Here is a 72,089-nt window from a genome sequence, read left to right on the forward strand (position 1 = left end):
AATTGAAATGAACTTAAGAAAACAACTTCACTTCACACAACATCAAAAGAATAAAATAATTAGGAGACATAAATTTAACAAAAGAAGTGTAAAACTAGTACTCTGTAAACTATAAAATATTACCAAAAGAAATTTAAAAAGACCTAAATAAGTGGAAAGGCATCTGATGTTCATAAATCAGAAATCCTAATATTATAAAAATGTCATTACTCCCCAAATTGTTCTATAGATACAGCACAATCCTTATCAAAACCCAAGCTTTATATTTTTTGCAGAAATTGACAAGCTGATCATAAAATTTAAGTGGAAATTCAAGAGACAGATTAGCCAAAACAATTTTGAAAAAGAGCAAAGTTAGAGGATTAATACTTCGCAATTTCAAAATTTAGTATAAGGCTAGACAGAATTGTGAGTCCAGAAATAAACCCAAACATCTAAGGTCATATGATTTTCTACAAGTGTACCAAGAACATTCAATGGGGAAAGAATAGTCAAGGAAAATGAAAACCATGTCCACACAAAAAACATGTACATCTTTATTGCAGCATTATTCATACCCCCAAATGGAAATAACCCAAATGTCCATCAACTTTTGAATGAATAAATAAGATATGATATATCCATTAATGAAATGTAATTAGATAACAAAAGAATAAAGTACTGATGGATGATCCCAGAAAATTTTATGCTAAGTGAAAGAATTCTGGTCACAAAATATCACATACTGTATGATCCCATGTAAAAGAAATGTTCGGAATAGGTAAATCTATAGGGACAAAAAGAAGAGTGGTGGTTGCCTGCATCTGGAAGATTGGGATAAAAGGGGGAGTGATTGCTAAGGAACAAAAATTTCTTTTTTGGTGTAATGGAAATGTTTTAAAATTGATTGTGGCGGTGGTTGCACAGCTCTGTGAACGTAATAAAACCACGGAATTGTACTCTTTAAATGGTGAGTTATAAAGTGTATGTATTATATCTCAACAAAGCTATTACCAAAAAAGTCCCACTTCTTTGTTGTTAGTTTTCAAGACAAAAAAGAACATTTATACAATTCGTCTGACCATTTTTCTTATTGGTCTTTTAATCTCCTAAATGTTAAGGAAATTTTTCAGGAAGATAGACCACTTAATTTTGAGATTTTTATTTTACAACAAAAAAAGTATTTTTATATGCTCTTGATTATATTTAAATTCTTTCTCTATGTAAAAATAAGTCTGTGATTTATAATATGCAGCGGAATGTCAGAAAAAAAGATGTTTCCTCCTATCTCATAGTTTTACTCAGCTGACGTCTCATAGTTGAAATAATTGGGTGACAAGTGCTCACACAATTTAAGGAGAACACGAGGTTTCCAAAAGAGTTACTAAGATTAAAAAAAAAAAGTTCTGAAACCTTCATCCCTTTATCCATCTCTTTCTTACATATAAGAAGACTAGTGGTTCAGGGGCTGCTTTGAAGAGAATTCAATGATGAGAGAAAACTATGTCATTCAGTCTCAGAAATCTGATCTTTCTTCTGTTCAGTTTGTTACCTACATGCTTATAATTTCTTAAAAGTTTTTAATATAGTTGTTTTGAGTGTTTTAATTTTATTTTGTTTTATATTTTGACCACTTAAGATTTAATTGGTATAAAGAGGGATAGGATTTTTCTTGGATTGATAATGTGAAAAGTGCAATTCCAATTGACTGATGGAAGTTAGACTGCTAACTAATTCAGATTGTTACTGTTGAAAATACATTTTAACTGAAGAGAAGGGAACATTTCATTCAGGATATTAGCAGTAGTGAGTAGTAGTTGGGAAAGCAGGTAATCCCTAAAGCCCTTTCCATATCTGTTACTCTATTACATATTTATTCTCAAAGCATTTATTTGAGGCATGTTTTATTTTTGTTTTGTTTTATCTTGCCCCAGAAATGAATATTGAAAAATTATTAATCTCTGACATAATTTCAGTTTCATACCATATAAATCAAAATCCCAATTAATAATACTATATTGCATATTTGAAAGTTGCTAAGAGAGTAGATCTTCAAAGTTCTCACCAAAAAAAATAATTCTGTAACTATGTATGGTGACAGATGCTAACTAGACTTACTGTGGTAATTTGTAATATATACAAATATCAAAACATGTAAAAATTTTTTAAAAATCCAAAATAGGAAACACAAGGCACAATCAATTAGGATTTGAGAATAGTATAGTTACCAACAGATTAATTATAAAAGTATGGGTGGGTATAGGAGAACATCAAGGGTTAATACATAGTTGAAAATTATAGTAAAATATTTGACAAAATTAGCATATCCATAGCCAAGAAAAAAGACTTAATCCTAAATAAATGCAGCTGTTTTCTAAAGTTCTGGACAATAAATTTTAGATGGAATGCTTCAAACATTTCAACATCATATATAAGAATATGTTTTGCTTTTATTGTGTTAATTAATAGAAGAGAGCAGATTAAGTCTTGGGCTGCTAGTGAGTGTGGAGCTTCCTAAAGGTACACTAAAGGTTGTGAAATGTGTTATAGTAATATCAAAATAGTCCCATTAATCTAGAAAGCACATTGAAAGAATGAATAAACAGAGAGATTGCCAAGGGTTTAAAGGGACTAGAAGGGTTTAATATGCCTCAAGGACAATACATTACAGTAAAAACTAGGTCATTTTGCCTTTGTTTTATATACTGGGAAAAGTTGATGGTGAAGAGGGAAAGCAGAAGAACCAGCCTGAGGCATCTCCTGAGCGAACATTCAATCTTCTAAGATCTAAGATCTAAGATTGATAGATCAATCTTACAACGTCGTTATATTTCCCCTATGTTTTACATCCATATGTTTGAAGACAACTATTAAATGTACGCTTTTTTCAGCAGAAGAGCAGACATTAGGAAGAGAAGAAAAGCTTGTTTCTCCTTTTACTCATTGTTTCTAGAGGCACCTTTGAAAGTAGTTGCTTCCCTTCTATGTTCCCAAATTCAACCACTGCTTCCTCTTTGGTGGACCATGTTGGGAACTCCACTGTGATTTAAACCTAGCAGGGAGTGTTTTTCCTTCCCTGTTCTAGCACTGGCTGAGCAGAACCCTGAGTAGCGCAGAACCAGGATCCTGGTGGCACTAACTCCTTGCTTAACCATCTTCTCCAGTTCCAGGAATGGGAGTGGCTTCTCATCTCTAGGTATCAGTCTGCTTGTTTGTTTTATTTATTCTTCCCTAACAAATTTATCCTTTTCTTTCACACACCTTTTAATAGCAGAGTAACCGATTCCCTTTATTTAGAGTGAAAAAATTTTTTAAATTAAAATTTAAAAACTGGGAGTTTCATTCTATTATATTATTTTTTTGAATTGGATTCTGTCTGATCAACTAATTAATACAAAACTGAACAGCAAACACAAATCTAGCTGAGTAAGGAAAGAGGTAAGCTGATCAGAGTGTCTGGGTCAGAGTTTATTTGCAGCTTCACTGAGAATTTAAAACTTCCCATTCTGGTCAACATGATGTACAAAGTCATGAGTGAGCTTTGGAAGACGTAGGGCCCACCACATACTGGACATCTGACAATTGAGGCACCACATCCTGATTAGCTGCTTATGTATGATTGAGTGGTCACTTTCTTTTAAGCTCTTTTTCTTAATTAAAATTTCTATTTTTATATTATTGTAGATTCCATACAGTTATAAGACATAATACAGAGAAATCTCATGTGCACTTTGTCCACTTTCTTCTAATGATAACATCTTGCAAAACTATAGTACCATATCACAATCAAGGTATTGACATTGATACAATCCACTGATGTTGTTCAGGTTGTCCCAGTTTTACCCATTGGGTTTATTTGTGGATGCTTTGTTCAGTGAAGTTTATCACATTTGTAGGTTTATGTATCCAAAAACGCTGTTGCAATATAACATGTTTCCATCACCACAAGGACTCTTCATCTTGCCCTTTTGTAACCACAATCACTTCCCTTCTGTGTCTACCCCTTCCTTAAACCCTGGCAACCACTAATCTGTTTGCCATTTTAATAATATTGTTTCAAGAATGTTATATACATGGAATAACAGTATTGTTAGCTTTTGGGAATGGTTTTCTTCCCTCAGCCTAGTTCCTTTGAAATGCATCTAAGTGGCTGCGTGTATCAAGTGTTCATTCTTTTTTATTGCTGGGTAGTATTCCATGGATTGGATGTACCACCGTTTGTTTATTCGTTTACCTGCTGAAGGGCATCTGGGTTGTTTTGGTTTTTGGTTCTTAGGAACAAAGCTGCAGTGAACATTTACGTACAGGTCTTTGTGTGAAAGTGCATTTCCGTTTCTCTGGGATAAATGCCCAAGAGTGCAATTGCTGTGTATATGGAGATCACGTTTCACTTTATTAGAAACTGCCAAACTGCAACCAGTCAGAATTTAAAATTTAAAGTACTGAAAACACCAAAATGTTGGAGGGGATGCAACGAAACTGTTCACTCATATACAGCTGGTGGGAATGTAAAAGGTTACAGCCACTCTGGAAAATAGTTTGGCAGTGTTTCTTTAACTTTTAAAAACTACTTGAAGCTAACTATATGGTGGCCTACTGCAGCCTTTCTTATACCATGGACCACACAGTCCTGCTGCTCTTTCTCTTCTCCAACTGAATGAGTGATGACCTGATAGCCAGCCTCTAACATACGTTTCCAACAATGCTGACATGATAGAGAGGAAACTGCTTGCAATGTGGATATACATTAACAAAGCAGTTTTTCACAGATGTCTTTGAGGAATCTTTACAGATTACTGTGGCCATTGTTAATACGCAAGAGAAGAAAATGCTAAACCTTCTAAAACATGGGCTATTCATTATAGAATGCTTTTGTGGCGTAATGTTAGTGTGTATTTGAAAACGTTTTTAAGCAACAAAAAGAAAATGCTTTGCATCTGATGAAACAGAGAGGGTTATTAATGGAGACTGAAGAATATAGAAAACAGCTGCTTAAGGGAAAGCACTGCAAAATGCTTAAACTAATTTTATCTGCATTCTTCAGTTGAATTCTGTAGTAAAAATGCAGTTTGCTAAATGCAAACCCCTCCAATAAATGTTGAAAAATATAACCTATAAAAAGACATAAAATTAATCAAAAGATTATATGCTATAAATATATTTATGAATTTATATAAATTTCATTGCCAGGATTATTATTATAGTTTTTTGCAATTTACATTTCAACAAATGATGAGAAGGCACGTAAACTAAGTCATTTATCCTAATGACAGATGTGGAATAAATGTCTTTAAAAGGTAAAAATATGCACATAGTAAAAGCATGTCATGAGAAGCAAATATTAACCCAATCCAAGACATATCATGAGAACCATTTGAATGCCTGAGATTTAAGCTGGAGAGAAAATTAAATTATGCACATATCTTTTCCCTTTTTATTGCAAAGGAAATATTCTTTCTAGACAAATTTAAAATCAGATATAAGCAAAAGACTAATAGCAATTCCGAGAAATATTAAGAATAGAGGAGTTTTGTTACATGCATTTTAAATTTATTTATTTAATTTATTTTTGGCTGTGTTGGGTCTTCACTGCTGCGAGCGGGGGCCACTCTTCCTTGCAGTGCACGAGCTTCTCATTGCAGTGGCTTCTTTTGTTGCAGAACGCGGGCTCTAGGTGTGCAGGCTTCAGTAGTTGTGGCTCGCGGGCTTAGCTGCTCCGCAGCATGTGGGATCTTCCCAGACCAGGGATTGAACCCGTGTCCCGTGCATTGGCAGGCGGATTCTTAACCACTGCGCCACCAGGGAAGTCCTGTTACATGCATTTTAAATAACATTATAGCAGAGACCTTAATATTTCCCTAAATCAATATGTTAAACAGTATTTTGAACAACTACTTAATATTATATTAATGGAACATATTCTAAATTAAATAAGCCCCCAGGGTTTATACTTTAGTTTACTTAAAATATTTTAATAACAGAAACACATTGCAGTAACTGTGTTTCACACAAGCACACACATACATATACCTCATTCTATCCTTGGGCACCTGTCTAATTATTGGTTGGAAAAAACTCCTAGCATAACTAAAATGGCACTACCATTTTTTCATAATTAAATTTTTGAGACACATTCCTTTAAAGAAAAGTGTCCCAGTTTCCATTCCAGCTGGCAGCATGTATTCCTGTTAGTGGGTTCACATCTAAATAATCACTGGATATTTGTTTACTAATCTGATAGGGGAAACTTATTTTAATTCTCTCTCTTTAATTAGTATTGAAATTAAAATTTTTCCTATGCTAATTGGACATTTTAATTTCTCTTTTTATAAAATTTGTCTAAATATTATTTCTCTAAAATGTCTTTATTGAGATTTCATATTTTCAAATTTATAAAGGTTTTCCATATATTAGTTCATGTCCTTGTAAACATTTTCCCAGTTTGTTATTGTACTCATGGTTATTTCAGGCATAAAAATTCTTTAATCTTTCCATAGAAAAATTATATCTTTTTACTTTTTTTAATGTTTTGCTCTAGGAGTTATACTTAGAAGGCTATTTCAAAAAAAGAAGAAAAAGAAATAGGAAAGAAATACCTACAGTTACTTCTCTTCTAACTCCTTTGGTATCATGTTTTATATTTAAAATATTTCATTTTAAATTAGTTTTGGAAATGTTATGAAGAGTTTTTTCAGGTTTTATTAATTTAGACAAAACTCGTAATTAATAAATTTACAAGTCATTTGCTGTTTTGATTAGATGTGTATTAAAAGTATAAAATTTGGTGGAGATAATAATATCTTTATAATTTGAATATTCACACTCAAGAACATTATGTCTCTCTAGGTTTTCATTCTTAATATATATTTGTAGTGTTTTTTTTAATACTGCTTAGCTACATATGCATTTAGGTTGTTCTATTGTTATTTCCTATTTTCCCATTATAATTAAAATTGATTTTTTAAAACACCAACTTTTAATGTTTGCTTTTTTGCTTTATTTGTCAAATTATTCAATTTTTAAAAGTAGACAGAATAGCATATCATTTTTCACCACTTTTACAGAGGCTCCAGACAGGATTGCCTATATAGGACAAATATAATGAATTGACTTAATACGTAAAATCAAAAAGTCATCCTAAAATTTTATTTCTTTCTTCTTCCTTCCCATATATAAATATTGGTAGTTTAGTGATGTATAATAAAAAAGGAAGTTCTTTTGATATGCACAGATTTTGTTTGAATCACCAGTATAATACTTATTGATTATGTGAATTTAGACAAATATTTTAACCTCCATGTGTTAGGTTTAGAATAATACACATAAGATAAGAGTAAGGATTAGATTAAAAAAATAAAGTATTGACTATAATATTTGATTTCTAGAAGACATTCTCTTACTTGTGAAAGATTTCATCAACACCAAAATTATTATTTTTTTAATCTACTAACTATAGACCAAGGGCTACCATTATTTATTTTTGATATACAAAAAAAACTGCATAATTAATATATACAACTTAATGAGTTTGGATATAAATATATACCCATGAAACCATCACCACAATCAATGCTGTAAATTATCCATCACCTCCAAAAGTTTCATCCCACTCTCTTACTTATTATTATTATATTATTATTTTGTGATAAGAACATTTACCATAATACCTATTCTCTTAACACATTTTTAGCTATAGAATTCCATATTGTTAAATAGCCACTGTGCTTACAGTAGATCTGTAGGACTTATTCATCTTATATAACTGAAACTTTGTACCCTTTGACTAGTATCTCCCCATTGGCCCCCCCCTCCCAGCCTCTGGCAATCATCATTCCACTCTCTGCTTCTATGAGTTTGACTATTTAGATTCCCCATATAAGTGCTATCATGTGGTATTTGTCCTTCTGTGATTGGCTTATTTCAATTAGTATAATGTCCTCCAGGTTTATCCTGTTGGCTGCAAATGGCAGGATTTCATTTTTCTTTTAAGGCTGAATTATATTCCACTGGTGTGTGTATACCACATTTTCTTTATTTATCCACTGATTGACATTTAGGGTGCTTCCATATTTGGCTCTTGTGAATAATGCTGCTATGAACATGGGAGTGCAGATATCTCTTCAAGATCCTGATTTCAATTCCTTTGAATATATACCCAGAAGTGGGATGGCTGGAATATATGGTAGTTCAATTTTTAATTTTAGAAGGAATCTCTGTACTGTTTTCCATAGTGGCTGTACCAATTTACATTTCAACCAATAGTGTACCAGGATTCCCTTTTCTCCTCCTCCTTACCAACATTGTCATCTTTTTTTTTTTTTTTTTTTTAGTAAGAGTCACCCTAACAGGTTTGAAGTGATACCTAATTTTGGCTTTGACTTGTATTTCCCTGATAATTAGTGGTGGTCAGCACCTTTTCATATACCTGTTGACCATTGTATGTCTTCTTTGCTGAAATATCTATTCAATTCCTTTGCCTCTTTTTAATTGCGTTATTTGTTTTTGTTGTTGGGTTATGGGAGCCCCTTATGTAGTTTGGATATTAACCCTTTATCAGACATATGGTTTGCAAATATTCCATTCTGTAGGTTGCCTTTCATTTTGTTGATTATTTCCTTTGTTGTGCACAGACTTTTTAATTTGACATAATGACACTTGTCTATTTCTGCTTCTGTTGCCTATGAGAGTTTTTATATAAAAAAGTGCTAAATTTTGTCAGATGTTTTTTCTGTATCCATAGATGATGATATAATTTTCTTTCATTCTGTTAATGTATTCAGTAGTATACCACATTGATTGTTTTGCATGTATTGAACTATCCTTGCATCCCAGGGATAAATCTCACTTGGTGTTAGAGGTAATGGTGTATGATCCTTTAAATGTGCTGTTGAATTCAGTTTGCTAGTATTTTTTAAGGAGTTTTGCATCCATATTCATCATTGGTACTGGCTTCTAGTTTTATTTTCTTGTGGTGTCTGTGTGGCATTGGTATCAGGGTGATATTGGCTTCATAAAAAGAGTTTTGAAGTGTAACCTCTTCTATTTTGGAGGAAGAGTTTAAGAAAGATTGTTATTTATTCTTTGTGAAATGTTTGATAAAATTCATCTAGAAATCACCTGGTCCTGGGCTTTTTTTTGTTGGAACATTTTTGATTATTAATTTAATCTCCTTTTTTGTTATCTGTTCAGTCTTTCTATTTCTTCTTAATTCAGACTTGGTAGGTTGTATGTTTCTTAAAATTATTTATTTTTTCTAAATTTTCCAAAATATTAATATGTAGTTATTTATAGTAGTTCTTTTGATGTTTTTTTAAAATTTCTTTGACATCAGTTGTAATGTCTCCTCTTCTGTATGTTTTTATTCATTTGAATCTTCACTCTTCTTTCCTTAGTTTAGCTAAGCATTTTTCAATCTTGTTTATGTTTTCAAGAATAAATCCTTAATTTTGTTGATTTTGTCTGTTGCTTTACTTTTCTTTATTTATTGTCTACTCTATTGTTTATTATTTTCTTCCTTCTCCTAACTTTTGGCTCAGTTTGTTCTTCTTTTTCTAGTTCCTTGAAATGTAAAGTTAGGCTGTTTATTTCAGATCTTTCTTTTTTTCTTAATGTAGGTGTTTATCACTAAAAACTTCCCTTTTAGAACTGCTTTTGCTATATCCCATGTTTTGGTATGTTGTGATTTTATTTTTATTTTCCTCAAGATATTTTCTAATTTTCTTTCTGAATTATTGTTTGACTCAGTGGTTGTCCAAGAGTATGTTTTCTAATTTCCATCTATTTGTTAATTTTTCTGTTTTCCTTTTGTTGTTGATTTCTAGTTTTATTCCATTATAGTCTGAAAAGGTACTTAGAATAATGGCAATCTTCTTAAATTTATTAAGACATATTTTTACATAGCATGTGATCTGTTCCTGGAGAGTGTTCCATGGAGCTTGAGAAGAATGTGTATTCTGCTGCTATTGTGTGGAATGATCTGTATATGTCTGTTATATTCATTTGACTTATTGTGTAGTTCAAGTCTGCTCTTATTTCCTTATTGATTTTATGTCCGATCTGTCTATTATTGTAAGTGGGACATTGAAGTCTTCCACTATTATTTTATTGCTGTCTATTTCTGCCTTCAGAACTGTTAAATTTTTTATGTATTTAGATGATCTGATGTTGGTTACATAATATTTATGATTGTTATATCTTCTTGTTTAATTGACCCTTTTATAATTATGAAATGACTGTTTTTTATCTCTTGTGGCAGTTTTTGGCTTAAGGTCTATTTTGTCTGGTATAAATATAGCCACCCTTGGTTACTCTTTATAAGTATAGCCACTCCCTTTTGGTTACTATTTGCACAGATTTTTAAAAATCATCCTTTCACTTTCAACATATTTGTGTCCTTAAATATAGAATTTGTGCCTTCTACACAGTATATTGTTGGATCTTTTTTTTAAAAATCCATTCCGCCAATCTATGTCTTTTGTTTTGTTTTGATTGGAGTGTTTAATCCATTTACATGTAGAGTAATTATTTACAGGCAATGACTTATAATCATTTAAAAAATTCTGTCTCTTTTGTAGTTCCTTGTTCTACTCCTCTCTTGCTATTTTGTTTTGTCATTTGATGATATTTGTAGTCATATATTTTGATTATTTTCTCTATCTCTTTTGTATCTTCTGTATGTCTTTTCTTTGTGGTTGCCATGAGGCTTGCATAGCTTCAGATTGTTCTTACAGTCTATTTTGGGCTAATAGCTTCAGTCACAACCCATACTCTATGCTTTTATTCCCTCTTCCCTACACTTTATTTTGTTAATATGAGAATTTATTTATTTTTATGTTGCGTGTCAATTAACCGTTTTTTGTGGTTAGAGTTATTCTTAAAACTTTAGTCTTTTAACTTTTATACTAGTATTTAAAGCAATTTATGTACCACTCTTACAGTATTGCATTATTGTATGTTTGTTTATATATTTACCTTTACCTATGAAATTTATAATTTAATATGCTATTGTATTGCTCTTTAGTGTCTTCACATTTCAACCTGAAAAAAAAAATCCCTTTAGCACTCCTTATATATTAGTTTTAGTGGTGATGAATTCCCTCAGTTTGTTTGTCTGAGAAAGTCTGTATCACACCTTCATTTTTAAAGGGTGGTTTTACCAGGTGTACTAATCTTGGTTGGCAGTTTTTTTCCCCTTTCAGTTCTTTGAATATATCATTCCACTAATTCCAGACCTGCAAGATTTCTGCTTAGAAATTCACTAAATAGTTGTGGAGGGGTTTATATCGTATGTGACAAGACACTTTTGGTGTTTTCAAAATTCTCTCTTTGTCATGATTTTGTGCAGTTTAATTATGACATGTTTCTGTGCAAATCTCTTCAGGTTCTATATATTTGTGGTCTTTTAAACTTCATGAATTTGGATGTCCATTTCCCTCCTCAAATTTCGGAATTTTTCAGTTATTATTTCTTTACATAAGCTTTCTGCCCCTTTCTCTTCCTCTTCTTCTAGGACTTCCATAATGTGTATATTGATTTATTTGATGATGTTACATAAATAACTCAGGTTTCCTTCACACTGTTTTCGTTCTTTTTTCTTTTTGCTACTTTGGGCAGTTTCAAATGATCTAGCTCTGAGTTCACTGATTTTTTCTTCAGCTTGATGAGGTCTGTTGTAGAAGCGCTCTTATGAATTTTTTACTTTAATTATTGTGTACTTCAGTTCCAAAATATATTTTTGGTTATGTTTAATGGTTTCTAACCCTTTGTTGAATTTCTTGCTTTGTTCATATATTGTTTTCCTGATTTCATTCAGTTATCTATCTGTGTTCTCTTGTAGCTCACTGAACTTCTTTAAGATGATTATTTTGAATTCTTTTGAATTCTTTGTCGGGCAATTCATAGATCTCAATTGTTGTTTATTAAAGATTTATTTTTTCCTTTGCTGGTGTCATGTTTCCTTAGTTTTTTGTGAATCTTGTAGCCTTGCATTGGTATCTGCACATTTGAAAAAGCAGCCACCTCTTCCAGTCTTTACAGACTGACTTAAGCAGGGACAGCCTTTCATCAGCCAGCCCAGCTGAGATTCTGTATGGACACCTGATGGGGTCTCTGGGTCGGCTTGATTCCTGGGTCTGCTGGGTGGGTTTTGAGCCTGGGCCTGCTGGTGCAAGTCTGGAGCATGTGTATGCAGAGGGCAGCCTGATGGCGGGGTACACCATGGTAGCCGTGGAGCCTGTGTCCAAGGGGGTGGGCCTGAAGCCTGGGCCCGTGGAGTGAGGCTGTAGCTGAGGAGCACTGGAGCAAGTTGCAGTCCATTAAGGAGGGCTGGTCCTAGGGTTCCTAGTGGAGTCAGACACTCATTTCATTTTCATTCCCTCACAGGAGCTCCTGAGCAGAGGGAATCTCTCAGTGCTTCACTGTCAGGGCTATGGGAAAAGGTTATAAGAGTAAAGTGAAGCTGTCTTTTCTACCCTCCTCAATGCATCTTTTCTCATTTGTGTTCCACCTGGGTGTTGTAATCTCTCACCTGGATTCCTGAGCTCTTGTGAAGTTATTTTGTTCCATGCGTGGATGTCAACTTCTTTTCTGTGTGGGAAACTATACTCAACCCCCTTTTTTGTCATCTTGCTGATGACACTCCGTCCAAAATTATTAAGCACCTATCTTATGCAGTCATTGGTAGAGCAAGTTTCTCCATTAATGGATTTAAGCTCAAATATTAAAGGTGGCATGGGTGGAGAGGAGGAAAGAAAGGTCATAAGTACGCTAATTAATTCATTAATCAATATGATAGCTCATGAACTGAAGATACTGAGAAGCATTACAAAAATAAGTGGGTAATATATTGAGAGAGACTGGAGTGGAGGTGGCTTGAGTTACAGTAGGGAAGAGCAGCTCCTTCAGTGTGGCTCAACTTTTATTAGGTATGAAAAGACTGAGCAACAGCAGCCCAAGAAAAGGACGATCTGGTGAACATACAATCAGGACTCTTTAAAGGGTAGGAAGAAGAAAAACTTGACTCACAGTGAAGAAATGTGCAGTTTAGCAGGACTCCAATTGAAAATCAAATTACCACAATAATAAATGATCTGAGATACTTACAGTGAATGCAGAGGAACAACAATTCCAGTTAGTTAGAGATAATGTAGAAGATGTGGAGAGCAAACAATCACATTTAAAGATGGTTAACCCTGATTTTTTAAAAAACTCATAAAATGTAAGAAATAAGAGGGAGGCTATAATAGAAGAGAATATTGTTTAAAAAAAAAGAGTTGACTCTGTAATTCAAGAATATTATTTGTTCTAGAAAAAATGTGACTAAGAATTATAGATAAGAAAAATATATTCTAGTTAAATTATTTAATTGTAAGTAGTAAAGTAATGGGCACATGCAGAGGGGAAAAAAGTCATTTACCAGGAGAAAAAGTCAAGTTGGCATTAGAGTTCTCCACAAACATTCAATCCCAGAAGACAATTGTAAATTGTACAATATCCGTAAAATTTGGAAGCAAAGAAGGGTGACCCAAGATAATAATTTCCAGCAGAGCTGTCTTTTGCATACATACTGGCAAGCAGTCCATGTTCTCAAGCATTTAAAAATTAGAGATTATCATATTATATATATATATATATATATATATATATATAAAACTGCTTCTGGAGTAAAAAGTACTTTATAAAGAAATTCAAGAAAATCAGGATTGAAGAAGTTGTGGTAATCAATAGGAGGTTAGCCTTCAGTTTATATTGATATGAAACTAAGGCTAAGCAACCAAGAAATTATGTTTACAAAACAAAATGTATATAAATATTGGCAATGAAGGAATAATGATTTACTAAAATCTTTGAAATGATAGTAGAGGGAATGTTGAAGGAAGGATAAGAATGCTAATTTGTTAATATTTAAAAGAAGAGAGTAAGTAGATAGTCTCAAATTAAACTGTTGTTTGTTTTAGTTAAAACAATGATGTTTGATAAAACTATTTTTCTTTCTTAACTTTAGAGCATCACTTAGCACTAAGTGACAATGATTTATCTCAACTTTAGTGATCACTTTAGTTTTACATCAGCAACAATTTTTTGTTTCTCTCATTTGGGCTAAAGCTAAATGTAAAACACTTTTCCAGAATCATCTTTGTTGATCTTTCTGTCTATTCATGTGCATAGAGATAGACGTGAAATAATACTCTTCTCATAATATTGTTGGTCATTTCTGGTCATAGGATTTGGGTTAATAGGGTGCTTTCATTTTAATGTTATTTCAAATTATACTAAATATATATAATTTCAAAATATTAGGGCCAATTTCATTGTTTCATTATAAATCAAACTATCAGTTTCTTTATTTTTTTCTTGCTCCTGAATGTATTGCACTGATAAGGACAGCCAGAAAGGTCAGCAGCCAATTTCCCCAGGTTCATTCTTCCTAGAGACGGAGTGCCAGCAATCATTCAAAGGCTAGCTAGCAGTAGCAGGAAGTCTTTTTAGTAATATCCCCACACATCCATCAGAATTATTGATGTGCTGATATGTCCCAGGAAATCTTGTTGCCCCTCAGTGATAACAAGGACTCTGGATGTGTCAATCAGATCCTGTCATTGTAATTATTTGCCATATTGTCATAGCTGAGTTGAGGCTGCAGCTCTACCACAATAAACATGTTATAATTAGTTCTGCTAACAGCATTTTGTAAAGAAGAGCTTATTGTTAAGTGAAATTTATTTTTGCGTGGGTACCAAGTCATGCCTTCTCCATTTTGCCTGGCATTTCTTTGTTTATAATTGATAGATGAACATTTACTAGTTTCATGTCTTTGGAATCAAAGCATCTATGGCAGATTTTCAGCTGTGTGGATGATTGATGTAATTCACAGCTTGGATTTGTATAGTGTCCTTGGGCAAGGCACAAGGAGTGTTTGTCACACGTACTCTGCAAACCCCAGTCACATGGATTAGAGACGTGGTAGGATGAAGAAGCATGTTGGGCATCTTAGATTCAGGAGTTCTTCATCTTGCATCCTAGGTCTTTCACTTACCTTGTAATCTTAAACAATTTACTCAATGTTTCTGAAACTCAATCATAACATTTAAAAAAGCATAAATAAAATAAAAGTGCAGAAGTGATTCTTTCATATGTCAAACAACTTTTGTTTTGACTGTGCTTTTGAAAGGTTGAATTCCAGTTTCATTAAGAACATCATGACTAAGTATTTTAATTAAAGGTAGGAGTATATGATAGTGCTTCTTTATGTTGAATTTTAATGTCCACCTGGAAACTGTCATTTTTGTTTTAGAAAATGAATAAAAAGTTAAGAGACTGAACAGCTTTAAGGTACAATCCCTGTATCATATATTTGTTAAAATAGGAACACAACCATGATTTAGGTAGACTCTTTTCTGATGATCAGTACATAAAGATATATTGTCAGCATAGTATAGTATTTAAGCCACTAAATATCCATTAGCATTTTAATAAAATAAATAGTCCCTATTAATAAATAAAAGTGCTGGGATTATTTATTTCAAAATGCCAAAATAAACACAATGCTCACTAAAATATTTGGAAATACAAGGATGACAGATAAAAAACAGAAAAGCACATTTCCAAACCCTGTTGTCTGGACTAAATGTAGCAGCTGTGGCAGAGCCTCCAAGACTATACCAGAACCTGAACTCTAACCCTTTCCATTTTCCTTACCCTTCCCCATGAGCTCCAAATTGGTGGCTGGAAAGAGGCAGCAGTACCTAATCTGTAATCCCTAATGTCACAGGATGCAGAACAGCTGACCCAGAGAGTGATTTTTCCCAAGTCTGAATTTACAGGTTCCAAGCTAGAGGCAAACTGCTCCTCACTAGGGGTTGCTTGCTCAGTCAGGGAACATCCCCAGATGCAACAGTTTGCACTGTACCTGAAAGCACCCCAGAGTTTATTCACAGCAATATGCACAGTCCCTTTAATCTTGGAACAGAACTTCACTGAAATATTTTGCAAAGTATCTGTCCTTCAACAGGTGACAGAATACTAGTAGTACTTTTGTCCTTTGGTGATCTTAGATCACCTTTAACAGGAGCACCATATGATCTATATTTTTAAATAAAATAATCCATCAAATCATCTTTCAGCCATGTGAAGAATCTTCATGATATTGAATAAAATTATAGAGACTGAGTCAGGAGATGAGAAACGCTGAAGTTCTGTGTTGCACAAGCTTCAAAATCCTATAGTTCCTGTGTTATAAGATTGCAAACACCAGAGTCTTTGACAAGAATAATATAGGCAATGCAGGGAGCAAGTCAAACAAAAATGGATATGCATACTACACTTTTGGAGATGACCCATTCCTCCAGTAACAAAATGTTCTATAGCGTGTCAATCAACAAGGTAAAGTGAAAGTATCATTAGGCTGAAAGAAATAGGATGCTGAAGTTCTGGTAGTAGCAGCTCCACTGGTTACTGGCAATATATCTTTGGCTCTAATTTCATCATCCTAAATTTCCCCATTGTTTAGATGAGAGATTATTAGAGTTTTCAAGTAGGAAAAGTTATAATCTTTAGGGAATGGAGGCAAAATTCATTTTTTGCTCAATTTGAGATTCCTTTTCTTTTTACCATTATTACTTAAAAATTAGACAGTCACTCAATTAGCTTCTCATTGGAACTGAGGACATTTAGATCAGATATGTGAAATGATAGTCTTTCAGGCTTCCCTGGTGGCTCATTGGTTAAGAATCCGCCTGCCAACGCAGGGGACACGCGTTCGAGCCCTGGCCCGGGAAGATCCCAAATGCTGCGGAGCAACTAAGCCTGTGCACCACAACTGCTGAGCCTGCGCTCTAGGGCCCGCGAGCCACAACTACTGAAGCCCCTGCGCCTAGAACCCGTGCTCCGCAACAAGAGAAGCCACCGCAATGAGAAGCCTGCGCACCGCAGCAAAGAGTAGCCCCTGCTCGCTGCAACTAAAGAAAGCCCGCGTGCAGCAACAGAGACCCAATGCAGCCATAAACAAACAAACAAATAAATAAATAAATAAATTTATATTGAAAAAAAAAACGATAGTCTTTCCAAAAGAATGCCAAAGCAGCCAGAGGAATTGTACAGAAAAGACTGCATGCCTAGCATAAAGTAAGGCTTATGCTGAAACCCTGGTAACTTCCTTTACTCCTCTCTTTTTTTCTTTTTTTTATATATATTTTAAAAAGTTTTAAAAATTATTTATTTTTGGCTGTGTTGGGTCTTCGTTTCTGTGCGAGGGCTTTCTCTAGTTGTGGCGAGCGGGGGGCCACTCTTCATCGCGGTGTGCGGGCCTCTCACTATCGCGGCCTCTCGTTGCGGAGCACAGGCTCCAGACGCGCAGGCTCAGTAGTTGTGGCTCACGGGCCCCGTTGCTCCGCGGCATGTGGGATCTTCCCAGGCCAGGGCTCGAACCCGTGTCCCCTGCATTGGCAGGCAGACTCTCAACCACTGCGCCACCAAGGAAACCCCCTCTCTTTTTTTTTCTTGCATGCAAAACGTCAGTATAGTTTGTTGGCTGTACCCTTACAATGCATCCAGGCTCCAAGCACTTCTAACTACTCTCACCATCCCACCTCAGTCCATGACCTGTCATTTCTTGCCTGGATTCTTAGCATTGTTGGTGTCCCTACTTCCACCTTTCTCCCCAACAGTCTAATATTAACACAATAGCCGGAGCCTTCCTTTTAAAGCAAAAGGTGTTACTTCTTCGATCAGAATCCCTCAGCAGTTTCCAGTCTTACTCCAAATAAAAGCTAAGGTCCTTACGTTGACCTGACTGCCCCCTTGTTAGTTAACCCTATTTCTTCTACATCTCTGAACTCAACTCCTACCTCTCCCACTTCCATAAACTTTGCTTCAGCCACACTGGACGCTGGTTCTTCAACACACCAAGCATCCTTTAACCTCTAGAAATGTTCACTTGATGTTTTCTCTGTTTGAACCTATTCTTCTAAATATCATTGTGATTTGTCACTCATCTGCTTTAAGGCTGTCTGTGTTCAGATGTCACTTTATGGACATACATGTGGTGGTGGCGGCCAGGAAGGAATGAGGGGCTTTCTATAATTACCTCAAAAGAAATAGCAACTTTCTACCATTTCTGTCAATATCTATCATCATTTCTGTCTTCATAGCATATACAGTCGTTATTACATATTACCTTCATAACATATTTTATCTGTCTTTCCTCTCTAAGCTGAAAGGATCTTCTTTTGGTTTTACCGACTGGTGTATTTTTAATGCTTATATAGTATCTAGCATGGAGCAGATGCCCAATAATGTCTACTGAACAAATGAACCCAGTTGGGATTGACATGTACACACTGCTATATTTAAAATAGATAACCAACAAGGACCTAGTGTATATAGCACAGGGAACACTGCTCAATATTCTGTAATAACCTAAATAGTAAAATAATTTGAAAAAGAATAGGTACATGTATATGTATAACTGAATCACTTTGCTGTACACCTGAAACTAACACAACATTGTTAAGCAACTATGCTCCAGTAGAAAATAAGAATTAAAAAAAAAGAAAAACAAGAGGCACGAGGTGATGCATCCACTCCAGTCTGCTAGCCAGGGTTCTCCCTGTCATGTGTCCCTTCTCTTCTTTAAGAAAAAGCTACTCTCATACCAAAATCACAACCTCCAGGAATTACTTTCAGGATATAGCAGAATTCTTAGAGTTTATATTGATAACCCATTTATTATTGTAAACCAAATGTCAACGGATTCTGATAAGTTCTTTTTCCTTGTGTTCCATCATTTATATCCAGTGAAAACTCCTTCTATCTTCTTTACCCCAACAAAACTCTCCACTAATTTACTCCTTCCTGAACCCTTCTGTTAGTGTTTCTCTGTCATGATTGACACACTGCTCTATGTTCTCAGCCTACTTACTGATTGGTCTTCTTATCGCCTCTTTGTTTTTGCTGAAGACACTATTTCTCTCCAGTTTCCTCAAATGTGTCTGGTGTATTTTCTCATGTCCTATAAAGCAAGACTGAGGGAGCTTATCTTTCCTTTCCTTGTCCTTTTGTCTGCCATTACCACTAGAAAATCATATCTCTTACATCATGTCCAACTTACAAGTCACACCATTTTATTTATGTTATATTAAATCAGTACTATATTCTTTCCTTTGTGGTTTGTATCAAAAATGTAATTATTTTATTCATTTTTATGTAATTGCATTATTTCTCCTCAGATGTATATGACATACTGTAGGATTTAATAACTATTTGTTTTATGAAATAATGACTTTTTATTTTTTAAAAAAACCCTTTGTATTACTTTGAAGTTAATACTGTGAAACAACACTATCCTTTGCAATATTGTAATTTATAAGAAACATATATTTGGTCATTCAGTTGAGAAAAATATATTTCTCATATATATTTGGTCTTTGTCCGTGGTTCCTGGCTTGCAGCTCCCAAAAACCTATGGTCAAACCGCCCAGATGGGATCTCCACATCTTTCAGAAATGTAATATATGTTCCTAAATTATTTCATTCTCCCTTTATCTGCAACAACTGTTTCCAAACTTTACTTTTAGTTAATAGTTATTTACTTTTTAATCTGAGAGTTCAATCATCATTTGCTTCAGAAAGCTCTTACTGATTCCCACTGGATTCTTTTCTCTTGACATATATTCTCATAGCACCTTCAATTTTTCTTTGTGGTTTAACTTATCACCCTATTGATTACTTGTTCAATGTTTAACTTTCCCATAAAAATTAAATCTCCATAAAGAATGGTTATTATATTTACCTATTTCACAGTTGTACCTTTAGTCCCAATACAGCTTTTTCTCATAGCACGTTTTCAAAAATATTTCTCTGCAATCAAAGACAATTTTCCTTTACAGCAGAAACAAGAAAGGATGAAAATGGCGTCTTCTTTTCTCAACCTAATTGTCCTTTTAATCCTCAAAATCCATTGTCATCCAATTCATTAGTCAGGACGGTTTGCTCATAATAACCTACACTCATTGACCCTACAGTGATGTTAACACAGGCCTGTAATGGACTAAATGCACAAACTCCTCTTCCTATTTTAACCCATTCCTGCCTTCAGACTCAGTTCAAGACTTTGTTGTCCTAAGAAGAGGAAGAACAATATAGGAGGAATATTACAGTCTTGAAGGCAGATTAACTACGTTTCTAAACCTGTCTCTTCAACTTAATCGCTATGAACTTTGGAAATTTGTAATATATTGAACCTCACAATTCTTACCCTTGTCATGTATATAATTACAAAATCTGCCTTAATGTGTTTTGTGAGGGCTTTTAAACAGTACGTGCTGAAAGTGCCTGATAATATATGGACATACACTCAATATCTGTTAAATCCCACTAGTGGAATTAGGGATCTTTTCCTCTCCTCTTCTGACTTACTTGTTTTAGCTCAACGCTGGGGGAATATCTGCCGATAAGATTAGCCCCTCTGTTTTGGAGGGCAGTTAATTTGATTGGAACATTTTCTGGGCTAAAGTCAATTAAGGGCTGTGTATGTATGTATGTATTTATTTATGTTTACTGTGTTAAAGGAGGGAGTAGGCTCTATTCTTCCTCTTTCACTTTCAGTTTTCTGTCATATGTGCACTCTGGGCAGGTCTGTGTTCTGAAGCCAGCAATGCCATATTTGCTCATGTAATAGGTGGATTTACAGAATGCTCCATAGTCGCAGCTGTCCTGAATTAAAGTAGGGCTCAAGAACCTTCTCTCAGGCTCGCAGGCCAAGCCTAGATGTGCCTGGCATTCTAGCTATGTGCTGATTTTTATTGTGGTATAGCTATTTTTCAGTTGAAGCTTTATTATAATATGTTCATTTTCATTAAAACTCTTAGCAAGTTTTTGTTCAGAGCTTCAGACATAACTTCAGTTACATTTTTAGTTCATTTTCGAGTTAGAAAGATTTGGGTTCAAAACCTAATTATTTTTATTCTTATTTCTCTGAGGATTTTTTTAGCCTTAGTGACTATATCACTTAGCCGCTCTATGAAATGAGGAACATTACATCCACATCTATGAAGGCTGTGAGAATTAAATGGGAAAATGCATGTAAGCATATGTCCCAACACACATCATGATCGATAATTATTAGTCCCTTTTATATTTTTTAAGCATAATGCACTGTGTTCTTCCTGAAGGTAGACTTGTGTATTCACAATGGTTTAAAATGCCACGTCCTGTTACTTTCAGGAATACATTACACATTGAAGGGACTGAAGACTCATCTGTGTCCCTGTTACATCTAAGGTGAACATTGCCTTCTGTTTTAAGACACAACCAGGTGATTGAGCCAAAATTTGATACATGCCTGTTTGCCTGGAGAGTAGGTATTTATTATTACTGTTATTACTTTATTTTACTTTTATCAGCAAAAGTTTAGGGAGAAGGAGGAAGTGGAGCAATCTGATAGAAATCTGATAGAATCATTTCTATGGAGCATGGACTTTGATTTTGTTTTTTCATGCTTCACACTTAAGCAATTTTATTTATAACATGCAAACCAAACTGCCAGAGAGAAACTGAAATCAAATATAAAAGGGCCATTAAGAAATATGGAAGATATTGAAAAGTCCCATCAAACATTTATAAGTAACTATAGAAGATGATGGGAAAGTAATATATAAAGAGATAATATTTGAGCATTCTGAAGAATTAAAAACAGTTATGCCTTTTGATTGCAAAGACTCTGAAAACCGAGGAAGTTTTTAAAGAATTAGTAAATCCAAATCCACCTATATTTTAGGAAAACTATAAAATATCAAGAAAGAAAGTCTTACAAACTATCATAAAAGTAAGCAAGTTGATGACAAAGTAATTCTAATTAGCTGACATACTTCTCATAAACAAAAGTAGAAAAAAAATGCAGTTTGTTAATACCTATCAGTCACAGAGGAAAAGTTATTGTAAATTAAAATTGTATACACAGTTACACTATACAGGAGTCATAAACCATAAAAATTGTGAGTTATTTGAAGAGTGGTGAATACAGGAATTTTAAATCATGTGAGCAATTTTTATTTTGTGTTGACAGTGAAAAATAAATTATTTTGCACAATGAAAGTAAACCTAGAAAATAAACAAATAGTAATAAGATGGAGAAATGCTCAATGCTCACTTAAAATATCTTATGTCTTCTTGATATATTCCAGGAGGATATAATTTGAAATAGTTTGACTTTGTAAAAAAATTTCCAAGTCTATATTTTGTATTTAAAAATTAAAAACAAACACACACATAAATAGAAATAGCTTTCTACAAGTATGAAATACAGAAAAAAAGAAAGTGAATAAAACAATGGAAATAAGAAAATAGGAAATAGAGTGAAAAAAAAAAGGACTAAGTCAGTAACCAGAATAAGTGTTAAGCATTTATTCCTTTTTTTTGCCTTTTTCTTTTTTCTTTTTAACATCTTTATTGGTGTATAATTGATTTACAATGGTGTGTTACTTTCTGCTTTATAACAAAGTGAATCAGCTATACATATACATATATCCCCATATCTCCCTCTTGCGTCTCGCTCCCACGCTCCTTATCCCACCACTCTAGGTGAACACAAAGCACCGAGCTGATCTCCCTGTGCTATGCGTCTGCTGCTTCCCACTAGCTATCTGTTTTACGTTTGGTAGTGTATATATGTCCATGCCACTCTCTCACTTTGTTCCAGCTTACCCTTCCCTCTCCCTGTGTCCTCAAGTCCATGCTCTACGTCTACATCTTTATGCCTGTCCTGCCTCTAGGTTCTTCAGAACCTTTTTTTTTTTTAATTCCATATATATGTGTTAGCATATGGTATTTGTGTTTCTCTTTCTGACTTACATCACTCTGTATGACAGTCTCTAGGTCCATCGACCTCACTACAAATAACTCAGTTTCGTTTCTTTTTACAGCTGAGTAGTATTCCACTGTATATATGTGCCACATCTTCTTTATCCTTTCATCTGTCAGTGGACACTTAGGTTGCTTCCATGTCCTGGCTATTGTAAATAGAGCTGCAGTGAACATTGTGCTACATGACTCTTTTTGAATTATGGTTTTCTCAGGGTATATGCCCAGTAGTGGGATTGCTGGGTCGTATGGTAGTTCTATTTTTAGTTTTTTAAGGAACCTCCATACTGTTCTCCATAGTGGCTGTATCAATGTACATTCCCACCAACAGTGCAAGAGGGTTCCCTTTTCTCCACACCTTCTCTAACATTTATTGTTTGTAGATTTTTTGATGATGGCCATTCTGATCAGTGTGAGGTGATACCTAATTGTAGTTTTGATTTGCATTTCTCTGATGATTAATGATGTTGAGCATTGTTTCATGAGTTTGTTGGCAACCTGTATATCTTCATTGGAGAAATGTCTATTTAGGTCTTCTACCCATTTTTGGATTGGGTTGTTTGTTTTTTGGGTATTGAGCTGAATGAGCTGCTTATAAATTTTGGAGATTAATCCTTTGTCAGTTGCTTCATTTGCAAATATTTTCTCCCATTCTGAGGGTTATCTTTTTGTCTTGTTTATGGTTTCCTTTGTTGTGCAAAAGCTTTTAAGTTTCATTAGGTCCCATTTGTTTATTTTTGTTTTTATTTCCATTTCTCTAGGAGGTGGGTCAAAAAGGATCTTGCTGTGAAATAAGTAATAGTGTGTTCTGCCTATGTTTTCCTCTGAGAGTTGTATAGTGTCTGGCCTTACATTCAGGTCTTTAATCCATTTTGAGTTTTATTTTTGTGTATGGTGTTAGGGAGTGTCCTAATTTCATTCTTTTACATGTAGCTGTCCAGTTTTCCCAGCACCACTTATTGAAGAAGCTGTCTTTTCTCCATTGTATATTCTTGCCTCCTTTATCAAAGATAAGGTGCCCATATGTGCATAGGTTTATCTCTGGGCTTTTTATCCTGTTCCATTAATCTATGTTTCTGTTTCTGTGCCAACCATACTGTCTTGATTACTGTAGCTTTGTAGTATAGTCTGAATTCTGGGAACCTGATTCCTCCAGCTCTGTTTTTCTTTCTCAAGATTGCTTTGGCTAGGTTTTCATGTGTTGTTGGATTCTGTTTGCTAGTGTTTGGTTGAGGAGTTTTGCACCTATGTTCATCAGTGATATTGACCTGTAGTTTTCTTTTCTTGTGACATCTTTGTCTGGTTTTGGTATCAGGGTGATTGTGGCCGCATAGAATGAGTTTGGGAGTGTTCCTCCCTCTGCTGTATTTTGGAAGAGTTTGGGAAGGATAGGTGTTAGCTCTTCTCTAAATGTTTGATAGAATTCTCCTGTGAAGGCATCTGGTCCTGGGCTTTTGTTTGTTGGAAGATTTTAAATCACAGTTTCAATTTCAGTGCTTGTGATTGGTCTGTTTATATTTTCTATTTCTTCCTGGTTCAGTCTCAGAAGGTTGTGCTTTTCTAAGAATTTGTCCATTTCTTCAAGGTTGTCCATTTTATTGACATATAGTTGTTTGTAGTAATCTCTCGTGATCCTTTTTACTGGCATATAGTTGCTTGTAGTAATCTCTCATGATCCTTTGTATTTCTGCAGTGTCAGTTGTTACTTCTCCTTTTTCATTTCTAATTCTCTTGATTTGAGTCTTCTCCCTTTTTTTCTTGATGAGTCTGGCTAATGGTTTATCAATTTTGTTTATCTTCTCAAATTACCAGCTTTAGTTTTATTGATCTTTGCTCTCATTTCCTTCATTTCTTTTTCATTTATTTCTGATCTAATCTTTATGATTTCTTTCCTTCTGCTAACTTTGGGGGTTTTTTTGTTCTTCTTTCTCTAATTGCTTTAGGTGTAACCTTAGGTTGTTTATGTAAGATGTTTCTTGTTCCTAGAGGTAGGATTGTATTGCTATAAACTTCCCTCTTAGAACTGCTTTTGCTGCATCCCATAGGTTTGGGGTTGTCGTGTTTTCATTGTTGTGTGTCTCTAGGTATTTTTTGATTTCCTCTTTGATTTCCTCAGTGATCTCTTGGTTATTTAGTAGTATATTGTTCAGCCTCCATGTGTTTGTATTTTTTACAGTTTTTTTCCTGTAATTGATATCTAGTCTCATGCGTTGTGGTCAGAAAAGATACTTGATACGATTTCAATTTTCTTAAATTTACCAAGGCTTGATTTGTGACCCAAGATATGATCTATCCTGGAGATTGTTCCATGAGCACTTAAGAAGAAAGTGTATTCTGTTGTTTTGGGATGGAATGTTCTATTAATATCAGTTAAATCCATCTTGTTTAATGTATCATTTAAAGCTTGTGTTTCCTTATTTATTTTCATTTTGGATGATCAGTCCATTGGTGAAAGTGTGGTGTTAAAGTCCCCTACTATGATTGTGTTACTGTTGATTTCCCCTTTTATGGCTGTTAGCATTTGCCTTATGTATTGAGGTGCTCCTATGTTGGGTTCCTAAATGTTTACAATTGTTATATGTTCTTCTTGGATTAATCCCTTGATCATTATGTAGTGTCCTTCTTTGTCTCTTGTAATAGTCTGTTTTAAAGTGTATGTTGTCTGATATGAGAATTGCTACTCCAGGTTTCTTTTGATTTCCATTTGCATGGAATATCTTTTTCCATCCCCTCACTTTCAGTCTGTATGTGTCCCTAGGTCTGAAGTGTGTCTCTTGAAGACAGCATATATACGGGTCTTATTTTTGTATCCATTTAGCCAGTCTGTGTCTTTTGGTTGGAGCATTTAATCCATTTACAGTTAAGGTAATTATCGATATGTATGTTCCTATTACCATCTTCTTAACTGTTTTGGGTTTGTTATTGTAGGTGTTTTCCTTCTCTTGTGTTTCCTGCCTAGAGAAGTTCCTTTAGTATTTGTTGTAAAGCGGGTTTGGTGGTGCTGAATTCTCTTAGCTTTTGCTTGTCTGTAAAGGTTTTATTTTCTCTCTCGAATCTGAATGAGATCCTTGTTGGGTAGAGAAATCTTGGTTGTAGGTTTTTCCCTTGTATCACTTTAAAGATGTCCTGCTGCTCCCTTCTGGCTTGCAGAGTTTCTGCTGAAAGATTAGCTGTTAACCTTATGGGGATTCCCTTGTATGTTATTTGTTGCTTTTCCCTTGCTCCTTTTAATATTGTTTCTTTGTATTTAATTTTTGATAGTTTGATTTATGTGTTTTGGCATGTTTCTCTTCGGATTTTCCTGTATGGGACCCTCTGTGGTTCCTGGGCTTGACTGACTATTTCTTTTCCCATATTAGAGAAGTTTTCAACTATAATCTCTTCACGTATTTTCTCAGTTCCTTTTTTTTTCCTCTTCTTCTACTGGGACCCCTATAAATCAAACGTTGGTGTGTTTACTGTTGTCCCAGATGTCTCTGAGCCTGTCCTGAATTCTTTTCATTCTTTTTTCTTTATTCTGCTCTGCAGTAGTTATTTCCACTACTTTATCTTCCAGGTCACTTACCCGTTCTTCTGCCTCCGTGATTCTGCCTCTGATTCCTTCTAGAGAATTTTTAATTTCCTTTATTGTGTTGTTCATGATTGTTTGTTTGCTCTTTAGTTCTTCTAGGTCCTTGTTAAGTGTTTCTTTTATTTTCTTCATACTATTTCCAAGATTTTTGATCATCTTTACTATCACTATTCTGAATTCTTTTTCAGGTAGACTGCCTATTTCCTCTTCATTTGTTTGGTCTGGTCAGTTTTTACCTTTCTCCTTCATCTGCTGCGTATTTCTCTGTCTTCTCATTTAGCTTAACTTACTGTGTTTGGGGTCTCCTTTTCACAGGCTGCATGTTCGTAGTTCCCATTGTTTTTGGTGTCTGCCCCCAGTTCGTAAGGTTTTTTCAGCAGGTTGTGTAGGCTTCCTGGTGGAGGGGACTGGTGCCTGTGTTCTGGTGGATGAGGCTGGATCTTGTCTTTCTGGTGGGCAGGACCGTGTCTAGTAGTGTGTTTTGGTGTGTCTGTGACCTTATTATGATTTTAAACAGCCTCTCTGCTAATGGGTGGGGTTGTGTTCCTGTCTTGCTAGTTGTTTGGCATGGGACGTCCAGCACTGAAGTTTGCTGGCCGTTGTGTGGAGTTGGATGTTAGCGTTTAGATGGAGATCTCTAGAGAGCTCCTGCCGATTGATACTACGTGGGGCCGGGAGGTCTCTCGTGGTCCAACCGTCTGAACTTGGCTCTCCCATCTCAGAGGCTCAGGCCTGACACCAGGCTGGAGCATCAAGGCTCTGTCAGCCACATGGCTCAGAAGAAAAGGGAGAAAAAAAAAAAAAGAAAATAAGAAAGAAAAAGTAAATAAATAAAATAAAATAAAGTTATTAAAATAAAAAAATATTATTAAAAGTAAAAAATGATTTTTGAGTAATTAAGAAAAAAGAAAGAAGAGAGCAACCAAACCAAAAAACAAATCCACCAATGATAACAAGTGCTAAAAAACTATACTAGAAAGAAAAATAAATAAACCAAAAAATAAACCAAGACAGACAGAATCCTAGGACAAATGGTAAAAGCAAAGCTATACAGACACAATCACACAAAAATGCATACATATACACACTCACAAAAAGAGAAAAAATATATATATGTATATATATATTATACATATATATATTTTAAAAAAAAGGAAGAGAGCAACCAAATCAATAAACAAATCTGCCAGTGATAGTAAGCTCTAAATACTAAATTAAGATAAACGTAAAACCAGAAACAAATTAGATGCAGAAAGCAAACCCCAAGTCTTAAGTTGCTCTCCAAGTCCACCGCCTCAATTTTGGGATGATTCGTTGTCTATTCAGGTATTCCACAGATGCAGGGTACATAAAGTTGATTGTGGAGATTTAATCCTCTGTTCCTGAGGCTGCTGGGAGACATTTCCCTGCCTCTTCTTTGTTCACACAGCTCCTGGGGTTTAGCTTTGGATTTGGCCCTGCCTCTGCCAGTAGGTCACCTGAGGGCATCTGTTCCCTGCCCAGACAGGACGGGGTTAAAGTAGCAGCTGATTAGGTGGCTCTGGCTCACTTAGGCTGGGGGGAGGGAGGGGTATGGAATGCGTGGCAAGCGTGTGGTGGCAGAGGCCGGAATGATGTTGCAACAGCCTGAGGTGTGCCTGTGTTCTCCCAGGGAAGTTGTCCCTGGGTCACGGGACCCTGGCAGTAGCGGGCTGCACAGGCTCCCAGGAGGGGAGGTGTGGCTAGTGACCTGTGCTTGCACACAGGCTTCTTGGTGGCTGCAGCAGCAGCCTTAGCGTTTCATGCCCATCTCTGGGGTCCGTGCTGATAGCCGCAGCTCACTCCTGTGTCTGGAGCTCACTTCGGTGGTGCTCTGAATCCTCTCTCCTCACGCACCCCGAAACAATGGTCTCTTGCCTCTTTGGCAGGTCCGGACTTTTTCCCGGACTCCTTCCCAGATAGCTGTGGTGCACTAGCCCCCTTCAGGCTGTGTAATCGCAGCCAACCCTAGTCCTCTCCCTGGGGTCTGACCTCCGAAGCTGGAGCCTCAGTTCCCATCCCCTTCTTGGCTGGTGAGTGCTGGTCAGCACCGATCCTCTGTGCGGGAATCTGTCGGCTTTGCCCTCTGCACCCCTATTGCGGTACTCTCCTCCGTGGTTCCGAAGCTTTCCCCTGACGACCCCCTGTCTCCACCAGTGAAGGGGCTTCTTTGTGTTTGGAAACCTTTCCTCCTTCACAGCTCCCTCCCAAAGGTGCAGATCCCATCCCTATTCTTTTGTCTCTGTTTTTTCTTTTTTCTTTTGCCCTACCCAGGTACATGGGGTGTTTCTTGCCTTTTGGGAAGTCTGAGGTCTTCTGCCAGCATTCAGTAGGTGTTCCGTAGGAGTTGTTCCACATGTAGATGTATTTCTGATGTATTTGTGGGGAGGAAGGTGATCTCCACGTGCTATTCCTCCGCCATCTTGAAGGTCCCTAGGCTGATCAAGCATTTATTCTTTTTTTTTTTTAGGCTGATCAAGCATTTATTCTTTTTTTTTTTAACATCTTTATTGGAGTATAATTGCTTTACAATGGTGTGTTAGTTTCTGCTTTGTAACAAAGTGAATCAGCTATACATATACATATAACCGCATATCTCCTCCATCTTGCATCTCACTCCCACCCTCCTTATCCCACCCCTCTAGGTGGACACAAAGCACCAAGCTGATCTCCCTGTGCTATGCGGCTTCTTCCCACTAGCTATCTATTTTACATTTGGTAGTGTATATATGTCCACATGCATTTATTCTTAAATGGGGGGGCAAAATGAAAAGAATATCATAGTAGTGTGGGAAGAAACAAAGCCAGCTAGCCACTTGGTGCTCGTGGGTAATATATCTATGACAAAACCTCACAGAAAGGTCTGAAATATACAAAAAGAAGACAAATGCCGGGCAAATACTAAACAAAATATAATAAAGTGGTGCGTAGGTACATTAACGTTAGACAAAAAAGAATTTAAGGCAAAAACAGTTTAAAAAGGACACTACAAAATAATGGAGTTTATAAATCAAAATTAAAAAGTCACATATGTAGCTAATAATATTAGACAGCAGTGTGATATACAAAGCAAATTTTCAGTATTGCTGTCAGTTGTAAGAAGCCTTCAATCACAGAGTTTGAACTAGCTATAATATCTTACAAACATAGAGCATCTAGACAAAACTTAGTACAATTAAGGATGATTTAAAAAATAGTGAGCGATTATGTTTTCAACCAAGCTTGATTATATATGTGTATGTATATTCATATGTATATGTGTATATTTATATATGAATGTATGTATACACATGCAATGTGTCTATGTATGTGTGCAGTACAAATCCAAAACAGATAATTAACATTCTTTTCATTCATTGCATGATCAAATGTAAATTTAAAAAGTAAAATTGTCAAGCCAACATATTACAATGTAATGAATTTCCAAGAATTGATATCATAAAGGTATGTGCTCCTGTTGATTGTAATTGTACATAATTCATCCAGTAATATGATACATTTTATATGTACAATAAAAATATCTATACATAACAAAAGGCATGCAAAAACATATTAATATTTTATTAATTTATAATTAATTCATTTATCTATTTGTTTTTGGCTGCGTTGGATCTTCATTGTGGTGCGCAGACTTTCTGTAGTTGTGGCGAGCGGGGGCTACTCTTCTTTGCCGTGTGCAGACTTCTCATTGCGGTGGCTTTTCATTGTGGAGCATGGGCTCTAGGTGTGGGGGCTTTAGTAGTTGTGGCTCGTGGGCTCTAGAGCGCAGCCTCAGTAGTTGTGGCGCCCAGGCTTAGTTGATCCGCGGCATGTGGTATCTTCTCAGACCAGGGCTCGAACCCGTGTCCCCGGCATTGGCAGGCAGATTCTTTACCACTGCACCACCAGGGAAGTCCTTAATTTATAATAGTATAAATTTAAAAGTATTGCACAAACCAGTTTACAATTATATATATACACTTAAGTGATAGCAAATTATTACACATGAAAACTTAAGGGCTTCAGCAAAGTAGTATTTAAAATGAAGTTATTATTTGAAAATACATGTGTTAATAAAACAGTTATTTAAAAGGAATACTATAACAAACCTAAGAAAGATAGAATGGAGAATATAAAAGTATGTGCAAAATTAATAAAATAGAAAAAAAAATAGGAAGGGTAAACAAAACTGAAAGAGCTTATTTTTTGAGACTAGTCTCTTCTTCCCCCACCTCACCCCAACAAATCAACATCCTACAAAACTGTTAAAAAATAAGAGAAAGATCCCAGATAGTTTGAACTAATTCAATGGACATAGCTATGGCAAAAGTAAGGCTTTTTAAAATAATAAGAGAATAATACAAATAAAAGAATGTCAATAAATTTTGAAGAGATATATTATTAAAATGAGCTAAAGAAGAGATAGAAATTCTGAATGAATAAAAAATGACATTAACATTGTAATCAGAATTATTCCTTCCAAAAGGCCACTAGATGGCTTTATATACAAGTTTGAGCAAACCTTCAAAGAATAAATAAACCCCGTGTTATGCAAACTCAGAGAATAATGAAACAAGATTCTAATTAAAACTTTATGAGGTTAATATAAACTGGGTATTTTATTTGGAAAAGTACACTTCATAAAATATGAATTCATGTCACCTATAAAATATTTGCAATAGTAAGTCAAATTCAGCAATGTAAAAAATGTATATACAGGAAAAGACGAAACTTCGACATCAGAAAATCTTAGTACCAAACATTACACTGAGCCATAAAAGGGTGATAATCTTATGATAGCTTCAACATCTATATATTATCCATCTGTCTATCTATTTATCTATCAACCTACCTACCTAAGAGTTGAATAGTGGTTAATATCTAATATATGCTATATTATCTGGTAAATATGTGTAACTATATGATAATTTTTGTAAAACATTCAGCCCTCTATGATAAATATTTTTTCTGGGAAATTGCTAACATGTCTCATGGATAACAGCAAGCGGCAACAGAAACATTTTTGCATATCTAGAGCAAGATAAGGCTGTTTCATATCATTGCCCCTGTAGTAAGCTAGAAAATACAATGGGAGGCTTACAGTGTTGAAATATAAAACAAAAAAGTCATAATTTACAAAATATTACCCATGTATGAAAAACCCAAAAGTTATTGCAAACTATTAAAACAGAGTCCAACATGGAGGTATTAACAGGTAACAATATTAACAGGTAAAATATATTTCCTCCTTTTCTATTAATATTTTATAAAATAGCTCAGAATATCAAGTAGAAAAAAATAATATGAGTATATTTTACCCATCCTGTGTCATAAAACTTTGATAAAATATTTGTATCTGCTTACCCCTTCCTGATCACACCAACATTCTTTCCTAAAGAGTCAAACACTCATTTTGAAAGATGACTGCCATAGTCACACATTTTTACGATTTTAATATGTATGTATTTCATTTAACTAATATATGTTATTACTTTGAATGTGTTAAATGCTAATAAACAGAATATTGTTGCCATCAACATGCTTTTTATTTTCTTAGTCTTCTGTTTAGATACCTATCCATGTTGTCATACTCTAGTATATTTGCACTGCTTTATGGTATTTCATTGTAAGGGCATACTGCAATATGTTTTTACATTTTCATTTTGGACATTTTGTTTGATTTAAATGGTTTTGTGATTAAAAACACTGCCTCTATGTATATTCATATACAAGTCCAATTCTACACTTGTGAAATACTTACTATAGAGTTTAAATATAAATAATTGGTGAATCATAGGCTATATGCATCTTCATCTTTAGATACATTGCTAAATTCTGCCCCCAAATATGGATAAAAATTCACACTCCCAATGGCACAGTAAAATGATAATCATTATCATTGTATTGACAGATTTTAAAAGAACTTTCTGAATCTGAAGACTCTTGTGGTATTAATTTTGCTTCTTTGATGATTAAGAAGAGTGCATATCTTCTCACATGCTTATTGGTCACTTGGGTTTTTTCTCCTAAGATTTACTTAATTGTGTGTGTCTGTGTGCGTGTGTGTGTGTGTGTGTGTATACTGAGGATTATCTTGCTCACCATGCATTTCAGATCCCTTCTAGTAGGCAAAGGCTGGGAAGTCAAATCAACAATTTCAAGATTCCCTTGGCTTGCTGGTTTCCCCGTCTTGCAGAATCTGACAGTTAGATGTATTCATACCACATTTTGATGTGGAAGTAAGTCATCTGGGGCAAGAGACAGTATGGGTTACATCATTTTGCTTATGTTGATTTTGACAAGGTCCTGATGTTTTGAGGTCAGCTTTTAAATTTTCTCCATAAACTGCTTGTGTACTTTTAAAATGCATGCCCTAGAGTGTTATCTAGTTTTTTTTCTATTGATTTATCAACCTCTCCAACTACTTACCCATCAATATGTACTTCCATGTAACTTCTCAGATGACAGAGTTTATCTGAGCTCCACAATATATAGATATCTATTTGTATACAGCTATTTAAGCTATTTTAAGTGTTACATATATGATACATTTTCTAATATTTGTTGCTCAATTTCACTGTAAAATAAACCAGCACAAAACACAGTCACTTATAAAACTAGGTATTTATTATCATGTTCACAAATCTGCAGTTCAGCTGAGGTGACTTCACTTCAGGTTGTATATCTGTGGGTCAGCCAGGGCAGCTCTGCTTTCTGTGTGTTCATTCTGGAGACCAGACAAAAGCATCAGCAACAACCCAATATGCCTATTTTGGTTACTGTACCATATCTTTGTTCAACTTTGCAGCAAAGTTCTTTGAAAGAACAGTTGATGACAGGAATTGGCAAATCATGAAAATACAGAGAGCACTGTTAAAGTAATTATGCAATAATAAAGAACAGTATACGTGTATATTTTTCTTCTTTCCTCCCTTTAATGATGTTAAAAGCAATTGTATAAAACAAAATGTATGTAATTATATTATCAGGGACCTAACATATAAAAATATAATATATTTGCTAATAAAACAAAGGAGTGGGTAGGAGCAAAGCTGTATTGGACTGAGGAAATTAAGTCAGATGATAACTGAAACCCACAGGGACAAATGAAAAGAACCATAAATGGTAAACAAGAAGATAAATATAACAAGCCCCATAAATATATACTTGCTCTCTTTTAATCTAAGCTTCTTTAATTAACATAAATAATATAATGTAATAATTGTAAAAATTATTACAATGTATTATTGGATTTGTAGCATATATAAATATAATGTGCATAACAATAATAGTACAAAAAAGAGGAAAGGGAATTAATTGATCTATATAGTAGTAACATTTTTTATCTCAGTGGATTGTTAACATACATCTGAAGCTGATTCTGATAAGTTTAAATGTATACGGTAAGCCCTAAAGCAAATAACTCAAAAATATAGTGAAAAATGTCATTCAAGGAATTAAAATGTTACAGTAAAAGTATTTAATGCAAAAGCAAGTAGTAAAGGAGTAATAAAGGGTCAAAAAAGTCATGGTATATAGAAAACAAAAAGTAAAAAGGCAGAAGGAAATCCAGCTTTATGAATAATAACATTAAATGTGAGTTGGTTAAATAATCCAGCCAAAAGCAGAAGGAAGAAAACCATGAAAACTCCATACTGTCAAAAAGAAAATTTTACAGTCAAAGACACAAATAGATTAAAAGTGAAATGATGGAGATAGGTAGATAGTAGTTACCAAAAGAGAGCTGGAGTGGCTATATAAATAAAAGCAGACAAAATAGACTTTGAAACAATGTTCAAAGCAGCATTATCCATAATAGCCAAGAAATGGAAACAACTCAAATATCTATGAACTGATGAATGGATAAACAATGTGGTATGAAAATGTATTATTTGGTCATGAAAGGAATGAAGAATTGATACATCGCCAACATACAAAAACCTTGAAAACATTATGCTAAATAAAAGAAGGCAGAACAAAAAGCAACATATTGTGTAATTCCATTTACATGAAAAAACCCAGAATGGGTAAATCTGTAGAGACATAAAATTGATTAGCTGTTATCAGGGTCTTGGGTGGGGGGGTTGGTGAGGTAAATGGAGAATGATTAGTAATGGGTATAAAATTTCTTTTTGAGGTTATGAAAATATTCTGGAATTAGACAGTGGTAATGGATTATGCAGTGTTGTGTATACTAAAAGCCACTAACTCATACACTATAAAATAATAAGATAAATTTTTTAAAATGAGCATTTTATTAAAAAGAATTGTAAAATAGAGCCATGGGGCAAATATAAAAGTAGAAAGGAAACAATAAATATAAAGTTATAATTCAATGAAACAGAGACAGAAAAAGAAAGATAAAATTGAAGGTGATTAACAAACCATTGCAAGACCAGTCAAGAAAAAAGAGAGGTGATGAAAAATAGAAATAAGTACAGACATGGAAGAGAACTAAAATAATAAAAGTGTCTTAATAATCTTCATCAATTGTGAATACTCCAAAAGACCACCAAAAATACCTGTTGATCAAGCAAAGCTAAATTTAATAGACTTACTATAGTAAGGGAGAACAAAATCTGGATAGAGTCTTAGTAATGTCTGACTTAGAAAAGAGAGGAGGGCATTTATAGGGTTTAGATCCTGGACTGAGTGATGTTTAAAGTGAGCCTTACAGGATGGGAGTGACTTGATATTGGGAAGTAATATTGGCATAATGACTTTGCATTAGTGTGCACAGTGAGGCGAGGGTCTTGAAGCAAGTCTTGATGGGAGAGCTGTTACTCTTGGTAAGTCAAATAGTTCATTTGTTCACACCTTAACTTCCAGGAACAGATATTTCCCAGAGCAAGCAGCTTAACTTTTTACTGACCTCAGTGCTGTTTATTAAAGAAACAAAAAAGTATAATTCATTCTAAATTTTTTGAGGACAGAATAGGAAATGATCTATGTCTCTAGTATTGTGCAACACAGGGACAGAAGATTATTTGGTTTAAATCCTCAGACATTAGCCAAGGTAGTTAAAGGCCTAAATGAAATGTACACAGTTCTAGAAAATGTAAGGAGTCATAGAGAGTGAATAAAAATTAAAATTTAATAGGTCAAGGGCTTCCCTGGTGGTGCAGTGGTTGAGAGTCCGCCTGCCGGTGCAGGGGACACGGGTTGGAGCCCTGGTCTGGGAGGATCCCACATGCCGCGGAGCAACTGGGCCCGTGGGCCACAACTGCTGAGCCTGCGCGTCTGGAGCCTGTGCTCCGCAGCAAGAGAGACCACAGCAGTGGGAGGTCCGCACACCGCGATGAAGAGTGGCCCCCGCTTGCCACAACTAGAGAAAGCCCTCTCACAGAAATGAAGACCCAACACAGCCAAAAGTAAATAAATAAATAAATAAATAAATAATTAAAAAAAAAAAAGACCCAACACAGCCAAAAATAAATAAATAATTAATTATTTTAAAAAAAATTTAATAGGTCAAAAAAATATTAAGTTTATAGTAGTCCCCTCGTATCTGCAGTTTCACTTTCCAAGGTTTCAGTGACCTTTGGTCAAACAGTCCAAAATATTAAATAGAAAATTCTATAAATGAACAATTCAGAAGTTTTAAAATTTCACCCTGTTCTGAATAGAGAGATGAAATCTCACACATCATCCCGCTCCAAACTGGGACGTGAATTATACCTTTGTCAAAGTATATCCCACTCATTAGCCCCTTAATAGTTCTCTCTTATCATATTGACTGTCAGTGCTTGTGTTCAAGTAACTCTTACTTTACTTAATAATAGCCCCAAATCACAGGAGTAGTGATGCTGGCAATTCGGATATGCCAAAGAGAAGTCAGAGGTAAAAAAGTGAAAGTTCTCAACTTAATAAGGAAATTTTAAAAATGTGCACACTGGGTTTGCTAATATCTACTGTAAGAATGAATCTTCTGAGAAGCAAGAAGAGCTACAGTCCTGCAGCCTGTGGAACAAAAACCACATTCACAGAAAGATAGACAAGATGAAAAGGCAGAGGACTATGTACCAGATGAAGGAACAGGATAAAACCTGAAAAAAACAACTAAATGAAGCGGAGATAGGCAACCTTCCAGAAAAAGAATTCAGAATAATCATAGTGAAGATGATCCAGGACCTCGGAAAAAGAATGGAGGCAAAGATTGAGAAGACGCAAGAAATGTTTAACAAAGACTTAGAAGAATTAAAGAACAAACAAACAGAGATGAACAATACAATAACTGAATGAAAACTACACTAGAAGGAACCAATAGCAGAATAACTGAGACAGAAGAACGGATAAGTGACCTGGAAGACAGAATGGTGAAATTCACTGCTGCGGAACAGAATAAAGAAAAAAGAATGAAAAGAAATGAAGACAGCCTAAGAGACCTCTGGGACAACATTAAACACAACAACATTCGCATTATAGGGGTCCCAGAAGGAGAAGAGAGAGAGAAAGGACCAGAGAAAATGTTTGAAGAGATTATAGTCGAAAACTTCCCTAATATGGGAAAGGAAATAGCCACCCAAGTCCAGGAAGCACAGAGAGTCCCATACAGGATAAACCCAAGGAGAAACACACTGAGACACATAGTAATCAAATTGGAAAAAATCAAAGACAAAGAAAAATTATTGAAAGCAGCAAGGGAAAAACGACAAATAACATACAAGGGAACTCCCATAAGGTTAACAGCTGATTTCTCAGCAGAAACTCTACAAGCCAGAAGGGATTGGCATGCTATACTTAAAGTGATGAAAGAGAAGAACCCACAACCAAGATTACTCTACCCGGCAAGGATCTTATTGAGATTCGATGGAGAAATCAAAAGCTTTACAGACAAGCAAAAGCTAAGAGAATTCAGCACCACCAAACCAGCTCTACAACAAATGCTAAAGGAACTTCTCTAAGTGGGAAACACAAGAGAAGAAAAGGACCTACAAACACAAACACAAAACAATTAAGATAATGGTAATAGGAACATGTATATCAATAATTACCTTAAATGTGAATGGATTAAATGCTCCAACCAAAAGACACAGACTTGCTGAATGGATACAAAAACAAGACTCATCTATATGCTGTCTACAAGAGACCGACTTCAGACCTAGGGACACATACAGACTGAAAGTGAGGGGATGGAAAAAGTTATTCCATGCAAATGGAAATCAAAAGAAAGCTGGAGTAGTAATACTCATATCAGATAAAATAGACTTTAAAATAAAGAATGTTACAAGAGACAAGGAAGGACACTACATAATGATCAAGGGATCAATCCAAGAAGAAGATGTAACAATTATAAATATATATACACCCAACATAGGAGTACCTCAATACATAAGGCAACTGCTAACAGCTATAAAAGAGGAAATTAACAGTAACACAATAATAGTGGGGGACTTTAACACCTCACTTACACCAATGGACAGATCATCCAAAATGAAAATAAATAAGGAAACAGAAGCTTTAGATGACACAATAGACCAGATAGATTTAATTGATATTTATAGGGCATTCCATCCAAAAACAGCAGATGACACTTTCTTCTCAAGTGTGCACGGAACATTCTCCAGGATAGATCACATCTTGGGTCACAAATCAAGCCTCAGTAAATTTAAGAAAATTGAAATCATATCAAGCATCTTTTCTGACCACGGCACTATGTGATTAGGAGTGAATTACAGGAAAAAAATGTAAAAAACACAAACAGATGGAGGCTTAACAATACATTATTAAATAACCAAGAGATCACTGAAGAAATCAAAAAGGAAATCAAAAAATACCTAAGAGACAAATGACAATGAAAACACGACAATCCAAAACCTGTGGGTTGCAGCAAAAGCCATTCTAAGAGGGAAGTTTATAGCTGTACAAGCCTACCTCAAGAAACAAGAAAAATCTCAAATAAAGAATCTAACCTTACACCTAAAGGAACTAGAGAAAGAAGAACAAACAAAACCGAAAGTTAGCAGAAGGAAAGAAATCATAAAGATCAGAGCAGAAATAAATGAAATAGAAACAAAGAAAACAATAGCAAAGATCAATAAAACTAAAAGTTGGTTCTTTGAGAAGATAAACAAAATTGATAAACCATTAGCCGGACTCATCAAGAAAAAGAGGGAGAGGACTCAAATCAATAAAATTAGAAATGAAAAAGGAGAAGTTACAACAGACACCGCAGAAATACAAAGCATCCTAAGAGACTACTACAAGCAACTTTATGCCAATAAAATGGACAACCTGGAAGAAATGGACAAATTCTTAGAAAGGTATAACCTTCCAAGACTGAACCAGGAAGAAACAGAAAATATGAACAGACCAATCACAAGTAATGAAATTGAAACTGTGATTAAAAATCTTCCAACAAACAAAAGTCCAGGACCAGATGGCTTCACAGGTGAATTCTATCAAACATTTAGAGAAGAGCTAACACCCATCCTTCTCAAACTCTTGCAAAAAATTGCGGAGGAAGAAACACTCCCAATCTCACTGTATGAGGCCACCATCACCCTGATACCAAAACCAGACAAAGATACTACAAAAGAAGAAAATTATAGGCCAATATCACTGATGAATATAGATGCAGAAATCCTCAACAAAATACTAGCAAACAGAATCCAACAAATGAAGAGGATCATACACCATGATCAAGTGGGATTTATCCCAGGGATGCAAGTGTTCTTCAATATATGCAAATCAATCAATGATACACCATATTAACAAATTGAAGGATAAAAACCATATGATCATCTCAATAGATGCAGAAAAAGCTTTTGGCAAAATTCAACACCCATTTATGATAAAAACTCTCCAGAAAGTGGGCAGAGAGGGAACCTACCTCAACATAATAAAGGCCATATACGAGAAACCCACAGCCAACATCATTCTCAATGGTGAAAAACTGAAAGCATTTCCTGTAAGATCAGTAACAAGACTAGGATGTCCACTCTCACCACTATTATTCAACATAGTTTTGGAAGTCCTAGCCACGGCAATCAGAGAAGGAAAAGAAATAAAAGGAATACAAATTGGAAAACAATAAGTAAAACTGTCACCTTTTGCAGTTAACATGATACTATACACATAGAGAATCCTAAAGATGCCACCAGAAAACTACTAGAGCTAATCAGTGAATTTGGTAAAGTTGCAGGATACAAGATTAATGCACAGAAATCTCTTGCATTCCTACACACTAATGATGAAAAATCTGAAAGAGAAATTAAGGGAACACTCCCATTTACCATTGCAACAAAAAGAATAAAATACCTAGGAATAAACCTACCTAGGGAGACACAAGACCTGTATGCAGAAAACTAAGACACTGATGAAAGAAATTAGAGATGATACCAACTGATGGAGAGATATACCATGTTCTTGGATTGGAAGAATCAATATTGTGAAAATGACTATACTTACCCAAAGCAATCTACAGATTCAATGCAATCCCTATCAAATTACCAATGGCATTTTTTATGGAACTAGAACAAAAAATCTTAAAATCTGTATGGAGACACAAAAGACCCCGAATAGCCAAAGCAGTCTTTAGGGGAAAAAATGGAGCTGGAGGAATCAGACTCCCTGACTTCAGACTGTACTACAAAGCTACAGTAATCAAGACAATATGGTACTGGCACAAAAACAGAAACATAGATCAGTGGAACAAGATAGAATGCCCAGAGATAAACCCACACTCCTATGGTCAGCTAATCTATGACAAAGGAGGCAAGGATATACAATGGAGAGAAGACAGTCTCTTCAGTAAGTGGTGCTGGGAAAACTGGACAGCTACATGTAAAAGAATGAAATTAGAACACTCCCTAACACCATACACAAAAATAAACTCAAAATGGATTCAAGACCTAAATGTAAGACCGGACACTATAAAACTGTTAGAGGAAAACATAGGAAGAACACTCTTTGACATAAATCACAGCAAGATCTTTTTTGACCCACCTCCTAGAGTAATGGAAATAAAAACAAAAATAAACAAATGGTACCTAATGAAACTTCAAAGCTTTTGCACAGCAAAGGAAACCATAAACAAGATGAAAAGACAACCCTCAGAATGGGAGAAAATATTTGCAAATGAATCAATAGACAAAGGATTAATCTCCAAAATATACAAACAGATCATCCAGGTCAATATTAACAAAAAACACCCTGATCCAAAAATGGGCAGAAGACCTAAATAGACATTTCTCCAAAGAAGACATACAGATGACCAAGAAGCACATGAAAATCTGCTCAACATCACTAATTATTAGAGAAATGCAAATCAAAACTACAATGAGGTATCACCTCACACCAGTTAGAATGGGCATCATCAGAAAATCTACAAACAAAAATGCTGGAGAGGGTGTGGAGAAAAGGGAACCCTCTTACACTGTTGGTGGGAATGTGGATTGATACAGCCACTATGGAGAACAGTATGGAGGTTTCTTAAAAAATTAAGAATAGAATTACCATATGTTCCAGCAATCCCACTACTGGGCATATACCCAGAGAAAACCACAATTCAAAAAGATACATGTACCCCAGTATTCATTGCAGCACTATTTACAATAGCCAGGTTATTCAAGCAACCTATATGCCCATCAACAGCCGAATGGATAAAGAAGTTGTGGTACATATATACAATGGAATATTACTCAGCCATAAAAAGGAACGAAATTGGGTCATTTGTTGAGACGTGGATAGATCTAGAGACTGTCATACAGAGTGAAGTAAGTCAGAAAGAGAAATATCGTATATTAATGCATATATGTGGAACCTAGAAAAATGGTACAGATGAACTGGTTTGCGGGGCAGTAATTGAGACACAGATGTAGGGAACAAACGTATGGACACCAAGGGGGGGAAAGTGGCAGGGGGGTGGTGGGGGTGGTGTGATGAATTGGGAGATTGGGATTGACATGTATACACTGATGTGTATAAAATGGATGACTAATAAGGACCTGCTGTATAATAAAATAAATTAAAAAAAAAAAGAATGAATCTTCTACCTGTGAAATTGTGGAGAAGGAAAAAGAAATTCATGCTAGTTTTGCTGTTGCACCTCAAACTGCCAAAGTTAGAGCCAAGGTGAGTGACAAGTGCCTAGTTAAGATGGAAAGGGCATTAACTTTGTACAGTAAGATATTTTTAGAGAGAAAGAGACTACATTCACATAGCTTTTATTACAGTATATTCTTATAATTTTTCTGTTTTATTATTAATTATAATTGTTAATCTCTTTTTAAAAATTTTATTTTATTTATTTTTGGCTGCATCAGGTCTTAGTTGCGGCCTGCGGGATCTTTGTTGAGCCATGCGGGATCTTTTCCTTGAGGTGCACAGGCTCTTCATTGTGGTGCGCAGGCTTCTCTCTAGTTGTGGCGTGTGGGTTTTCTCTTCTCTAGTCGTGGTGCGCAGGCTCCAGGGCGCGTGGGCTCTGTAGTTTCTGTAGTTTGTGGCCCGCGGGCTCTAGTTGAGGCGTGCGAGCTCAGTAGTTGTGCTGTGCGGGATTAGTTGCCCTGTGGCATGTGGGATCTTAGTTCCCTGACCAGGGATCAAACCCGCGTCCCCTGCATTGTAACGTGGATTCTTTTCCACTGGACCACCAGGGAAGTCCCTATTGTAAATCTCTTACTGTGCGTAATTTATATATGAAACTTTATCACAGGTATGTATGTACAGGAAAAAACATGGTATATACAGGGTTCAGTACTACCCACAGTTTCAGGCATCCACTGGGGGTCTTGGAATATATCCCCCCTGATAAGGGGGGACTGCTGTAAGCTAAATAAAAGGCATACACATTGGGAAAGAGGAAATAAACCTGTCTCTCCTTCCAGACAACATTTTATATAATTCCAGTGATTTAAGAACAATAACAAACACTTGTAAAACTATATGTGAATTCAGTGAAGTCATAGGATACAAGACCAATATACAAACCCAGGTGCACTTCTATATACTCTGTATTTAAAGTTATCTTCTATTGGTTGACCTGGGTATTACATGTAACACCTCTATATATCAATATAACAATCTAGTTCAGATTAATAACAATTGAATTTCAAAAGTGTACAAAAACTTGGCTTCTATGTGATTCCATTTTCTCTTCACTCCTTTGTGCTCCAACATACACAGAATCACTCAGCACAAAATGGGAGATTTATTGGTACCAGTCACTTAAAAAATCTCCATCAAATAATTAGCTGATTACTAAGCTAACTGAACAGAGACTTCAATAGCCACAAATGGCAAAGAACACAGATTTTACAGAATTAGTTTATGTCAATCACTAAAGGAACAAACATCAACAACAGCAAAAGACAGCAACACCAAACTCTGTGGAGAGAGAATCTGATTTCCAGAGTTTCCAAATTATATTGTTTAAAATATCTAGTTTCTGTTTCTTTTTATAATTTTTATCTCTTTGATGTTCTATATTTGGTGAGACATTATTGCACTTTTTTTGGCTCTTTAGGCATGGTTTCTCTTAGTTCCTTTAGCATATTTAAAATAGCTGATTTGAAGTGTCATCTAGTAAAAGTTCAACATCTGGGCTTGCTGAAGGGTAGTTTCTATTGACTGCTTTTTCTTTTTTTTTTTTTTTTTTTTTGAATTTGTATGGGCTGTATTGTCTTCTCTTTTTGCATGTTTTCCTGATAAATAAATTTAGTGCTATAAATTTTCCTCTGAGGTACCTGATTTCTTCAGGTCTTGAATATTTGCAGTTTCCAGAAGCTACATTGAGCTTGATTATTGAAGTCAGCCATGAAACACTTAGCCATTCCTTATACCAGATTTAATGAGTTAGGTACCAATTAATGACCCACTTTCCAAAATTTTCTCTTTGTTGTTGTGGATTTGTCTTTGAAAAGACAATTTTCTGCCATCTAAATGATTTTCTGCAATTTCATTTATAATTGGCCATGAATAACTGAAATTTAATACTTTATTTTTAAAACCATGGATAATAATAATATAAATAATATAAAATAATATGGAAAATAATTAATAACGGTTAAAACTAGGTAGTTAGTATTCAGTTTTCATAATCTTATTCTCTAGATGTTTTGGATTGCTATGTTTAATAATTTAAAAGCAGGTGTGGTGGTGATTGGAACTGAAGTTCTTTGACTAGTTTATTGATCAAGTTACACCTTTCTTTAGATATTCAGTGATTTTTTTTCCCATTGAATTGACATATGAATTCATTTATTCTACTTAAATGTCATTTCATAATCTAGGTCAAACCCTTTGTCATCTTACTCTGGGATCCTTGTTCTATGTCTGTCTTTTAATCCACTTGTTTCTTTTATTTTTTCCTAGTAATTATTATTTGTTCTGCACCAGTTTTCTTCTAACCTTCTCATGCCCAAATCACAAAACTTAGATTTATTTTTAATGTTAATAATACATTTATTTTCTTATATTTCAGTAACTCTATAATCTGTTCACAACCTGCATGTAGGTATGCACAAGTGTAAGAGATTTCGTATTCTCTCTGGCATCACAAACATTTGAACAGTTCTCTGAATATTCTTTTTGTTTCTGTGCTTTTCATCTGCTCTATACCTGGCATGCTTCCCCACCATCTCGGAAAACTTCAGAATTTCTTCAAATTCAGCTGTTAAGCCACCACCCACCTCAAAAATTTACCTTGATAGCTCCCATCTCTGCAGTTTACTATTCATGTTTATTTCATAAATTTTACTGTAAAAGTTTACACTGTACTAGTCACTGACCTCTTTAATCTTAATGACCCATTATATTCATCTTTTAGCCTGAAACTTCAAAATAACATAACATATAAGTATTTTGTAGTCTTTCATGGTACCCAGCATAGTGCTGAGCTCTGGAATTAAATACTACTGATTCTTCCATTTTTTGGATAGATGAATCACACCATCATCAATTGATGAAATTAAATATTACTTGATAGATTATCTCACTCTTTATGTAGACTGATTGTACAAGTATTCAGTATGATGGTAATAGATGAATGAAGCAAGTCACCACGTGACTTAACTGCCAAATAGCAATATTGACACTCAATGGAATAGGAGGACATATCATTGAATAATATTCCAAGTTATACATTCTTCAGGAAAAGTATAAAATAACGTATGAAGATCTATGATTTTAAGAATGTAGAGTATGGATAATTACAGGTGCACGGATAACAAGGTATGGTTCCATGGCTTTCCAAAAGATTAGTCTTTGATAATCAATACAGCAGATGAGTTACGTGAGTCTGGGTTGCCAGGTGCACTAAGACAGTTCCAAAAATAGCTATTATTGTCATGTGAAGTAAAGAATTAGCCTTTGTGCATTAGGAATAACAGCTGTGTGCTATCAGATCTGGTTGGAGATTGTTTTATTTCATTGGAAACAGTTTTAAGAATTCATTGTATCATCTGTGACATCTGTTGTTATAAGAAGTGGCATCTGGTTGCAAGATCACTGGTCTGGTATAATCACAAAAATTTTCTTTCATGTATTTAATATTGGTGAGTTGTGTTGGAGATCTGACATATTTTAAACTATGTGTTTTTAAAAATACGTGAGTACAAAATCATCTATGCTCTTTAACTTTCTGTTTAGCCTTGCTTTCTACTAGGACCTGACTGAATAATGTTTTAAAAGAGAAATTATCTGTTATCTCAGATAGAGCATTTCAGCTATAGGTAGTAGAAAACAATGATCACTTCTCAAGCAATTAGAAAGTTATTTTCTCATAAGATGTCTGGAGGTAGGTCAGCTACAGAGTTGGTTATTTCAACAGGTCTAGGACATTATAGAATACCCCTTCATTTATTAATTCACTCATGTATTCACTCAACGTATATGTTCTAAGCACCTGTTATGTATCAGGCCTTCTAAATACTTGATTTACATCATTGAATAAAACAGTTATAGATCATTGCCTTGTGAAAATTACGTTCCCATTGTGGATAAATGATGAATAATATACACTATACACATTAAAAAGTAATTTAGGATGTTAGAAGATAATAAAAGCTATGGGAAAAAATGAACAGAGGGAAAAAACGATTGAGAGTGCTGAGTGTGCAGCTTTAAGTAGGATGAGCAACCTTTGAGAAGGTGGCATTTGAACAGTCTTGAAGGAGGTGACGTGGTTTTCCAGACACATATCTGGGGGCAAAAATCTAATTAGAGGAAACATCTAGTGCAAAAATCCCAATGTAAGATTATGTCTGACAAGTTAGAAGAACTCAAAAGATGTCAAGAGGCTATAACAAAGTGGGCAAATGATACAGTAGAAGAAATCTAATAGAGAGGGAATCAGGGCTTTGTAGATAATTCTAAGTGCATTGGCTTTTTTATACAGTTTGAAATGCTAAGCAATTGCCAATTTTTAATTAGAGGAATGGAATTAAATAATTCACTATTTTAAAGGATAACTCTGGCTGCTATGTAGACAACAGACTCTAGAGGTAGGTAGAGCAAAGTTAGAAGTAGTGTTGCAATAATTCAGCAAACAAGATGGGGCTCACAGCAGGGGGTTGGTGGTACTATAGAATAGTCAATGGAATCTGGGTCTCTTTGAAGGTAGAGGTGACAAGCTTTTTTTTTTTTTTTTAACATCTTTATTGAAGTATAATTGCCTTACAATGGTGTGTTAGCTTCTGCTTTATAACAAAGTGAATCAGTTATACATATACAATATGTTCCCATTTCTCTTCCCTCTTGCATCTCCCTCCCTCCCACCCTCCCTATCCCACCCCTCTAGGTGGTCACAAAGCACCGAGCTGATCTCCCTGTGCTATGCGGCTGCTTCCCACTAGTTATCTATTTTACATTTGGTAGTGTATATATGTCCATGACACTCTCTTACCCTGTCACATCTCACCCCACCCCCTCCCCATATCCTCAAGTCCATTCTCTAGTAGGTCTGTGTCTTTATTCCCGTCTTGCCACTAGGTTCTTCATGGCCTTTTTTTTTTTTTTTTTTTCCCTTAGATTCCGTATATATGTGTTAGCATACTGTATTTGTTTTTCTCTTTCTGACTTACTTCACTCTGTATGACAGACTCTAACTCCATCCACCTCATTACAAATACCTCCATTTCATTTCTTTTTATGGCTGAGTAATATTCCATTGTATATATGTGCCACATCTTCTTTATCCATTCATCTGTCGATGGACACTTAGGTTGCTTCCATGTCCTGGCTATTGTAAATAGAGCTGCAATGAACATTTTGGTACATGACTCTTTTTGACCTATGGTTTTCTCAGGGTATATGCCCAGTATTGGGATTGCTGGGTCGTATGGTAGTTCTATTTGTAGTTTTTTAAGGAACCTCCATACTGTTCTCCATAGTGGCTGTATCAATTTACATTCCCACCAACAGTGCAAGAGTGTTCCCTTTCCTCCACACCCTCTCCAGCATTTATTGTTTCTAGATTTTTTGATGATGGCCATTCTGACCGGTGTGAGATGATATCTCATTGTAGTTTTGATTTGCATTTCTCTAATGATTAATGATGTTGAGCATTCTTTCATGTGTCTGTAGGCCATCTGTATATCCTCTTTGGAGAAATGTCTATTTAGGTCTTCGGCCCATTTTTGGATTGGGTTGTTCGTTTTTTTGTTATTGAGCTGCATGAGCTGCTTGTAAATCTTGGAGATTAATCCTTTGTCAGTTGCTTCATTTGCAAATATTTTCTCCCATTCTGATGGTTGTGTGACAAGCTTTTTAAACAGGTTTTAAACATGTTTGAAAGAGAGAAATCAAGGATGACTCCAGAGTTCTGTATTTTTATTATTAATAACTTTGATCATTAATGATGATAATAATAATAACAGTCCTTAACAAATAGCATGACTAAATAACATATGCCTTATTATTCTGTTCTTCATAAAGTACTTCCCATCTACCTAAGTAAATGTTCTTATTTTAGAGAATAAATCAACCATTCAGGGATTACCTACAAGATGATATGGAGTTGTTAATTATTTATAAAATCCGCACAAAGTTTAAACACAAGAATACACTAGATAGTAGATGAAAATGAAAACTACACTTAGACAAGCTATCTACACCCTTATTTGCATGTTTGGTTACCAAAAAAATATTCTTTTAAACAGTTTATATCTTATCATCATTCTGGATATTTTAAATATAAATTTTCTGGGAAAAACCATGTCACAAAAACTTTATAAAATAAAACAAATAATAAAATTGCCTTACAATATATTTAAATTAACAATGCTCCTTTTACACCTAGAATTTCCCTTTCATGTTGCACATTTATAGCTTTCCCAAGGATCCAGACTTTACTGAGTTTAATTTTTGATATTTTTCTTGTCTACCACAATTGCAATTCTACTTCTTATTATTTTGCCTTTTTTTAAGATTAAATATCATGAATATTTTCAGGTTTTCCATCTAATAATTCCTCTTCACATAAACTGATTCATAGAAGTTTATATGTTTCTCTTAAATTAATAAATTACTGCATCATTATATTATTTGCGTGTATTTTCTGGAGACTATATTTTTAAGGGACAATTATAAATTTTCCAATTTGGATTCCTAAGATTCTTTCTTTCTGGATTATTACCTCTAATTTATTTTCAATATCACTTGCTACCCCAATCCAAATATGACATATGTGCCACTCTGATCCATCTCAAACACAAGTCCAATCATGTTAATACTGCGCTTGAAATCCCAAGATGAATATTTATCACCACTATGATAAAAATTTTTCTTTTTGGCGGTTATCAAACACTCCCTTCAAAGGTGTTTGTTTCCACTGACTTTTTCAGCCTCATTTCTTGCCATATCCTCTGGCCACTCTATTTGGTCATCCTTACCTCACTGTGTTCCTTCACATTTCTTGTGCCTCTTAGAAACATTTCCTTCACTAAACCTGGTTTGTCCTCTATCATAGCACTTTTCATACTGTACTACAAGAAATAAATAATCTAACTATTCTTTTAGATGTAAACCATCCACTGAAGAGAGGAACAAGACATAGATATTTGTGATTGCTAATTACTCTCAAAAACAAATTGTGATTAGGTCACCAAACGTGATACACAAAATGAATATAATGGGAAATAGTTATGGAAAATAATTAACACTGACTACAAATGGAAGGTGGGACATATGGTTTATTTTCTTCAATTGACTATTTTTTCTTTAATGGTTTAAAGCTATTTTCATCTCTACCTACACACCCAGTGGTTGTCCTACCTTCATTTCTTTTAAAGACTCCAGTTTTCCTAATTACTTAATACATAGTCTAATAATTAAGCTAGTGTCTTAATATCATGAAATTCTAGCCTGAAATAATTTCTATTTTGTTATAAATTAATGTTTGATATAGTAGATATTTTGTGAGGGAGAGAAAATCCATAGGGGACTATAAAGTCAACTCCTTAGTATCCTCATGAATAAATAGCACAGCTTACTTGGGGGCAAATGCTTAATTTATTTCTTCACACTCTTTATTATTTATCTTTTGTTTTGCCTTAATTAGCTTTTTTTATAGATCAAAGCTGAACTCAGACTTTTCTGACATTTTTCTCTACCATTACAAGAAAGGAGTGGAAGAAGAGGAAAATGACAACTGTGACATCTTGATAAAGGAGATTTCAATATTTAACCAATTTGCATGTCATCAATAAATGCATTAGCACTTGAGCACCTGGCTTCTTAAGCAAACACTTTAAAAAGCAGATGGTTCTGCCTGAGTGACCATTTTACACACTTACTCCTTTTAAGCTTTGACAGTTTGCTTGAGACAGGCTGGTGTTGCTCATCAATTCTGTGGCATCTTCAAGACCAATCAAGCTATTTACTACAAAAAATATTTTTCCCAGATGTTAAGAATAAAATTTAAAGTATGCACCTGTATTTTCATTTAAATCCCACCTCTTTAACAAATAAGGATTTGTTCCTTACTTATGGTGTGGTATATGTGGTGCACATGAATTACTTAAAATAATTCCTGTCATGTCATCTCCCCTGCTCCATCTTAAATACCCCTTCTGCCTCTCCTTGACATTTCCATGCTTTTCACCATGCTTTTGTCTGTATAATCCCTTTCACCTCTCCTTCTAGAGTTAATTTTATCATTTCCTTTACTGAGAGTTCACTGATACTTCCCCAGCCCAAATTAGCCATTCTTTTTCTATATTCCCATAGCATTTCATTCATAATGGCTATACTGGATTACAAAGCTGAATTAGAATGGAGGTAATTGCCTTTTCCTGCCCGTTACTGATATGGGGCAGGAATTCCTTTGAAAATGGAAAGACATAATTTTATAATTATATTCATGTTTTACTACTTTGTTGCTTTGTGTGTGTGTGTGTGTTTAGAGAGATTAATTTAAACTAAGATTTGACTTTGGGCATAAATTCAGAGAAGGGCACTGAAGAAAGGAATAGAAATATAGCTTCTTATTTTGTGTGAAGTGCAATTTATGTACCAGAAAAAAATGCAACTTCTAAGTTAGAGATGTCTACTATAATTTCATTCTTATTTTCAAGAACGTGTGTAAATCTACATTTTTGTGCTAAGCCCACAATATGAATATTTGAGGCAGAATAAGTATAGAACTAATATTAGGTTAAGTAACATTGGTGTAATAAAATGCATCATTCATTAATAAAATGCATTATTTATTAAGAACAAATCATTTCTGAATAAATATAAATAGAAATTCTAGAAATATGGGCAAATGGATTAATCTCTCCAGCAAGGAAGAAACAAAATTTCATGTTTTATAATACATTTTTTACTCTTTCTAAGTGGTCATTCCCCTGGATTCTTCCTTAGAACTGAAACAAGTCACCTGGATTCTCAGAAATTTCAAGTGTTCAGATCAGAGAAAATTTTCAAAGGAAAAAATTAGTAAACACTGGAGCCTACACATGCTTCACAACTTAAGTATTGTGTTAACATTTACCATTTATTGAACAACTATTCTGTGCCGGGTTCTGTGCTGGAGATACTTTATATTTATTCAACTTAATTCTTACAATAGTCCTATAAGGCTAAAAATAAGAAAATATAGGTTGAGAAAATGTAGGTATTTTGTTGAGGTTCAAAGAGCCTTGAAATGTTATAATCAGGAGATACATTCATGTCTGAGTGAGCCCAGCATTTAGAGCTCTACTGAACCTTGTCTATGCCAAGAAGGAAATAAGAGTGATGAGTACTAATGTTTTAGAAAATATTATCAATTATATCCTTAGAAATTTATTTATAACGTATATTCTTGCCAACTGTGTATGAGGGGTCTTGAATCTCCACTTCCTGGTCTAGGCTGGGTATTTTCATATTATATTCTTACTTTTAGTTTATGAAACAGTTTTAAATGCCGATAAATGTAAAGATAAAATGATTGTAAGTACACCACTCACATACATCTAGTTGACATTACAAAATAAAAGTAAAGCGTGGATGTGGTTATAAAATTGAAATAGTAAAGGCATAACATAAGAACATGAAAGTATTCATCACCACCTACTTCAGAGTTCATCATCCCCCAAATAACTGTTTTTAAGAATTTCATGTAGTTTTCCTGAAAAATAATGCCATGAATGTTTAAGCACCTATTTCTGTAAATTACTTAAATTCAATTATCTTTTGTAAAGTTTATTAATTTTACCTACTTCTTCTACATTTGTCTGGCACATATGACTCTACCTCATTCTTCTCAACTGCTTTATTTTTTAATAACTATAGCTTCACTGATTAGCATATAATAAATGTTTTGGTTGAATCTATGATTTGCTGTTAAATCAGTAATGTAATGAATATTTTTGTACATTTTCCTTGGCTAATGTATACAAGTGAATTCTCAGGAAAAATTCCTAGTCATGAGATTATCAGATCATAGAGTGCACATGTATTAAATATGAGACAAACTATCCAGTATTCCTATAAAAGTATTTTATGACAAATTATTGCTCCATGTGTGAGAACACTTGCTTCTGCACAGCCTTCTGCACAGCCTTGCCAGCCTTGGATCATCAAAGAATTTAATATTTGCCAAATTCATGTGGTATTGACCTTAATTTGACACATAAATACTGGACATGATTTCATATGTGCATTGGTTATTTATGAGTAGTTGTTTTGTACAGATCACTGTTTGTATTGTGAAGTGTGTGTGTGGTGTGCTTCTCTGTGCAAATTAACAATATTGAGCGTTTCCTGTCAAGCTTAAGAGTCGAACTTGATTCCTCCCTTTTATACATAACACAGTCAACCAATTCTATTGTCCCTACTTTCAAAATATCAGAATTCTGATTCCAGGCAAAGGAAACCACCTTAATATAATCTGATTCTGATTATATCCAGAATCAAACCATTTATCATTACCTACAGTCATCATATCTCATCATATCTCATTATGACATCCTCTAACTTTTCTATTCTCTGCAGCGTAGCTAGTGTGGTACTTTTAAAACAAGACAAATCGTGTCATACTCTGCTCAAAATCTCATTCAGACTAAAACCTGGAATCCTAGCTGATGTACAGGCATTGAATCATCTGATCATTGGCTGTCCTTTTGACTTTGTGTCTCACTTCTCTTCCAGTAGCTGGCCTGCTTCTTGTGCCACACCTTGTCAAGTACCCCTCCACTTCAGGGTCTTTGCAGTGGTGGTTTCCTTTGCGTGGAATGCTCTCTCAGATGCCCAGTCCCTCCCTCCCTTCTTCAGCCTTTCTAGAAGTCCTTCACCATCCTGTAAAAAGAATCAGCCTGTCAAGAATACACTCTTTGCCTTGCTATACTATTTTTTATTATTTGTATAACAGCTTATTAACACCTGAAATATTATGTGTTCTTTTTCAGGTGAATCAATTTTAATTTTAAAAACAGAATCATGAGTTCAAAAAGAATATAGTAGAGAGGATGTATAAATAACATGTGTGAATTATTTAAATCATTGAGAGGTAAAGATATTTCTAAGAGAGAATGGGATCCTGATTTATTAATATATTCTCCATCACTGGTTATTGAATGAGCTCTCTTTTCCCTACTGATTTGAAAATATTGCTTTCATTTTTACTGAATTCCCACATCTGTAGAAAACTATTTGGGGGCCACTTTATTTTAAACTAAATTGCCATGTATATTTGGATCTATTTGGGGGCATTACTTTGCACATTCCCAAATTTCCCTTCAGAAAGATCATACCAACTTATAACTCCAACAAATATATGAGCAGGTATAGTTCCTCGTACCATTCACCAACAATCAGTAATTTACTCTAAAAAATATTTTCTATGTGCATATACGGATCATTGATTGTTTTAGGCAGGGAATTTATACATATATGTACACATATGTTTGAAAATAATATATATTTGAAATTTCCATAATATATATTTATACTGGCTTTTTTATATAGGTGTGAGCTCCATATATACTAATCATAATTAGCTTTGGTCTATTGTTACATTTCTTTAGTCAATTTAAAAATTATTTCTTTGAGTTCCTGTTCCTGATGGTTTTCATAACAAAATTACAATATTTTTATAGAAGTTTTAATTTGATATCAGATATTTTCTGTAATTGGAACCTCCTCTTTACTGTCTTACAGAATACATAAAACGTGTTTAGGTTTCCTGCTGTTTCTGGGAGTGAGACTGCTTTATTGGAGGCTACTACCACTGAATTTTCAGAAGTGTCCTTCTTTTAGGCTAGTGAAACTTTACATATATTTATTGAAGAATTTATAAATTGCTTGTCATATTGGTGTGGCTACATATTCATATGGGTTAGTCTAAATCAATAGGAAAAGAAGCTATTTACATTTTAGCCATTTTGTTTTTCTATATTGGAGTTCAGTTTCCTGGGAGGCAGTGAGGAAGTGGGCGACCAGGCAAGCCAGTTGCAGGGAAGTTCATTGATTCGAGAATGGTTGCCTTCCCTGTTAGCTGTGAAAAGCTAATGATAGTGGGGAGCATCTCACCTTCTCTGACGGTGGGGACCCTCTCACCTTCTCTGACTCCCACAACAGGTCTCACATACTACTGCCTTTGCACACCCACCCCCATTTGCACTAAATTTGGGCGGACACCTTGGCCAGTTACTTCACAAAATCCTTCCATTTGGAGCCTCACAGACTGAACTGGCACCTTCTGCTCTGAGCTTGGTTGTTTTATTGTTTTACATTTGTTTCTTGTTTGTTTCTATTTCTGTATAGTTTTGTCTTTTCCCTGAGGTATTCTGTCTACATACTCTCCAGGCAGGATTTCTTTTACATGTTTCATGTTATTAGCTTCTCAGTTCTTCTTTCAAAGCAGCCTCCTCTGAATTTCAATTTTCTATTGATGACATCCATTCCTATCTTCCATTTCCTTATAGAAAGGACAGATTTATTTTCAATTTTAAAATACATTTGTTATTTCAAAAGGAATATTTGAATGAAGTGAATTTAGACGTATGAGTTCAAATGAATGCCTTTATAAAAGTAACATGTTTACGAAATGTTAACGTACCTTAAAAGTGACATCCCCTTCCCTGGTGGTACAGTGGTTAAGAATCCGCCTGCCAATGCAGGGGACATGGGTTCAAGCCCTAGTTGGGGAATAGGTACAACTGAGCCAGGTACTTTTTCTAAGATGTCAATCAGGGCTTCATACCAGTTACTTCAAATCTTTCAAGGTCTTCCTATCATTTTCCTCCAGACTATTTGCCTTGAACCATTCTCTTCTCATGATGTATTTTACGAAATAAGGAAGTTAGTTGTGTGTGGAACATGATCCTTCTGTAGTTTAGAAACAGGATAATGGAGTGAAAATGGCAAAACCTCTGAAGAGCGAACTTTGAATTTCCTTTTCACAATTTCATGTTTGGAATATTGAGAAATTTATTAAGCTTCATAGATCCTCTTGTTTAATCTATAAAATGATGAGAATACCTAGATTATAGAAATTTTGGAAATTTAGATAAGGTGTTTAAAGTACTTGCTAGGTATGTTGTTAGTCATTAATGAATGCCAATTTTCTCCTTTGTAGAAGCTTTAAGTTAAAATTGTGACTGTCTGTAATTCCTCTTATAGTTCCTTCTCCCTCTTTTTTTCTTCTTTTTCCCACCTGCCCCCACCTGCCTCCTGCCTAAGGGTAAAAATGCAGCAACTGAAAATGACGTAAGTGCATTGTTAAATGTCTGTATGTATATGGGATACGGGTAAAAGTGCATTATTATAACTGGAAGTGTGCAATGATAATGACAAAAAGGTACAGGGAATTGGAAGAATGATTTTTGAGTCACTGAAGTTGGGACTTTCCTCTTTGTAGCAAATTTAGGAAGTGGGAATGAGTAAGTTGTTTGAAAGAATGGTTCAGCTCTCAATGTCACATTTCATTATATATAATTCTCTTCCTATTAATGAGGTCTTTGACAACATGATTAAATTACATATGACTGTGATGTCACGTATCTGGTTGAAAACAGTCTTGATGTCTAACAGATGAGTGTTCTAATTTACACATAATGAGGCCACCTTAGACAGCTCAACTACTACAGTCTAACTTTTCCAGAATGTTGCTATTTCTTTTATTCTTCCCCAAGATGACTCCAGCAACTTCAACAAAATTGTCCAACACTGTGTGCTTTAGAAAGACTATGTATCTTTCCATATCAAGAAATATGTAGTAAAAAAAAAAGAACACTTCCTCAAATATATTTATGAATCCCAACACTTAAACATGTTATATATATAGTATTATACATATGTGTGTGTGCACATATATATGTGTGTGTACATATATATATATAAAATGTCTCCAAAGAAATTGATGAGATAGATAGATTATATATTCATCAATTTCTTTGGATCACTCTAAAGTATTGATATTATTAGGAATGTCAGTTTGGAAGAGGTCCAAAATTGTATTTGATATCCTTTCAAAACCCAATATGATTTGGAATTTATTGGCCATCCATTTTATTCTGGACTATATTCTGAACACTGTGCTGGTTCCTGAGAATTACAACTATAGGTAAATCATGGTACAAGAGATTATATGCAATCAGAATATTAATAGACTATACATAGAAATTTTAATACAAAATTGTAATGGATAAAAATTGATGAAATAAGTGCTATGAGAACAAATAAATGAATATATTTTCTGACTGGATTATAAAATGGAATAATTTGTGGGTGAAGCGGTATTTGATCTGAACTTTGAAGAGTAAGAATTTTTCATGTAACATTGGAATAGAGAAACTATAAGCTTAAAAAGAAATTCAGTTAATAGCATAAAGAGAAACCCATTAATTGAAAGAAACATTATGACCAGTTAGTTTAATATAAATAAACATCTGTATTAAAATAAAAAATATTCACCATATATAAAATAAAATAAAGATAGGACAGTTTCAAGAGCATATAAATTTTAGTCTAATTATTGTGAGTAATATGTGCACCACCAGTTTATCCATATAAGGACATTGACTGAAATCCAAAAGAAAATACACTAAAATATTAGGAATAACTGGCGTATCTGGTGACAATCTAAATATTCTAAATTTCTTCAGTAAACATGATGTGTTTGTGTCATAAATTTTTAGAAAAATGTTGAAACTTCATTTACTCCTTCCTTTGATCATGTTGTTTGAACTTGTGACTTTGGATAAGGTTCTGAAAGCTTGTAAAATCACAAAATAAAACATGATGAGTTCTAGATTTTAATAAGTGAGTGACTTCCTAGAGATGAAGTTTAGTTTTTAGTGAAAACTGTATAGTGAATTGAGTCAAAAGAAACAAAATGCTGACAGATGGCACAGGGGAATAAGAAAGTCTTTTCAAGTATTTCAAACATAAAAGTAATTCAAAACATGAAGTCCCAAGTCCATTAATAAATAAAGAGCATGTGAAATCTACAGTAACATCGAAATAGCTGTGCTGTTGACCTGCTTTTGAGATGGGTACTTAATAAGAGTTGTTTCTCTTTAAAACGATGCAGCAAATGGTATTGCCATGTGAATTTAAAAGCTGCACAGTGATGAAGATAAAATTGATAGGAATAAGCACTTTAAATATTTATAAAGAAATCATTATCTAGGTAACACATTCTAAGGTGTTGAAAATTAGGCAATAAATGACATTGATACGATTCTGGAAAAACTTGAATGGTCTTTCTAGTATTAAACAGATGTGTAGAATAATGATTAACAAGTTGTAAGACACTAGATTTTAAGTGTGATTTTTAAAATGAGAAAGAATGTAGACAAGTTTTTAAAAAGCACTGGTATGAAAATTTTAAAGTCACTTATGTTTAAGAAAAGCTTAAGTAATTATTGTTAGAATAAGAAGTAAGATTTTTATTAGTAAATATAGATGCGGTGGTAAATGGAATTATTTCCTTAATTTTTCTTTCTGATACTTCGTTGTTAGTGTATAGAAATGCAACAGATTTCTGTATATTAATTTTGTATTCTGCACTTCGCCAAATTCACTGATGAGCTCTAGTAATTTTCTGGTGGCGTCTTTAGGATATTCTGTGCATAGTATCATATCATCTGCAAATAGTGACAGTTTTACTTCTTCCTTTCAAATCTGGATTTCTTTTGTTTCTTTTTCTTCTCTGATTGCTGTGACTAGGACTTCCAAAGCTATGGTGAATAAAAGTGGTGAGAATGGGCATCCTTGCCTTGTTCCTGATCTTAGAGGAAATGCTTTCAGCTTTTCACCATTGAGTATGATATTAGGTGTGGGTTTCTCATATATGGCCCTATTATGTTGAGGTATGTTCCCTCTATGCCTGTTTTCTGGAGAGTTTTTATCATAAATGGATGTTGAATTTTATCAAAAGCTTTTTCTGCATTTATTGAGATGATCATATGGTTTTTATTCTTCAATTTGTTAATGTGGTGTGTCACATTGATTGATATGCGGATATTTGAAAAATCCTTGCAACCCTGGGATAAATCCCACTTGATCATGATATATGATCCTTTTAAAGTACTGTTTGCTAGTATTTTGTTGAGGATTTTTGCATCTATGTTCATCAGTGATATTGGCCTGTAATTTTCTTTTTTTGTGATATCTTTATCTGGTTTTGGTATCAGGGTGATGCTGGCCTCATAGAAGGAGTTTGGGAGTGTTCCTTCCTCTGCAATTTTTTGTAATAGTTCAGAAGGGTAGGTGTTAAATCTTCTCTAAATGTTTGATAGAATTCACCTGTGAAGCCATCTTGTCCTGGACTTTTGTTTGTTGGGAAATTTTAAATTACTGATTTAATTTCATTACTGGTTTGATCTGTTCATATTTTCTACTTCATCCTGGTTTAGTCTTGGGAGATTGTACCTTTCTAAGAAATCTTTCAGAATATATTCTTTGACCACAATGGAATTAAATTAGTAACAAATAATGTATTGCTAAGAATTTTTATATTCATAATGTTTAGTTCATAGTTAGAAATCTATTTTTTGACTTACGGACATTATTTCACTTCTTTCTTGTATAATAATATCATTTCATCCTATTATTTTTTCTGATATTGTTAATTTTCTCTCATTACTATTCAAATTGTCGTTATTGCTCTTTTCAAAATATTTTGTACTCTATTGGGGAAGTTCATGCCAAATTTTGTGGTCTCTTTTTGAACATATACAGACATATTTATTCCTTGATTTAATCTGCTGCAGGTTACATGGTTAGAATTTTACCTAAGGTATTAGGTAAATGACTAGATGTGTTGACTTTTCCTTCAATCTGACAATAAATAAAGTAGCTGAAGTCTATAGGACTTGGAGATCCTCCTTCACTTATTTCTGTCACTAATATAGTTTTTTGGTTTTTATTTTAATGCTATGTACGGTATTATCAGACTAATATATAAGAAGGGATTTTGGATGCAGTTGCTCAGTTTTCCATATTTTCTGGAATTCCCTTTATATTTCCACATTAAAAAGAAACTAATTTACATAATCTATCTCATAATATTTTTATTCTATCAAATATGTTACATGTATGTTGATTGATGCCTCTACCTGTCCTTCAAAGTAATGTGCAGATATAAAACAAAAAGTGTATGAAATTGTTACGGGAAAACGTTGACAAAATGTACCACTTTTTTATTTAACAAATGCTTTACATGATTATAGAGGTTTTATTTTTGGGTGATCAAGAGTCTTAGTCATTGACTCAAGATCTTTTTCTGACTCCTAAATGATGTGATGATACCAATACACAAAAATTAAGTATCTTTAATATTTCTTTCCAAGAGTGAATCATTTTTTCCTAATTTTATGTGCTTTTGGATGTCATCATTCCCTCATGGTATAAATATAGATTAAATTAGCAGAAAGAAATAACTTTCCATTCTTTGTTGAACTTAGGTGTTTCCAGAGATGATCTTCCTCCTTGGAGAAAGATATCCTTCGTTCATGAATTTTTATTTGAGGTGAAATATAGGTATATAGGTTTTGAAGACAGGCAAACTTGAAATAAAATTGCAGTTTTTCCAATTAAATGTGTGGATATTGACATTTCATATACTTTATTAGCATCAGTTTTCCCTTTTCAGAGTTGAGAATGATAATGTCTATCATGGAATCAGGATCAGGAATTCTATACACACAGAACAGACAACTCACTAAAAAATACACAGCTTTTATTAACCATTGATACTTCATTCAGAATTTCTTTCAGATTTCCTGTATTGGTTAAATCAGTTGTTCTTTGAAGAAAGTTATTTTATTCTTTGTGTTAACCCTTAGAGTGAGGACAGATTTTTAAAGTTTGCTTTAGCTCTACCTAGGCTACTTCGTAAAGGTTTTCAGGCCTCTGACAGGTTAATACTTCCTTGGTCTCTGCATCACATCACATCAGAGGTGAAAGAACAAAGAGAATAAAGCGTTTGAAAGAGAAGAAATAATCTAAGAGTCAGTGGTCCTGATTCTAAGGAAATCATTTTGTTCTTGAAATACCTTATAAATTCTCCTGAGGCTAAATTGAGTGTGTAACTTACCACAAGCTATTAGAAGTTCTATTAACAAATGCCATCAATTTTTCAGAATTGGTGTGAAAATTTCCAAAACACTGTAATGCTAAATAAACTAACCAGCAAGTAAACAAGCAAACAAAAAAGCAAATACGTTTTCTTTCTACTAAAATTTGTTTTCACACACTCCAGTTAGAGCCTTTATGTATTAATTGTATTTAGATATATAAATTCACTAATATTTTATAATTCATGAATGTATGTATTCATGAATCCATTCTGTGCTATGAGTAAGTACTGTCTCAGTCAGTATAGCTATAAAATATATCTTAAAATGTTCATATTTTATTTTTTTCTCCAAACTTTTGTAACTCTTCATGTTTCAGTCCTTTTCCATATGAATTTTAGGATTTACAAAATAAGTTCCATAAATAATAAGATATTAATTACACATACATTAAATTTTAATTAACTTAAGGACATATGTATAACATTGAGTCTTCCTATCTATCAGTATAGTTATTTTCAAATTTTCCCCATAGAGGTCATTTTATAGATATCAAAAGGTCTTTTGTTGGGTCCTATAATAACAGACACCCTAAGGGATCAAATTTTCCATTATATTGAATTGGTTATCACATACCTATGCATATATGGATTAACAATGAAATGTACTTGGAACACTATAGGTACTCTATCATTCACTTTATCTTTCCAGAATACTTTTACTATGTCATTCATTCATATAAAATTTAGATACCACCATATCATAAGGAAATAATATATTCAGGAATGAAATTTCAGTTTTTTTCTGCAGGAGACAAATAGTTTAAGCAAGAATATTCTTCAGAAACTCTCCAAACCCTGTTTTGATGGACCTAAGCAGAAATGATACAATAACACCTCTATCAAAAACTCATGTTAATATTTTTTAGATCTAGACATTTAATCTAGTTGCCACGTATTTGCCTAGTTTGGGTTATTCAGCAGGAGAGAGAAAAAGTCTCCCCATGGGTAATAAGGTATTAAATTTGTAGGGAGCTTTGTTGTCTAATGAAAAACATCTGGCTATTTAGAAGCAGGCAGACGCTCAAATAAATTTTTCATTTTTCGTAAAAAGTGTCTGTTACCTGGCTGCAATCTTAGTATGAATTCCTGGAAAATAAAAAGCTTTCATTCATTCATATATTTAAATCATATGGGTGACTAAAGATCATCAGAATCACAGAAGCCACTCCATTACTATGTTATATTGCAATTATAATTAACAAATTATCCTTGTTTCTTATCTGCATGTATTTTGTTAAAGTACGTATCACTTCTTTGTTCTATTAGAAGATTTTAATTACCAGAGAAAACCCAAAAGTCCTCATTTATTTCTCAAACACAGGAAACTAAAGCAAAGAATTTTCTTAAAAATGTGTCATATATATTATCCCTCAAATATTTTTTAAACTCATAGAAGGAAGGTAGTGTTCAGAAACGCCTTACGCAAAATGGCCAGCATGCCATAGATTTAAATCTATTTATATGATGAAATAGATAATAGGATGAACATGATGATGAATTGAAATTATAGAAAATGATAGATCATAAAGTTCTAGATTACAGAATTGAGACTTTTAAGTGCCCATTGGTTCATTTGAAAATACTTCATTTTTAGATGAATAAACTATACCATTTTAACTCCATTTGGAGGTTCAGTATAGTATAGGCATTTAAAATTAGGAAACACTATGGAAATTAAATATTTTACAGTTCTGTACACTATCTACAAAGAATTATTTGCTTCTTTTTTGAAAAAAAATACTTTTATCATGGATAATTCCAAATACACAGAAATAAAAATAATACAGTGAGAACACATGTACTTACTACTGTGCCTCATATATGATCAATTTATGGTCAATCTGTTTAATTTATGGCCCTCCAGAATCAAAACACTAGCTCATATTATCCTCTTGTTTTGGCATGGGGATATAATTCACAAATCATAAACTTTACCTTTTTAAAGTGAACAATTAAGTCATTTTTAGTATATTCATTAGGTTGATACAACTGTCACCCCAAAAAGAAATCCTAAAGTCATTAGTGGCGACTCCCAATTCCTCCCTCCCAGTAGCCCCTGAAGCCACAAATCTATTTTTGTTTCTATGAATTTACCTATTCTGAATGTTATAAAAATAGAATCATGTGACATATGACCCTTTGTGTCTGACTATATTACTTAGTACGTTGTTTTCAAAGTTCATCCACGTTAAACCACGTATCAGTACTTCATTCTTTCTCATAGTTGAATAATATTCCATTGTATGGATATTTCACATTTTGTTTAACCATTCAACTAATGGACATTTGGATTGTTTCCTTTTATTGGTTACGTGAGTAATGCTGCTATGAACATTTGTATACAGGGTTTTAGATTAATGCTTTCAATTCTCTTGAGTATATTCCTGGAAGTGGAATTGTTAGATCTTGTGATAGCTCTATGTTTACATCTTTAAGGAACAATTTTTCCCCCATTTAATGGTTTTACACTGTTGGCAAAAATTAATTTGCTATAGACGTATGGCTCTTTTTCTGGACTGTCAATTCTGTTCCTTTGATCTATATGTCTGTATGGGTTTTGCTCTTTATTCTATTAATATAGTATATTGCATTGCTTGATTTTCATGTGTAGGACCAACCTTGCCTTTCTGGGTTAAGCCTCATTCTGTCATGGTATGATTTTTATTACATGTTGTTGGATTCAGTTTGCTAGTATTTGTTGAGGATATTTTAGTCTCTATTCATAAGAGATATTGGTCTATAGTTTGCTTTCCTCATAATGTCTTTGTCTGCTTTTTTATTACCATAAGGCTGGCCTCATAGAATGAGTTGGAAAGTGTTTCCTCCTCTTCTGTTTTTTGAAAACATTTGTGAAAGGTTGGTGTTATTTTGTAAAATAGTCCTGAGCTTTTCTTTCTGTGATTTTTAAAAATTACTAATTCAACTTCTTTACTTGTTATTAGTCTATTCAGTTTTTTTTTCCTTTAAAATGTGGGGTTTTTGTTTGTGTCTTTTTAGGAATTTTTCTGGTTATCTAATTTGTTAGCATCCATGTTTTCATAGTATTCCTTCATAATCCTTTTTATTTCTGTAAGTTTGGTAGTAATAGCCACTTTTTCATTCTTGGCTTTAGTAATTTGACTCTTCCTTCCTTTTTCTTGGTCAGTTTAGCTAAAGGTTTGTTAATTTTATTGATTTTTTTGAATAATCAACTTTTTTGTTGTTGTTCTCTATTTTTCTATTTTCTAATTTACTGCTGCTCTAATATATTTTATTTCCATCATTTATCTTTGGGTTTGGTTTGCTGTTTTCCTAGTTTTTTAAGGTAGGATTTTAGGTTATTTTGAGCCTTTTCTTCTTTTTTTTTTTTTTTTAAAAAGTTCACTGTTGTAAATTTCCCTCTAAGAATGACTTTAGGTTGTGCTTTAGTAAAATTATGTACTTTGCATAATTTTAAGCTTTTAAAATTTACTGAGGCTTGTTTTATGGCCTAGCATATGGTCCATCCTGGAGAACATTCCTTGCAGTGTTGTTGGATGGTGGGCTCTATAGGTCAGGTTGGCTTACAGTGTTGTTCAGGTCATCTGTTTCCTTTTGAATCTTCTGCCTAATTGTTCTAAATACTATGGAATTTTGAATATTGAAATCTCCAACTCTTATTGTAGAAAAATTGAATTCTCCCTTCAATTCTGTCACTGTTTGCTTCATGTATTTGAGGGTTCTGTTTTTCTAGATCATCATGAAGCAAATTCTAAACAGTATATAACTTTAGCTATAAATTTCTTAGTAGTGTATCTAAATGTTAAGAACCTGTTTAACATAACAACAATACCATTATCTTGACTGTTGAAATTGACAATATTTTTTAAAAATAATTGTTTATTCGGAGTTCAAATTTCCCAAGTTGTCTAATTTATTTTTATTTTCATTCTATATTTTCTTTTACTTCTCTACTCCCTTTTAAAGATGCATATATCTACATAACCACCAAGGTATGGAACATTCCCACCACCCAGATGGTTCCCTCATTCCCACTAATAAAATATTGGGTTAGCCAAAAGGTTTGTTCGGCTTCTTCCATAACATCGTACGGAAAAACCCAAATGAACTTTTTGGCCAACCCAATATCATATATTCATGTATAACTACTGTTCTGACCTCTGTCACCACCTCATAAGCTTTGGCTATTTTTGAATATCAGATGACTGGAATCCTATAGCTTTACTCTTTTGGGCTTGGTTTCCTTTGCTCAACATTTTTTCTTTGAGTTTTATCCATGCTATTGCATGCAGTAGTAGTTCACTCTTTATCATTGCTCTATTGATTTCCATTGCCTAACTATAAAACAATTTATTTATTTAATCTATTCTAATGTTTATAGACATTTAGATTGTTTCACATAGCACTCAGTAATAGGGTATACATAGAGGATAATCTCAAACATTTCCAAAGTGTTTACATTAATTTCTACTCTGGACATCAATGTATAAGTGTTGCATTTAATAACCCACATTCTTGCCAATACTAGGTGTTGTTGCTATTTTAAGGACAGTAGGTCTTAAATTATGACTACAGTGGTTTCTCTCTAATGCCTTCAAAGAGGTGTTTTTTTTTTTTTTTCAGTTTCTGACAGGAGCATTACTCCTACATAAGTATACACAATGCTTTTATACAGTTTATTTAAATTACAACCCAATAATCTCTATACATTGCAATTGATTGATTTGTCTCTTAAAGCTCTTTTAATCTACAGGTTTCCATTCCATGTTTCTTCTTCCCTAGCTATTATTTATTGAGAGAAAAAGTTCATTTGTCTTGTAGATTCTCTAACAGCCTGTATTTTACTGATTTATCCCCATGATGTCATTCATCATTTTTTCTTTCTGTTATTTGCAATAAATAGATGTATCAAGCTTTATATAGCTCTGATTTGATTTTTTTGGCAAAAATACTTTATAGGTGGAGTTATGATTTTCCAAAAAGAACATATCATCAAGTTGTCACATTTTTTATGATGTTAGTGTCTATTAATGATTATTGCCCTGATCTTTTATTTCAGTAGGTATTGAAAATGGTGCTGTTCTTTTTTATCGTTCTTTCTTCATTTATTAACAGAATATTTCTTTAAGGATAAATTTTTCCTCCTTATCTTGCTAGTTACCATGAAGCACAATAAAGAAAACAAAGAGATATAAGTTAAACACTTGATATTTTCTCTTTATTTACCAGTTTTCTGACCGATAAGTTGAATACCTAATATCCTCCAAATATGACCAATGGGTTTATTATTTTTGTACTTTTATGGTAACCTTATGGATTTTGATACAAATGTTTCGATTTACAGCAGTCTTTGAGAACGTTCTTGCTGTGTGGCAAGACAAAATATTTCAGGCTCATCTTGTACATTTCTTGTCTCAGACTTGGGTAGGCTTTCTGTGCAAGAAGCTTTGGTTCCTTTTACAAAAGAATGGTATTTAGAATGTTCAGTATGGGCTCTAGGGATGTTCTTTGCTACTGGAATAATCATTATGTACAGGTTCTTTCTGGAAACAGCACTAGAAAACAGAATTTTTAAGGATTAAACTTAATGTGTTAATAATGATACTTCCAAGTTGAATTCAGATATAGAGGTTTAGTGTAGCTTCACAAATACTATTTCTTCTCTCCCTTTTTAAATGCTGAAAATTCTGCTTCTTAAGGGCACCAACATAATTAGTCATTTATTTTGTGCCATAATACACTCACAACAGTATCAGAATAACAATATTTTTGGTAACACCTTGAAAAGTATCCATATATGTAAATAGTTTCGAATTTTTTGCATGTTTTTCTTTTTGATTTTTTATTTTAGAATACACTTCACTAAGGTTACGCAGCAAATTTCAGAGATATAAATGTCCTTTAAAGTGCTTATGCTTTCAACTAGATCACTGGTTCATTTGTTTTGTCTTTATTTTGGATTTTAGGGGTTGCTTTATAAAAGTAATTGTGTTAAATAGTTATGAAAAATATTTATATGGTTCCAAAATGCAGTTCTTCTCTTTTACATGGTATATGTCAGTACAAGTTCTGCTTGTCATTTTTGTCTAATTATAATCTTCATCATTTTATTGGAAGAAAAATTCTAATTCATTTATTCATTAAGCATATATTGATATTAAAAGTATTAGAATTAATAGGTGAAGATTAGAGTGTAAGGAGAAATGAGTGATTAGGTTCCTCATGTATGTAAGGAGATATATCAGGCGGTTTCCCCTACTTTCTCTCTTTTTATTCCCATAGAAACATTCTGATTATTTTATTTTAACATACTATTACTAAAGAATAAATTGAGGATAGAGTAGTTTAGGTAGTCCTAAAAATTCATGTAGGTAGTGGGTATAAGATCCACATTTAAAGGCAGATATAATCTCAACCCTATCAAATTAAACAAATTAATTAATATTTGTATAATTTCTTACAGAATTATGACTTTTATAATTATGAGCTTTTCTCGTGTTTTACAACAGTGTTGACTCTAAATCCTAATCTTTCTGTGTTACTTATATTTTATGTGTGTTTTCTACCTCCTTACTGACTAGTAGCATATTAGGTTGGATCTAAATTCTTATATATACAATGGGACAAAAAGCTGAGCAGAATGAGGGATTGACTTATTTTTATATTTAAAGGCAGAGTGATATATTTTATTTACTAGGTATTCAGAAAATATTTCAGTATTAGTTTTTTTTAATATTCTAAATTGTTAAAGTTGCCAAGGTACACATGCTTTCATATGTTCCACTCTAAATTCTCTTAGTTTCTCTTCTATACACTTTAAGTAACATCACAGTTTTTTTTATTTCCATTAACAAGCACATTTCATTACAGGTGTAGTTTTCCTTTAAAAATGAGTAATGTCCTAATGACATTGAGAGCAGAAACACACAACAGATAAGATGGTTCAGTAAGGTATGTGCATTTGTTCTATCTATTGAGATTGCAGAAAGAAAGTGCATTGGAAGCTGCTAATGTCAATTAGCCAAATCTAAAGGATGGCTGATTATCTGTTCTAACAGAGAATCATCCCAAGACCTTGATTTAACAGCACAGAAAGCATGTGGATTTTTACCAGCTCCAAAACATGGTACAGCAATTTTACAAACAGTCTTATCTTTGTTCTCACAGTGAGATTGTGTTGTTTAGCAATTGGTGGAAATACTCACGTTCTGGCAGTGCCACGGTCCCTTGTTTGGATAAAATGAATTCCACCTTAGCTAAAATGTTTTCTCAAATCATCACACAGAGTTAAGGATGGGGTTTTTTTTCACCTTTATCAATCCTGAGCACAAAACAGGTGGATACTGAACGGAAGATACTGATAGAGATGAATGGTTTTATAAAACCCCTATTTTCATATACAAAAAAGTATTCTCATTATTTTTAATATAAAGCAACTAAAAAAGGAGAAGAATAGCTTAACTTGAAAGAGTCAGACAGAGTGGTTCAAAAGACATCCCAGGCTCTGCCTCTGATTTGTGAGGCCAGGCCATCAAGACCAGGTCCAAATCAGCCCCTTGTGGCCTTTTGCTTTGTCTTTGCAGGAGACAGGTTCTCCTAACATCTGAAGCCATTGAAGTGAATCAGCAGCTTTGGACAAATTTTGCAAGACCTTTGGCACACAATTCAGGAAGATTAGCATCTACCCAGCCCTCTCATTATAGTGACCATAGTGGATAACATACCCTAACACTCTATGAAAAGAGACCTCACCAGGCCTCTCTCTGCAGGATGCACACAGGCCCTAGGGAATCTGCACAACTTAGTGAAGGGTGGATAGATATGTTTCAGTTATCATCAAATATTTGGGGAGTTTAGCTGCAACATAAATTGATGCTTAGCTGAGGCACATTTGCTGTATACAGAACTTTATTGGGGGAGCAGTGGTTACTTCCATTACATTCAATATAACCATCACAATTACTTTCTGAAATATGTATTCTTTTTTTAAAAATAAATGCATTAAATAACTTTCCCACGTTCTCATGGTTAGTTAAGTGGCAGGAACAGAACTGGAACAAAGTCTCTGTTTCTTGGCCCAAACTCTTTTCCATGTCATTTCATCACCTCCACTTACAGTGATTCTGTACTGAGTTCTGTAATCTGAGTTGGTAAACATGAGGAATCAAAAGGACAATGACACTTTCACCTAAATAAAACAAAAAGCCACCACTAAAAAGGGGAAATTATAAAGGAAGAAGAGAGGAAGGGCCTTCGAATAAAAGCCTAAAAATGTGATTAGACCTCAGCACCCTAGTGAATAACTTCTATTATGTTGTCATTATACTCCTTGTTACACATAAATGTCAAAAAGAATTCTGGTTCATTATAGCCATAATACCTTGTAAAATAACCAAAATGCTTCCGACACCCATTATCTCATGTTTACTTTTCAATAATTCTGCAGAATAGTCACTATTATTGTTATTATCTTGTCTTTATAAATGAAGAAACTAACGCTCAGATAGGTGAAGTGATTTACTCATGTCTGGTGAGCAAGTAGCAAAGTCAAGATTTCAGCTCAGGTCTTCTGAATCCAAGTAAAGTTCACACTTTGCTTTCCTAAGTCTCCTCCTATAATAAAAGAGATTCTCTCAAGAGTGGAGACTAATATTTTCCCAGGTCATAGAATTCGGTACAAGACAATAGGCAAACACTTCCAGCCCATTTTGCAGAAGTACTAAAGAGCTCATGCTGTGGGAGAATCATTGGTTGCCCAAGTCTTGATAAGAATAAAGAATTTAGGATTGAAAACTAACTTTTAAACGTGCTGGCAGTAAATTACATTGGAAATGTTTAGGTTAATTTGACTTTATATTTTGAACCAGTTTTTTTTGTTGTTTTAATTTTCTTTAGTGATAGAATAAGCTATATGACAGCAAAGCTTTAGAATAATAAATCAGGTTATAAAGATTGTGATGTTTTCTAATCTGACTACAGTCCTTACAGTATAGAGTTTGACGTGTTAAATCATTAAAAATATATAGGTGGCTCACTTTCCATATGCTTATACATCTTTTAAATTAAAAGTCTCTGCTTTTATAAAGGATACTATCAGGAAGATTATAGAACTGGGCATCCTGATATTAAAATGAATCTAATAAGATTTAAACTTTGCTCTTTTTAAGACGCTGTATTGGGTTTTAAAGTGAGAAAAGATAGATAATACAAAACACACTTAAAGTTACAACTATCTTAAAAAAATTTGGTAACAGTCACTATGAGGGTAATTCACTGTTTTTCCTTATCCGTTGTTTTAGTTTTTAACCTAAATCATAATTACATAAAAGAAAGAATTAAGAAATCTCTTGGAAAAAAAGCAATGTATCCAAAACTTTCATGGTACTATAAAAATATTCATTATTGATCTCTTAAAAACTGTTACAATGATGTGAAGCTAAGTGCAAGACCACTGCATGCTCAAAATGCTCATTATTTTCCTTGAGAGATGATGGCCAAGATGGTAATAACATGAACTTAGCCAAGACATTTTTGAATGAAACCTAATCATCTCAGATGGAAGTTCTTTTTTTAACTAAGCTTTTATAATAAAGCATTTTAATTATATACATGAGGTTGCAAGGAAATGTAATAACAGCAATTAAAAGATTCCATTTAGAATGACAGAAGAAAAACTTTGTGAAATCTATTAATTATAAATTCTAGTCATGCTGTAAGGAAAAGCAGAAGGGAAGTCACAGTTCTTCTCAAATACTTTTTTCCTCCTGCAGTAGTTGCTTTATTTAAAAACATTTTTTTAAATTAAACCTAGACAAAAAACATATTGCTTGTTAAAATATTGGGTTGTAATTTACGATACTAGATCTAACAAATGACATATGAAACTGCAGATGTGGACAGCAATTTCTGAAAAAGCAATTTAAATGGTGATGATTAAATGTCATTGCTGGCAGTAGTTCAGAAATAATTCTACACTTCTGCTGCTGAGAGAGTGCACTGCTCTTGAGGAATTAAATATGAATGTTCGAATTATTTTGGCTAAACTAGAAATGTAAATTCTAACGTCACAAGCCAGTGTCTTTATTTAAGCCTGTATGCATTTGTAGTTTTGCGGATTTCCAAATGATCATCAAACAAACTTGTAATATTGATTTCTTGAGGAGCAATGATATAACCCACCATTGAAATTTTTAGTACCAGTAACATTAGATATCGATAAAAGTGGTTCTCGATGCAAGTTTGCTGGCTTGTACACAACTTGACCATTTCTTAAGCATTAAGATGCTATTATTGAGAAATAAAAATAGGTAATTTTTAAATTACCTCTGAGATATAGCTGACATCAGCCTAAGTTTATGGTGCTATCTCCCCAACAAGCATTTAGCTTAATTTTTACTGTCAGTGTTTTTCAGAAAATATAATGCATGTTTCAACAGACATATAATAAGTGTTTTTCCTACAAATGTATACTTTGGTCAGTAGAACTCATTGGACATTGTATGGTTAAAAATCCGAAATGAAAGACTTGTTAATGTCTCAGAAATTAACAGACACTTGTCTGTGCCTCAGAAATTTATTTCTTTATTTAAAACTTCAACTTCCAATATATCTCTAATAAGACAGGACATTGTTAATATATGTCTAATATAATTCTGTTGCCTTAATAGTCCATTCTTTTACTTAAAAAAAATTTATTCTCAGATGTCTATCAAATAAACTCACATTGCCCTCACTAAAAATGTTAGAGTAGGAAACTCCAAATCTTCATCTCTCCACTAAAGCAATGATTAAGTTGGCAAAAACTGTCAGGATCACCTTCTTTGGAGCTCTAGAATCTATATCTTACTCTAATATTGGCGGAGAAAAAAAGGATGGTTAGAACATAGGTAAAAAATTAATCAGAAATAAGTATATACTGATGGAAAAAATGATTTTATTTTAATCAGTAATTTTCAAGTTCCCTTCCACTGTTAAATGGTTTAAAACATCAGAAAAACAACTAAAGAAATTAGAAAATCAAGGGACAATTATATACTTGCTAGAGATATTAGCCAACATTTTTGTGGATAAAGGCAGAGAAAATATCATCTTCACATATTTATGTCATAACATGCACATCCCTCAAAGGTAAAATTTAGAAAAACAAGATATCTTTTTGATATTCCAAAAAAATAACCTTCTGAAAACCTAACGATGAAAATGGGGATTACTGTGGTTTGGGGTGAAAGAGCTAGGGTGCAAGACAATTTTTTAGATACGTAAATAAACATGAGACCAGTGAGAATGAACAGTTAATGCTATCCGAAGGATTAAAAGTATAGGAAGGAGCTATATAAATATCTTAGGAGTAAAACACATCGAAGACAAGTAGGCAAGAAATTAATAATTATTTTTAAGTGCTAACATCTTGAATTCATTTAAAACCCTGACTTTAATAAAAAAAGGCAAGAGCATTTTGCACAGTTAGGTAGTAATGGGAAATTTGTAAAATTTATAAAATGTAACAAAGTGAATATTTTTTTAAATGAGCATTAAAAACCATTAGATTTAGATAAAGTTATTTTAATGTGATGAGGAAATTATCTCCCTAATTTGACAAAAAGAATTTATTTTGAAATGGCAAAGTAAGGTAGAACAAGGAATGCAATTAGGAAAAATACAGGCAGTTCAGTTCTTTCATTAGAAGTGCTAGGCTAGTCTAGTCTGCAAATTATTTCTATTCACCCTACCAGAATAAAGATTTTAAAATAAACTGAAATATTAAAGTGACAAAAGATATTGATCATCATACAGTGACTAGAATTTATAAGTTAAAGTTGGAAGCGATCAGTTGTCCTGTCTCACTAATCAGGTCCTCTTACTCCTGTCCTGTCCTCTTTCTAGTATACTGTACAGAATTTCCATTTTCAATATATAGTGCCCTCACATGTCATGGAGATGCCCCTAGGATCTTCTGTCTATAAATAAGAACATGCTTGTATCCCTGCAGCAGCCAGAGAAATTGTTTTTTTTTTTAAGTTCTCTATTCAAAACTCTATGAAGATTTCTCTTAGAATAAAATTTAAAGTCCCGATTATGACTTATTTTAAGCTACCGTTTCAGCATCTTCTCTAACTATCCCTGTACATGGTTAGTAGGGCCATTCATCAGTACAGTAGAGGAACAATGTTTCCTGTGTTTTGGGCTGTACTATTGCATCTGTGAAGGTGGAGTCACAGAGCTACTGTTGGAGAAACAATATGCTTACTGTATAATTGCACAAATATTTTTGATGTCTATCCATGTTGTAACATGTAGAGGAATTTCATTCCTCTTTATTGCTGAATAATATTATATTACATTATTTTATTTTATTATCCATTCATCAGTTCATGGACATTAATGTTTCTACTTTTGGGCTATTACAAATAACGCTGCTGTGAACATTTGTGTACAAGTTTTTGGTGCACATTTTTTTCATTTCTTTTTAGTACATACCTAGGAGTGGAATTGATGGGTCATATAGTAACTCTATGTTTAACAAGTTTAGGAACTGCCAAACTATTTTCCAAAGTGGCCGCACAAGCTTACATTCCCACCAACAATGAATAAGAGTTCCAATTTATCCACATCCTCACCAATACTTATTTTTGTCTCATTTTTTGTCTAGTAGATGTGAAGTGGTGTGTCCTGCTTTTCATTTTTATTGCCTAATGACTAATG

At 34.0% G+C, this 72,089-nt stretch overlaps 1 long non-coding RNA gene across 1 annotated transcript; it reads left to right on the forward strand.

The window, feature by feature from the left end:
* The first annotated feature begins 23,015 nt into the window (after nt 1–23,015).
* On the forward strand, nt 23,016–46,372 carry LOC309643232. The gene is made up of 2 exons (XR_014253643.1): nt 23,016–24,893; nt 45,973–46,372. It is a non-coding gene; the product is annotated as an uncharacterized lncRNA (long non-coding RNA).
* Nucleotides 46,373–72,089: the final 25,717 nt, after the last annotated feature.

The sequence above is a fragment of the Balaenoptera physalus genome (genome assembly GCF_965194825.1).
Source record: "Balaenoptera physalus genome assembly, chromosome: 14".
NCBI classification, from domain to species: domain Eukaryota; kingdom Metazoa; phylum Chordata; class Mammalia; order Artiodactyla; family Balaenopteridae; genus Balaenoptera; species Balaenoptera physalus.